Source organism: Poecile atricapillus, chromosome Z, assembly GCF_030490865.1.
Source record: "Poecile atricapillus isolate bPoeAtr1 chromosome Z, bPoeAtr1.hap1, whole genome shotgun sequence".
Classification (NCBI taxonomy): domain Eukaryota; kingdom Metazoa; phylum Chordata; class Aves; order Passeriformes; family Paridae; genus Poecile; species Poecile atricapillus.
Genome location: NC_081289.1, coordinates 93,051,439 through 93,123,527, shown reverse-complemented (window position 1 = coordinate 93,123,527; position 72,089 = coordinate 93,051,439). Strand labels below are relative to the sequence as shown.

At 40.0% G+C, this 72,089-nt stretch overlaps 1 protein-coding gene across 1 annotated transcript; it reads left to right on the top strand.

The window, feature by feature from the left end:
* Positions 1-21,375: 21,375 nt before the first annotated feature.
* On the top strand, positions 21,376-56,512 carry UGCG (UDP-glucose ceramide glucosyltransferase). The gene is made up of 9 exons (XM_058826872.1): positions 21,376-21,821; positions 44,989-45,130; positions 48,652-48,754; positions 49,677-49,778; positions 50,180-50,292; positions 52,075-52,253; positions 52,684-52,770; positions 53,207-53,396; positions 54,053-56,512. Exons 1-9 carry the CDS (start codon positions 21,490-21,492, stop codon positions 54,221-54,223), a joined length of 1,419 nt encoding a protein of 472 aa, XP_058682855.1. The 5' UTR covers positions 21,376-21,489; the 3' UTR covers positions 54,224-56,512.
* The last annotated feature ends 15,577 nt before the right edge of the window (positions 56,513-72,089 follow it).

The window sequence follows — 72,089 nt, the reverse complement described above, 5'->3', positions numbered from 1 at the left end:
TTATTATCTCTAAACTCATATGTTTAAAACATAGTTATTATTTTTATCTTGTCTTCTACAGCTAAGTGTTTAGCTCTTTGGAGATGGAACTGTCCCTCAATAAGCGCATGCAGTACCACACAAAACAGAATTCCTTGGGGATTAAGCACTACTGTAAGATTAACAGTATTAGCAACCCCTTCTCTGACTCTTGTAATGTGTTATATTTGCCTTGTGGTCTGTAGTCCAGGGGTTAGAGTACAGTCTAAGCTTTTGCTTCAATCAGAAGTGAGTTTATTTGCTGGTGAAGGTGACTAAAAGTAAACAATCAGAAAGAAAGGCTCAAACTAAAAAAAGGTTAGAACAGCACTTCCTCTTTTTTTATTTTATTTAATCCCTTGAATTGGAAATAATGTAGGACTCACCGAGACAGAAGCTCTCAACTGGCTCCTGGCTCTGATGAAGGTTTCACCTTGTAGAGTGATTTTTTGACAGAATAGGTGGATTCCAGCACCTCTATAGATCCAGGGTAGGAACGTGATTAGGAATGTGTTTTTTGGAACAAAAAACACATTTGAGATTTGCAGATCTCTTCCTGAAGTACTTACTGTTTTGAATGTCACAGAGGAGGGAGAATATCTTCCTGCTCTGTCTGCTATCAACTCTGAGATCAGCAGGGCCTTAGTCACCACTAGCAGTGGGGGAAAAAACATGTAGCTGCAATAATGTGTCCATATAAAGGACATATATGTGCTCTGGCATAAACAAGACATCTTGTGGGAACATATCTGCCCTCAGAACAGCCACTGGAGTTCCATCAGCTAGCAATCTCACCTCTGGTCTGCAGGTACTGGAGCCCTGTTTTAGGACAGTGGCAGGACAGATGAATGCAGTGCATTCTTTAGAGCCTTCAGTGTGGATGGGTATTTCTTGGGGAAGAGAGACCTTCATGAAAATTAAATATTTTTACCCCAAATCTGCTTTCTTTAATATTTACATCCCCAGTTTGTTGCCTGCAGAACACCTGCACAGATATTTACACCTGCTTTTGCAGTGGGGCCCACACAGAGAAAAGTGTGAGGTGAGCACAGTTTTCTGTGCCCCAGCAGCAGATACACGCATCTGGCACCACCAGTGCCCAGCTGTCCAGACAGCAAGGAGCTGCATCTCAAGTTTGAATTATTATCCTTGTCACTTCTTCCTGTGCAGGGTATGGCATTAGGATCTTTAGAACAAGGGCTGGCTTTTCATTCTTTGTCAGTGTGCCATCAATCACTGTGGCATCCCTATCCATGCCTGGAGTTTCTATACATTATCCACAATGTAAATAGTAACTAAGAATAGTAAGAGACATCTGTGTGCCAGCAGCTGAGTTTTTAAGGGTGTTCATGTCTGTAGTTCATAAAGAACTGTGGAATCCTCCCGTTTTAAATAGCACTTTATAAATCTCAAATCATATACTTTTCAAAATTTTACCCATTTAAAAAAAATATTTTGCAGTTTTAGCTATGAATGACATCAACCATTCTTATCCTGAGTTGATTTGTAGAAAAAAGTCAGAATCATGAAAAGTTTGGGGTAAGCTCTGGGGTAAGGATTAAGGACACGATGCACTGCATGATCAGCTGATGCCCCTGTGACAGCGATGACCCTTGAACCCTGCAGCAGCCCATGACATAAATTGATGTAAGCCATGGATGACCAAGACACCTCCAGTCCCTCAGCTGCAGCCCTTAGGTACTCCTCTGTCAGAGGTGTTGCATCCCAGGTTTGTTTGTATGCCAGATGCCACGAACTCTCAATGACAAGAATCTGCATTGATCCAGTCTCCCTTTGACTGTGAGCCAGCGCTGGTGCAGAATAGGCAGACATAAATGTAATCAGGAAAGGAAAAAGAACTGAAGGATCCTAAGCTTAAATTTATTCAGAGGACATAGGCAGTGAGCTTAGGACTTAGAGGTGGCATAGGTCCTGCCCCAGTCCTTGTAGCAGCAAAAAAATAAAGATACCATTGCTAAGATTGTTCATATGAAAAAACATAATTGGGTAAATTTTTAAAATTTTTTTTTTAATATTTTGACAGAATCAGGTAATGGCTGGAAGGAGGAAGTCATATTGAAAAAATCTCAACATTATTTATAACGTGAGGAGCAGGGAAATATGGGCTACTTTTTCTAAAGTGTTAGTCTCAAAAGCAGCTTTTTGTGTAAAATCAACAGCAATAATGAATTAGCTGAATAGCTCCATCTCATAAAGGATGTTGCTATGGAAATTATGAAAATATGCTTGTTCTTTAGAATTACAAGGAGTCCCAGGAACTTTAAGGTCCCTTCCAACCCAAGTCATTCTGTGATTCTATGACACACAGGATAATAGCAAGAAACAAAATACATTATACCCACTCTTCTTGAGTGCTTCCATGACACTAGATAAAATTGTGTAGGCCTTGTTATAGTTCTTACCCCAAAGTCAGTCTGCTATAATTTCCTTGTTCTCTAACACTTTACATGGTCACTTCAAGAAAAGGCCCTTGAACAATCAGGATACTAGTGTGAAGCTCCACTTACAGCTCGGGCTCAGGGAGTTCTTCAACAAGTTTTGCATTATTTACCCAATTGTTTCCATGGGAACCTCTAACTCTGCTGCTAGTAATTGAGAAAGGAAAGAGTCAGAAAGCTCAGCAAAGCCAGCACAAAAGAGTGGCTGCAAGCTTTTTATGTGGCCTAGATGAGACAGAACAAAGGGAGCTTTAGTAGGAAGAAAGGATGGAAGAAATGGTAGTCTCTTAAAAATAAATCTGTATACCTCAAGAAACAAGTCCATCAGTCCATAAAGGGCAAAATTCAGGTGAAAGTACATAGCACACTTTTAATAGCTCCAGGCATTATTGAAATTGCCATAAGGGCAAAATTTACTTGACTGGGTAAATTGCAAGCAACACACAAACCACATGTGAAAGTAAGAAGCAGCAATACTTCCTTAATTTTCTCCAGAGCATAAAGGAACTGGACCTGGCCACACTCCTGGTTTTGCCTTGCAGTATAGTGTATTTCTTGGGCTCTTAAGCACCAAGGATGCATTATATGCATTATATTAGCTTCTGCTCCTTAATTGCCACACTAGGAGTAGATTTTTCGTCCAGTGGAAATGAAGATTGGGGCAAAGCTTCCTGAAGCTCTGTTTGCTGGCAAGGCATTCAGTCCTACCAAAATTGTTATCAAATGAAGGAATGTTGCCTCTGAAGTACCAAAACAAATATATCATGACTTGTCAACAGACAAGGACAAATGTCACTTTAAATGTATTTTATTAAGAGAAATACATATATAAGTGAAAAAAGAGATCCATGGATTGAATTCTCCTATCAAACTAAAAAGAGGAAATTTACTTTTTCTCAAAGGCAATTTGTTAGAGTTTATTTATTTGTACAGTACACAGTTGTAGCCTAGAATTTTATGAAGCATTAATTATAATATGAAAATTTGAAACCACTGTTCTTATGCTGAGTTTGTTCTTGTAACATCCCTGGATTAATCCTACTAGGATTAAAGGAAACTGTGGTAATTTTTCAGCACAATCATGACCATTTTCTAGCAGAAACTAGTTGCTATGTTCTGGTGAATGATTTGATTTTTGTCTTCCTGGAAGTTCTCAACTTGGACAAGCTCAAAAACTATTCCATCTACTGTGTCTTTTGAAGCAACACTTTAAGAAAGGAATATATTTGGCAAAGGCAGTTTGATACTTCTGTTAGCACATGGAGTGATGACCATTGCATGCTGGTATTTTTGATGATGGCTTGGCATGTCAGTGTTGTTTTGCCATGAAACTAAGGCAAGACATTGCTGTTCTACCCTAATCTATTGCTGATAAAATGGGAGGATGAAAATAGGAATGCAGAAGCTCAGGATTTGGTGATTTATTCCCATGTTTGGTGGCTGGGCTGTGTTGCTACAAAGGCAGTAAAACATCTGTGAGGAGAGTGAAATTACTACCTTATACTCCAAGCTGAATGACTGTGCAAGTGTTCCTATTGCTCAGCACCAAGTAGCTTTACAAGTCCATCACCAGGGAAAAGGCAATCACAGAAGACAGGTTTACACTGAATGAAAGATTACTGACAGAAGACTTTGCACATATACTACAAACTTGCTTTCAAAGTGATTTACAGTAAAACTTGTGCAGAATGCTGCTATTGAGTGCAGCTGTCACAGAAAAGAATGATGGTGTTAGTTCTGGAGGGGGATAGCTGGACTGTTAAGTGAAATTTAACCAGCTGCTGATCTCTGTCATCCCTGGCTGACATGAAGAGAAGTAATTTAGTCTGAAGTCAATGAATCTCATTTACACCTGGGTGAAGTAGATTAATGTTTTTGAGAATATTTTCTCTGCATTGTTCAAAAAACTGCAAACAAAAATATAACCTTAACTATATCACTTTAAGAAGTTCATTGAACTTTGCATTTCAATTATCCTTTCACCAAAATGTGGTAACTATATCTACTTGCCTCCCTGAACACTTGTGAGAATAAATTATTGTTCCTAAACAACTTGCAGGCTGAAAAGGGATGAAAAGGGGAACAGTTAATATTAACATTAAGGAAAAGAAGAGCAGAAGGAGGAAAAGGTCACTGGTAAAATCTATGTATACTGTTTCCTCACCCTATATAGCATTCACTTGAGAACAGAAGAGGCCAGGCACATGACAACAATACTGAGACACTTCTGGCAGTATTTGCAGTGCAGGCCAGTACTGCAGCAGTATCTGCTCATGGGTCTTCTCATCATATATGGAAAATGCACACAAGAGCGGGGGTTGATGTACAAGTGAAGGAACAGAAGGCTATTCATTTGTTTGCTGTTGCTTAACATGGGCTTGGGCAGTAGTCTTCCCAGGCCTTCTTGAACACACCCTAGTACCTGGGAACACTTTCATACTGCACAGTTACGAAATACTGTGGCTGATGTAATTCTGATAAGAAGCTGTAGCAATATTTATAAACTGCTGAGCTCTATAGATAGCAATACACTTGGTAACAGGAAATGGGACATGGTTGCTTCACCTGTCCAATTAGTGAAGCAAGTCTCTGCATGTTCACACTCATATACAATATGAACTGGACAGAAAGACCCTATTGGCACTTGGGCTTATCATAGTGCCATGGAGATAGTAAAGTATCAGAAGGCTCTGGGCAAAATTAAAGAGCTTACAACACACTGCCTTACAGTCAAATTCTATACTACCTGTACTGCTGTGTAAATAATTACAACAACGAAATGAAAATGAAAATGAAAAATTAAATGAAAATGAAAATGAAATGAAAAATGAAATTGAAATGAAAATGCTTGACTGCTGGTATGAATGGTATACATTATTCTCAAGCTGGGATTGCTTTTTGCATCCATTCAGAAAGGTTTTCATTTTCTAAAATGCCTGTCAAACTAAGGAGCTCTATGAATGCTGGGCCTTTGCCTAAAATCAAAACCAAATAAAGCAAAATAAATGTAAAATAACTGAGAGAAATTAAAATCTTAGTCACAGCACCTTGTGCCAAAGTTTTGCTCATGTCCCTCAGTAAAAAGATGTAATTTACTTTTTCCAAAGCACTGAGTTAAACTGTTTATAAATAGCATTTTCCCAGATCCCTCCCCACTCTGCAAGATCCAAGGAATTTAATCTGATTGGAATCAAAATCAATGGTCTCACTGGCCGTAAACTTCAGATCAATGTGGTCAGGTTTTGTTTAATCACTACCAAATTTCACACCATTTGAATTAATATGATCTGACAATGATTCAAATTAGCTTTTTTCCTAAGAGTTAAGATTTCAAAACATGTTGCATAAATACGATAGTCTTACTTTTAAGAAGTTTTGTCAGTAATCTATTGTGTATATAGAAGGGAAAGGCAATGGAGGGTTGGCACTAGAATATCGCTGACCATCTGCTGGGGGGCACTTAGCACACAGTACAAGAGCAAGACTGGGCAAAAACTTGGTAAGTTTCTAAAATCTTTAAAGGTATGACTCCATGGACACAGAGACCACATAATTCTAGGGCTCATGGTTAATTTTTGTAATGGGGAAAGCTTCTGTGAGGTGAAAGCACGTATGATCTTGGTGATGGAAAACCACTTCCCTGACAACATGAATAGAAACAAAACCCTACTCCTCTCTGAACTGGCTACAAATAAGTACAGATTTTAGTCCTGTCTGTTGTGCAAAATGTAGTTTTTCTAGATCTTATATACCTAAAAATACAGAATAAAAAAAATTTCAAGATATATAAGTGGATGTTAGTTGGAAGAAAAAATTAGAAAAACATGTTGAACCTTGGGAAAGGAGGAAAAAGTTTCTTTTCTGCACTGTGTATTGCTGATGGCATGTTTGGCACTGCATGCATTGTAATCACAGCTATTAGGGATACACAAGTGTTGCTGCAGATACTCTCAATAAAGTTCTTAGCTAGTAATGACTTCTAGTGTTGCCCTCCATTACATATCAGCAGAAATATATTATTCTGTGGACCAAACATTACTGCACACTGCTGTGCCAGCTGGCCACTAATTCATTTCAGTGAGAAATCAAACTTGCAAAACATGATCAGGGTGTCTCTCTTTGCTAAGCTGCAGATACAGTGCTTATTGCAAGCTAGAAACACACATGGGCTTTGACAGTGTGGCACAAATCCACACAGCACATAGGCATGTTTCCAAATATTCTTGCCACCTATTTTTCTGTGCTATATTCTTAGAACATATTCTGGTGACTGTCAAGTTTTATGAAGTCCTGTACATCTCTGAGTTGATGCCCTTTTTCTGTTGCTGACCCAGGCTCAACAAAAAAAATTTCTTTTTCATTTGGTTGGTTTGTGGTTTTTTTTAATAATAATCTCAGGATTTTGTTTTTCTTTACCACAATATAATTTCATTCTCTTTTTGTGTTATGGGGTTTCTCTTCTCAGATATGTGAGATTTTTTCCCCCTTTATAGCAGATTTGAAGCAAAAGTGATAATAGTCAAGGAAAACTAGGAAATCTATCCAGGAGAGATTTTTTTTTTCATGCAATCACTTCAGAAGACAGATCTCTGAGCCACATATGTCCTTAGAAACCCTGCCTTTCAGGAGATTAAGGCTGGGATGGTGAAGAAGCTGGAACAACCTGTATGTGGTGAGAAGGGTCTAAGCAGATCTTTAGCATGTAGAAACATGCCAGAAGGCTTTCTGGACTTCAGCTAGCTCTCCAGGACTAAGTACTTGAGAGGTACTTAGGAGTTTAGAGCTATGATCTTCTTTTTGCCTGACCTACATCTGTGGTAGACAATCTCAAACCTGTATTTTAAGTATGACTTACCATGTGCTTAATTTTACTGTCATTTGTATCACTAAGGCTGGAGTGCCTTAAGTAGCTCTCTTTAGAAGTCAAGGGCCTGAAAAGACATCTCAAATAGGAAGTAAGAGAGATGAAGTAGGATTGAAATGAAGAAATTACTCATAAAACAAAGTTTAGGCAATGTAGGCTTCTGACCATTGAACACATAGGCAACACAAAGCAACTGGACTGCTGGAAATTTTAGCATCAAGCTATAGTGAGTAGTGAGAGCACAAGAGTCTATATGCTGTGTCAGTAAATGTATATGTAAGATTCTGAAAGTGAGCATTGGAACAAGGGAAGTGCTTGGACAGTAGGTCACTGAGAAGAGGTAGGTTTTGAGGTTCTCTAGACTCTGAAGATCAAGACAGCTCTTTGAACTATCATTCATTCCTATATCACTGTTCCAGGCATTTACATCAAACACAGCAAACAAATTATGCCAAGTCTCTTACAGACTTGTGGAGTACTCAGTCTCATGTTTTAAAGTAGGCATCACCTTCCCTCTTGCTTCAAGATCATTTCAGCCCATTTCCCCGGAATAGATCTCCTTCAGCTGTGTAACGAGAGTATTCTTCTGAAGGGAGAGAAAGAGGGGCAAATTCAGAGCAGATGTCCACCACAGATGTGGGGCAGCACAGCCAGGGTGCAGGGTGGAGGGATGAGGTTCATAAAAAAGAGAATTACAGATTCACAGATTCAATTAGGCGAAGTGCATAGCACACAAAAATGAGGAAAGTATTCAGAGAGCATTTACTTTGCTCGGGGACATCCAGATATTAAGTGTATTGGAGCCAAACGTTGAATCCGTTGACAGTATTTTATCTATGGCACAGCAAAAGATGTGTGGCATTTGCGATATCAATGTCACCTCTCATATAACCTTTATGCTTTGGAGATGTTCTTATGGAGCCCTTTCCCACCAAATATGAGCCCATTTCTTGGGTGGAAAGGATTTTTAACAGGTTTCTTTTGTGGTTCCAAAGAGGATACAATGTGTCTCTAAATCTCTGCACAATAGACAAGTCTGGTGCCTTACAACACTGGGAAAGCTGGCTGTTAGAACAGATTCCTATTCAGAAAAAAATGGGTGGATTAGAAAAATAAGAGAAGTGCAGCAAGCTTTGGGACTAAAGGGGGAAAATGTTTGAGATATGAATATCAGAAAATAACTGTAGTATTTAGATTCTAAACAAAGAAACAATATACTAGAATAAAATTATTCTTCATGTTAGTATCTTGAAAAACAAGCCTCAATTCATCAGAGCCAGCAGACAGGAACCACTCTAATGTTACCAACTTTCTTAGAAAGTAAAACAAAGAGATTCTCTTCCAATGAAAACATTTCGCAAAACACTTCAGTAACAAGAATCAGAAAGCTTAAGGCTGTTGTAACAAATGTTTAGTATTCCCCATGTCCTGAAGCCATTTTTTTGCTGTTCACAAAGCTCTGTAAAGCTGATGAGAATCATTTCACTGTTCTACCAATGCATCCACTGAAACTGACTTTACTTTTAAGTTGGTAACAAACAGAAGAACTCAGTAATGTGCCTAATGAAAAGGGACACAGGTTACTTTCTTAGGAAGAGCATGATTTAAAATTAAGCCCTAATTTAGCAGCATCTTAGAAAGTGATCTTGTACCTTAAATAGAAAAATAATTTTGTAATTTTTAAATCATTTATATTTCTGGGTACATGGAAACTACTTGCATTCTTATTTGCCAAAATTATCACAGCAAAATTGATTCAGCTGCTGCGCTTAAATATGTGAGTAATGCTTTGGCGTTTTATATTTGTTACATTGCTCTAGAGGGACTATGAATTGGATTTCTATACATTAAATGAATATCTCTATACTCCATGGTATTTAAATTAAATGTTTCAGCTGTAACCTTAATTCCCCTTATTTATTGCCCCATCTTTGTTTATTGCCTTTGTAGAATCATGGCTAAAATCTGACATGAAGCTGCTTGAGGAACAGTCTGGTCTCTTTGTAGTACCACAGAGTATGCCACATACTTAGAGTAGAAATGAAATGAAATTATAATAAAAATCTAGAATATTTTGCATATAAGTAGCTATGATTTTATCATAGTAAACATTTTAAAATTGCATTAATTGGAAATTGTAGCATTGGGAATGATTTTCCTAGCCCTCAGAAATGTGGGTAAAAATTACAAGCAGTATGTGTAAGAATATTGGTATTCTCTCTATCAAAGGAAATAACATGCTAGCAAAAATTCAATTCCATAAGTATAGGTAAAGTATAAAAAGATAAATGTAAATTAATTCAGCATGATCAGATGTGAAACACCATATATTTCAGATACCACAGTGTGATTCAGGAGAGTAAAAAATGGTTTTGTTCTGTTTCAGTCTTTGAATAAAGGGGTGCACTGCGGTTTCTTTAAAACTTCAGAGCATTTCTAGGATAAATAATGAAAATTGCAATAATTTCTTTGCCATGCAGCATGGACTTTAATATCTGGAAGTGGGTCTTTTTAATGTTGGGCCAGGCTTTAGGCTGGTATAGGTGAATATAGCTCCATTGCAGTCAGGTTTAAATGCTAAGAAAACAAAAAAGGCATTATGCATTATGAAGAGTGTTGCCAGCAGGTTGAAGGAGTTGATCCTGACCCTCTACTCTGCCCTGGTGAGGCCTCACCTGGAATACTGTGGCTCCTCAGTAAAAGAGAGACATGGAGCTGTTGGATCAGGTCCAGCAGAGGACTATGAAAGTGATTAAGGGACTGAAGTATCTCTCTTATGAGGAAAGGCTGAGGGAATTTGGTGTGTTCAGCCTCAAGAAGAAGTGACTGGGATGGGATGTCATCAAGTATTTGAAGGGAGGGTGTCAAGGACATGCATCCAGGTCCTTCTTGGTGGTGCCAAGCAATAGGACAAGGGGCAGTGGGAATAAATGAGGAATATGAGGAAGTTTACTGTCTGGGTGACCATGCACTGCAACACGTTGCCCAGAGAGATTGTGGAGTCTTCCCCACTGGACATACTCAAGAACCATCTGGACACAATCCTATGCCATGTGCTTTGTATGACCCTGCTTGAGCAGGGAGCTTGGAACAAATTACCCGCTGTGGTCCCTTTCCAACATGACACATTCTGTGATTGTGTGAACTGTCAGCGCATTGCATCAGTATGGAGTCAGCTTTGGGACACCAATTATGACAGCTGCTGACATACTGCTTACTCTTTTGCTTTAGCAATACTTTGTCATGGGCTACATACTTAATGCATAACAGCACGTATGAACATATGTTACCAACCTATCCACCCTTTAACCCAAGTGTTGATATCTGTCCTTTCAATAAGAGGATATTTACAAATGTGGTAAAACATGGTGAAGTAATTTATTTTGCATTTCCCAGAATAAGATAAATGCTGTAGAAGTATTCACAATCATAATTTAACATTCCTTAATTAATTGGCTTTGTCTGTCACATTTTTTTCACATTTCCTTGATATTTAACTGTCTCCATACAAGGTAGAATACCTGTAGGCAAAGGTACAGAAGAATATTTGGGAGTACTTTTGTTGGAGCCTGAACACTAACGCAGCTACAACATTTAAGTACCTAAGTGTAGACTTGTACCACTGTGCCAAACTCTGCCTGTACAACTCTGGTGGCCTGTGCTCTCACCCCTTTAAGTTTCTCTAAAGATTCTCAAAGAGGTTGCATTCAGACCCCATGAATATACCTGCTCCCCATGAAAGGTCTGACACCTGCTCCTCGTTCCCTAGTGACGGAGAGAAGCACTGCAGTCAATGTATCCCAATTTCTTTGGCCACACAGCCCTCTAACCAAAGAGTAACTTTCTGCGTAAATGTCTGAATCAGCCAGAGGAGGTTTTCTTTTATCCTTTGGAAAAGCTGATTACTCCATGCCGAGCATAGCTGTATTGCCCAATGAGAGTTTGTTTATCAGCCCCACTCTCACAAGTAGGTAACTGTGGAAAGATTCAATGGTGAGTAAGTTCCTGATGGAAATACTCCGGAGTTTCTTTTAAAGCCACACCTGTTCATGTGATACAAGCTTCTTAGGTGAGCTGCCTATTCTCTCATGGCATTGAGAAACAGAATGTCACAGCCCAATGAAAAGTAAGGTAAGACCATATTGAGCACAGAATCATATATGCAAGCAAAGAAATGGCTTTAGACTGCAGAGAAATATTTCCCATTTAACCATATCTAATGTTTGTACTCTCTCACACACACAAAACATTTGGTGCCTGCGTAGTATTTCTATTTGCTTGAGAGGGAAAAAGAATGAAAGGGCAAAGGAAAGGTTACTAGGAGGGAATGCATAAAATGCTTGTGTTTCAACTGTGATGAAGTCAGCTGAAGACAAAATGCCTACTGGTTTTCACAAGTGCCCAGGACCGTATGGTTGTGACACACAGAAACAGAACACAGCCTTTCCATATTCAAACTTACAACAATTATATGCCTGAAAAGAACCTTTAACTGTAATAAAAATCAGAACAAGTCACTAAGAAATGGATGAGAAGATAAAATCTTGTAATAGTTCTTTGGAGTCCTTGGAGGACGTAGTAATTTGTAGACTCTTGCTTCCTACTAATCAAAATCAACTGTCACACCTTACACTGACACCATGGGTTTGGAATACATGATGCAATGCAATGATGGCTCATGATGACAAGCATGCAAAATTAACCTGTTCCCTACATTACAGCTGATCCACCCAGTTATGACTCACTGGTAAAGGACTGAACTTTTTGTCCTTAGGCAAAGGGCACAGCAGCTGTCTCCCAGACACAGTGCCAATGTTTTCACGACATATCCAAGCGCACTCAAGATAAGACTTATCCAAGAGCAGTTTCTTCGTACCACAGGGATTTTTGGCACAGACAGATAAGTAGAAGGCTTGCATACAAGCAAGACAGATAGATCAAAAACCCTGTGGCTTTCACTTGTGCACTCTGGGCTGAGGTCTCAAACTTAAATGAAATTGGAGGAAATTAGTCAATCATTTGTGTGTTCACTTTTGTCAGTATCTGAAACAGATCCTGAACAAGGTGAAATTTTGGTGAATCCTGCAGCTGTTCCCACTGTTTCATCCTTGATGTCCAGATTGCTATAACTAACCTTAACACAACAACAACCAGCTGCTCATACTTCTGTTCCTGGGAAGACTCTGTTCTTACATATGTAAGCAAGGCTGATGACAGCCACTGGTGGTTGCTAAGACCAGTTGATTCCAGAAGCAGATGAGTCAATATTCCATTCCAGGGACATCCTTTAGATTCTACCATTTATCTATACCAAATCATGTTAACTCCTATCTGTATATCTTTATGTAACAGTCACTCTCTGGGTCAACATGAAAACAAAACTGAAGAGAATTTCTGAGTAGAACAGAAGTCACTACCTAAGAAGACCATGATGCTAAGAGCTCTAGAAAACCCCCACCTCTCCTACTATGGAGCAGTCCCCAGCATGAAGCCAGCTCATACAACACCTAACAACTTAGTATTTACAACAAACTAAAACAGGTTCTGCTTATAGAAAGGAAAATGTATATAGAATTTGTTAATTCACTGTTTAAAAAATAGAGTTATTTTTTCAGATCTGACTCCATTGTAAAAAATCAAAGTTCAGCCTTCTCTCTCACCTGTTGTGCACCTAATTATATGAATATTCCTTTGCAAAGAAATTTAGAAGAACATTAAACTCTAGTGCTTTTGTAATGGGCTTAAATAGTAACTGAAACTTGGTAATTTCCTCAGCAGGTTTCCCCACATTTTTAAGGAATAACTCCTGTCAAGGATAATCTAACAACACAACTAAGGGTAAAGGATAATATTTCTTTTGCAAAGAACAGGAAAATGCTATGGAAATACTGAATGTTTTTAGAAACAGAAACTCAGATAGCATCATTTATATTGGTTATCTAGAGAGAAACTTAAAACTCAGGCTTCAAACTGTGCCTGTCTAGACTCAATGTACATTAGTCTTCTGAGCCACTTAACAGCTGCTTCACTGTGAAAGTGGTAATTAAATAACCACAGCAGAAATACAAATGACCAACAACACAGCGAGCTTGGCAGACCAGACATCTCAGGTCACCCTGATTGCTTCTAACTGGATGCACGTCCCTGTGCAAAGCCAAAGTCTGTAACTGCTGTGGAAAATGAGCATAGGTTAGAATACATAATCCCTGTGAGCTGGGTAAGGAAGATCTGAGGCACCAATTGCAAATATTCTGCATGAAGGACCCCCACTGTTTCTGCTAGTCTCAGCTCACCACACCCTGTGCACCTCCTAGATGTGCAGGAGTAGCTACTGAAGTCGTGACCCATCAGCCCAGTTCAGCACACAACTGTGAAAATGGCTCTACTACTGCAAGTCCTGAGCAAAACAGGTCTTTTGTTCTGGAAAAAAACATTTCTCTGTTTGAAACAGCAGGTCTGGACTATACTATAAATATATAACATAATTTGGAACAGTAGAGCTTGTCAGGTACAGGGGCCTGTTATTTGCAACGCCTTTAAAGAAATGCAAGTACAGCTTTTTCAGGATGTATACCTGTATTAGCTGTGGTAAATAAAAGGTGTTCCCAAAAAAAGAGTTGGGAAAACTTGCTCAATGTTGTTGTGAAATATATTTGCACAGTGCCTTTTATTATGTTCCTGTGACCTCTATTATTTACCTTAGTTTCACAAAATAAAGGAACTGGGACATCAGAAAGCATTATGGTACGATGGAGGAGCAGCAGTAACAGCTAAATGAGCAGCTCTGGAATCATTCATATCTGATTGAAATATTGTGTTAGCAACTATTTAGAAACAACTGTTTCTAAACCACTTCAGGAATAGCATTTGAAATAGCTTTTAAAAACAGTATTCTTAGAATGACAGACAAATATTCCTCTTGACAGCTTTAGCTGTGTATTTTTGTCTTTAGGTTACACTGTCCCCAGGTTCTTTCAACAGCACCCAGGCAGAAACTGAACAAGTCAAGATGTCCCTTTCAAACAGTGCTATGAATCTGTTACTCTTTGTGATTAGAACCAAGTACATGGCTAGAACAGACGTCTCAGTGCATTCTGGCTACTTAAACATAACCATTCTGTCCATCTTCAGTCTGCACCTCCACTCATATTGTGGGAAACTGCATGCAAATACTCACAGATATCAGAAAGCAGATCCCAGCACTTCATAAAGGAGCACAAAGTGATTCTGGAAGCTTGACAGTTCTGTAGTGGTTGGGAAAGATTCAAATACAACTCATATCGCAGCCGTTTCGGAAAGAGACATTCCTTAGGGATGCCTCTGATGAAGCTAATGGTGTATGCTGCAATACCAGCCCGTGAGACATGAGAAGGAAACCCTGCAAGATATCTTGGACTACATTCAATCACAAGTTATCTTGTCATCAGTGTGTTAAGGTGGACTTCAGAAACTGCCGGACACTCAGCTTCAAGGCGGGGCTGAGCCTGATTTCTAAAACAAATATCTTTCTAACTTGCCTTACTTTCTAACTTATCTTACTCCCTCCACCCTCTAAGCTTTGATAAGTAATGACCAAAACCTCTTTACAATTTTGCTCACCTATCTGGCCAAGGCAGTTTTGCTTCCAGGCAGTCATGGTTTGTAGTAGTGAGAAAGGACTGTGAGCTTTCCAGCTGCTCCTGGATCTGCTTTGACTGAGCTTGGGAACCACCTCCTACCCTAGCCACCACCTTTGTACCATGGTGCCAGTTTTGGGGCCCAGGAGTTTCTTAAGGACTAATCACAGTATCCATAGATCCATTTAAATTTATTATTTGTGTCTAAATGTATTCTTGGAGCATCAAATACTTGTTCTTGGAAGCAACAAATATTATCTTTAGATATAGTGTCCCATTCAGCAATGAAACATCACTATTTAGCTCACTTCTGTGGCTAGATTCTGTTCCCTGGATTTCAGCCTTTTCAGCTTTTACTCTTGGCTTACAAAAACACTCATGTTTTTGATCCCCAAGGGGGCTCTCTGACCACAATTTCTGTTCTGTTGCTCACTGACCAAATTCTTTCCCCCAGCTCAAGCCCTTGATGTATGTCTTCCGTTCCTAAATTCCTGAACAACTTGAATCCACTAAGACTTGGAAACCTGCTCTTGGCTATCCTTGCTTGGGTTAACAAGAATGCAGCAGTGTTGCAGAAAAAGGACTGAGAGATGCAAAGAACTGAAGCAGGGTCTAGCAAGTAGAAAAAGAAACTTGATTGCATGTTTCTAATGGTAGTATACCCTTAACTTGCACTCAGCATTTATAATTTCCAAGAAGGTTCACACTGATGAAAAGTCAGAAACTCTCCTGTAGAATGAATGCTTACACTTCTGAGAATCACAAAATACGCAGCTATCTAATCAATTTGCAATTTTGCTTGATTTTTTTCCCCTTATCCTTATAAAACTGAGATATCCATAGAAGATACTGGCCATTATGAGGTGATGTCAATGGCCAACTGAGTTCTGTGAATAAAACAATAAATTATAGTCCAAGTGGAAAATCCATGCATAGTGTGTAACCAACTGGACAATTAACAGTAAGTATTTTTTAAGATACTTTATTCTCAAAACTATTAATGAGAAATGTAATTTTAAAACATTACCTAAATAGATAAAGATGTAAATATAAGTGACCTTCTTCTTCTCTCTCAATGTTTGTACTCAATATTAAGGACATGCTATATTAACTACATACTAACATGTTTCTTGGTTAAAAACAACAATTATATTTTGATATATATTCTGCTCATCATGTGAAATTATGTGTAGATGTCAGATGAAGAATTATTTGCTCAGCTGTTGGGAAAATACAAGGCTTATGCTGCAAAACCAGTAGACAATGCAACCACACAATGCATATTCTGCAGGATCATGTTAAACGCTAACCAAGAATAGGTGCAAAATAATGAAGTTACTTCCATTTTTGGGAAGTAACACCAGTTAATCCATCAGTCAGCTAAAACTTTGGTGTTTACAACCACCAGAAGAAACACCAGGACATAAGAACACATTTGCAAAGGGAGGGAACATTTAATAATAATTTCAGGGAAATAATTATCACATGTATGTTTATTCCAAGAAAATAATTTAATATTATGTAAAAGTCAGTATAAAAGCAAGAGCTTTTCTAAACTCAGCTCAGCTGGTGCAGATATCCCATGTGCAGCCAGTGCCATAATAAAGAATGCCTGCTTCTTAATCTTACATTGGTATTAAGGAGCTTTATTTTACTGATTTTTTTGGTAATAATACCTGCAACAGATTTTGTTCTTAAAAGGAACCTGTTCGCTTAATATTCCTTAGAGATATGACTTTAAAACACCAGAACAGAGAGATTAGTTTTGAAGCAAAGCTAGCCCCAAAAGTGAGAGGACTTAGAGCTTTAAAAAAAGCCCAAACAAGTCTGAGCTTATACATACATATATATATATATATATATATATATATATATATATATATATATATATATATATTTAGAAGGGAAATAAGGCTGGTGAAGGATCTGGAACACAAGTCCTGAGGGACTGGGGATGCTTAGCCCGGAAAAAAAGGAGGCTCAGGGGAGACGTTATCACTCTCTACAACTTCTTGAAATGAGTATGTAGCCAGGTCATGTTTTTGCTCATTGATAATTGTAAATTAAAAGGAGAAATGGAGTACGTAACAGAGGACAAGCCTCTTTCTGAAGATCAAAGTACTGAGGCTTTACTCCTTTCAGATTTGTACTTTGAGGTTTCACTGTACCTGTAGCTTTTCAACCCTTGGGCGTAAGAGCTCTGGTCTCTAATTTTTCTGGTGTTCAATTTTTTGAGACACAGTACCAGACAAGACAAAGACTGTGTTATGGCTAGCCTAGAACTATATTTGTTAAACCTCACAAGCCACTTCACATATGCAGATCAGATAGCTTGTTACTGCCAAAGAAAGCAGATACTGGCAGAACAGTCTCTTTTTGGTCTCTCTCTCTTGCCCCTACTAGACAGGCTTTTATATCTACAAATGCTTTAGGACTTAAATAAAGTTCTGAACTCACTTAGGCATGGAGGCTAACAAGTGGGGAGCAATTGCATAGATTTCTATATCAAATCCAACTGATAACTGCATATTTTTTCATAATCTAAACATTAAAACAAGAGGAAGATGCAAGGCAGAGTATTTATATAATAACAAACATGCAGAGCTGTAATACACACATTTCTTTGATTCAATAAAAAAAAAAAGAATAAAAGTGGATTTTTAATAAGACAGACATCTCAGAGTTTAAATTACTAAAACCAAGTTTCAAAGACACATAATCCTTACCATTGCATATGCCCTTTATAATAAGGTATTTTACAAAGCAGTTTCACAGTGCAGATGCATTAATGGATCTAATCATTAAGCAAAGAGAAAGCTGCCATTGTCTGCCCCTTGTTTTTATATTTTCATAAGAAAAATGACAGATAAGCTAGAGAAAGCAAATTTGTCCTTGCCTTCTATTTGCCCAGAACCTCAGTGATATCATTCTAAAGAGAAACAGCAACAGTAAAGTGAACTGGAGTATATATACTTGGAAACAGTAATACAAATTCTGAAATAGCATTTCAGTGGATTTTAAATACAATTTTAACTGTAATCTGGGTGAAAAACTGTCTCACCATCTGAGGATGGAGACTTAGATCAATTTTCTCTTTCCAAAGCTTATGTAAGCAATGGTTTTCAACAGAAACTGATGGCTGAGAAAAAAACTGGGAGGTCTGTATAGGGTTAAAACCTCTCATAGATGTACCAGTAGGAGAAACTCCAGTGGTTTTGGTTTCCACAGCCTTCTCAGCATTAATATCAGTATAATTACATGTTAATCCACTATTGTTCAATTGTTAACTAATTATATTTATCCCATTTTATCAGTTCAGAATTACACGAGTGTTTCTATTGCATCATTTTTGTTGTTGGAACAAGTCTCATATCTAGGCCAACTAGGACCTTTATGACAGAGATTCCTATTAAATTAATCTTTTTCAGTCTGCAAAAAACTCTAACAGTGTTAAAATTAATCAATATTTTGGAAAAATGATGAATGAACCAAGAACAGCAGCTTTATAGCACATGGAAGGGCTAATTTTGTTTTTAATTTAAACATAGTACACATTTGCATTAAGTCCCAAGCACCTGATTAAAACACCAGGGTGTACCATGCCCCAAGGCATAATGAGGCACCTTTGAGCAGGCAGATTTGCCCTACTTGAAGAACACCGCTCTCTGTGAATTGTCGCACTCCACACTTACAGAGAGGAACCAAGTGTACGTCCCCTACTACTGAACTGTCACAACTCCAGGCAGCCCCATTCTTCAGGCAACCTTTAATATTTGCTCCCCCACTGATCTTAATATACCTGCTGAAAGAATCCACATGGCAGCAAATTTGAATAGAGAAGTTGCTCAGGCTGAAGGATTTACCATACCTGATTCTTCTCCATTACAATCCTGAAAGTATATTGAAGATTCTGGTTTTAAACTGTACATCGACTTGAACATTAAGTGCTGCAGCTTTTTACCTTAAACACGTCATGAGAGAGTTCTTTCTCCCCATACAATCAGAGGGCAGAATGACATCCTAGAGAGGATGGCAGACAGGTGAATCCTTTTCTAGACAAAGTTATTTATACTATCTTGTTTTTTTCCTGTGGAATATTGCTTGAGGACTCCTCATTCATCAGTATGGCTGGCTGAAGTATAGGAGTCATTAACTTTATTCGTTTTGTTTATGAAGAAGCCTCAGCAAAGTTTGTTTACATGGAGCCATTAACCCTACCTGTTGCACAATAAGCAGCCTCTCAATCTAATCTCCCAGGCAAACACCTTCTAGGACAAAAACGAAGCTTTACTGCTTCAGTTTAATAAACTGTGATTATTTGCTTTACTGATTACTGGAGACAGGCCCTCAATCTTCCTCAATTCCCTGTACTATCACATAAGCCAAAATACTCTTTTGCATAGGCTGTTTCTACCTTAGAAGAGAGATGCGAGCCAACCAGGTAAGGGTTATATGAGCTATATTCTAACAGTTCATACGTATCAGCTCTGAATTCTCTGACTCAACTAATCTTGTGACTGTGCCAACATCGAGCATGGCAATTCAAATCATGGCTAAAAAATGCCTATAAAGCTCGTTGAGGCAATCTTAAATCAATATAAATGTGATCATTAAACTCTAAATGCGGGAACAAATATAAAAAAACCTGCCACTTTCAGTTACAAATGACATACAAACACAATAGGGGAATTTGAAAATTAAGGTAATTTGTTTTACTTGAAAAGTTATTTTTAAGGAAGTTATAATAAGAAATCACTGAAGCCAGTGAAAAGGCATGTTGCTGGCCCCATTATTTATTTATGTGGAAACTAACATTAACCACGAACTAACAGACTATACAGGCAGTGTTTGCACTAGAATGGACTGATACCTCACCTGTTCTTACCAGTTATTAGTTAGTAGCTTTTCACTTTTAGTTTTAAATTATACTTTTAATTTTGTCAATTCCTCACCAGGTGAGACCCCATCTTTTCTGACAGTAAGTTGCCTATAAATTGCTATATCCTAACTTCTCACATACAACTAGAGCTGACTCAAAACCCAGTTTCTACAGTTATTGTGGTGACTAGAATACTTTTCAAAACCACAATTGAGTTCTTAGCAGAATTTATGAACACTCCTTTACCTACATTAATGAGGGAGATCTGTGGAGGGAAAAAACCTATTAGAGAACATGCATACACTGCAATGTTCAGCTTGTGTTATTTGTCAAGACTCATGAGAAAAAGTGTACCTTCTCATGTACAGGTAAACGTAGTCTCTTATGTAAGGCTCTGCTTATTCTGGCAAGCTCAGAATGCAGGCACAGCCAGTCAAGTAATTTTATCCTCCCACAGCATACCCCAGATTAATGGAGTTAAATTTAAAACAGTTCATGCAATGCACGTTTGCCTATTACACAATAAACAAAAAAAGAGATAAATTGATATTTCTGACCCCGATCAAAAATGCTGAGCTGTAAAAGAGAGAAGAGTTGGGAGATTTCTGCATGCAAAGGCCCTTAAAAATGGAGCCACATCACAGTAATAGGAATAGCCATAAACACTGTAATGAAATAAAGGCAAGAATAGCTGTCTCAGAGGATTAGTAATGAGCAACTGACTCTTTCATTAATAGGGCACTAACTCAAACGTAGCCAAGGCTGGTAGTCACCGAGTTGCTTTAGCACTGCTTGGGCTCCACAGATGGCAGTATGACTGCTGGAATTGCCCCAGTACTTGGAGCAGCCTCTCTCACTCACAGAATTCAGCACCGCCAGCAACTCACAGGTGCACACAAATAGCAATCCCGTCCTCCAGCATTCAACATCACCAAGAAAGTGTTCGGACTCCAGAGCAATAAAGGAAAATAACAAAGGCCATGCAGCCCCCCTGTACTAGATCTCAGAATCACAGAGCAGTTAGTGTTGGAAGACACCTCTGGAGATCATCCCGTCCAAGCCCCCTGCCAAGGCAGGGTCACCTAGAACAGGTGAACCAGGAAAAAGTGCAGGTGGGTTTGGAATGTCTCGGGACAAGGAGACTCCATGAACTCTTTGTGTAGCCTGTTCCAGTACTCTACCTGTGGACAAAAGTTCTTTCTCACGTTGAGAGGAACTTCTTGGTGAAACTTCTGATTTAGTCTATGGTCACTGTTCCCTGTCGTGTCGCTGGGCCTCGTCGAAAAGACTCTGGCGCCTTGGCACCCGCTTTTGCGATACTGATACGCATTAATGAGATCCCCTCTCACTTTTTTCCACACTGAGCAGACCCACCTCTCACAGTCTCCCCCCAGAGATGATCGGCAACACCAGCAATACCTGGCTTGCCCCGATCCCCGCCTCTCTAAATAAGGGGCTGCGGTCTCCTCAGCGGCCAACACCAAAGTTGGCCGACACGGAGCCAGCGCCCCCGCCGCGCCCGGCGGCCGGAGCAGGCGGGGCAGAGCTTGTCGCCGCGGCCCCGCACCTCCCTCGGCGGCGCGAGGGGGACGGACCCAAGGTCAGGCGGCGGCGGCGGCGGCGGCGGCGGGCGGGGGGCCGGGCCGGTAACGGATGTGCCCGCCCGCCCCGCCTCCTGCGCTGACAGAAAGGCGGCGGCGGCGGCTCTCGGTGCGCCAACGGCTGCCGCGCGCAGGCCGGTGCGGAGCAGCAGCGGAGCCGCCTCAGAGCCCGCCCGCAGCAACCGCCGCCCGCAGCAACCGCCGCTCGCCGCCCTCAGACCGCCTGCGCCCCCGCCTCGCTCCGCTCCGCCGCCGGCTCCTGCCCGGGCCGCCGCGCCCCCCGGGGATGGATGTGCTGGCCCTGGCCTCGGAGGGACTCGCCATCTTCGGACTCATCCTCTTCGTCGTGCTCTGGCTCATGCACTTCATGTCCATCATATACACGTAAGCGCTGGGGTGCGGGGGGGATGGCGCCGGCGTTGTTCCGTCACCCACCCGCCATCGCGCCCGGAGCGCCCGGGCAGCGGGCCCCGTCCGCCGCGCCGCCTCCGCCCCGGGCCGGCGGCTCCCCTGCCCCTGGGTGTCATCCCGGGGACCCGCCTGCCTCCCTGCTCTGTGACTCCCGCAGACCCCGCCGAGAGACCCCGGGGTCGGGCTGGCCGTGCTCGGGGCACGGCGGTGACCCTGCTGTCGTTCTTCGGGTAAAAACCGTCCTCTGCGTTTCTGCCTCCTGCTCTGTGCGGTGATCTTTGCTCCGTCGCCCTTAGTGCTGCCGAGCAAGGCTTGGTGTTTGTTGTGCGCTGGTATACACCTGAAAAGTGTGGCTTTCTCAGTGATAGTGGGAGACCAGGGTGCACAGGACTTAGAAGATGTATGATGTGTGACTGCAACGGCTGCAAGGTAGAGCAACTGAAAGAGCACAGTACTCTGTGCCAGCCATAAACACACTTCTTTTTTGTATTGAGAAATAATGATAGTACTAGTAAAACAAGTATATGTAGTGAGTCAGATACTTCTTGGATAAGTCCAAGTAAAAATGCCTTTAGAGTTTGTGAGCAGTGTTTGCATTTTAGTGACTGACAAAACAGATAGAACCTAGCAGAGGAATTTTATGTGCGTATGTGGGGAAAGGATTAAGAATGCATCTCTTTGTAAACAGTTGTTTTGCTCCCTTAAGTAAAAGGCCACTCTTGCATCACTATTAGGATTAGAAAATACCTGAATTTGTGTTTGCTTTCCTTGTGCTTATCTGTTCTCCTTACTTGCTGCTCTACTGCATCTGATAGGGACCTGTGATAAAACTCAGCCTTTACTGAAAGGAAAGCTTGCAGAGTGGGTCAGGTTGGAAGGGACCACAGTGGATCCTCTAGTCCAACCATCCCTGTCCAGCCATCCCTGTTAATCCTAAAGTGCATGGCACAGGACTGTGTCCAGACAGTTCTTGAATATCTCCATTGAGGGAGACTCGACAACTTCTTTGGGCAGTCTGTTCCAGTGTGCAGTCACCTGCACATTAAACAAGTCCTTCCTCATGTTCAGGTGGAACTTCCTGTGCATCAGTTTCTCACTTTTGTCCTACTGTTTGGCACCATTGAGAAGGTTCTGGCTCCATCCTCTTGACATTCTTCCTTTAGGTACTCACAGACATTGATGGTGGTCCCCTCTCAGTCATCTGTTTTCAACACTGAACAGGCCCAGCTCCCTCAGACTTTCCTCATATGCGCTACGCTCTAGTCCCTTAATCATCTTCATAGTTCTCTGCTCTCTGAACTCTTTTGTCTCTCTTTTACTGAGGAACCCAGAGCTGGACACAGCATTCCAGGTGAGGCCTCACCGGGGCTGAGTAGAGGGGCAGGATCACCTCCCCTTAACCTGCTGGCACTGCTCCTCTTAATGCAGCCCAGGATGTCACTGGCCTTGGCCACCAGGGCACTGCTGGCTCATGGAGGGCTTGCTGTCCAGCAGGATCCCAGCTCCTCCTCTGCAGAGCTGCTTCCCAGCAGGTCACCCCCAGCCTGTGCTGGTGCCTGGGGCTGCTCCTCCTCAGGTGCAGGACCCTGCTTTTGCCCTTGCTGAATTTCAGAAGGTTCCTCTCTGCCCATCTCTCCAGGCTGTTGAGGTCCTTCTGAAGGGCTGCAGAGCCCTCTGGGGTATGGGCCCTTCCTCCCAGCTTTGTGTTGTCAGTGAAATTGCTGAGCAGGCCTCTGCCCCTTCACCCAAGTCATTGATGGAACCACTTTTAGACTTTGGGAGACACCATTGGGGACAAGTCTCCAACTAGAGCCTGTGCCACTAATTATGACTCTGGATTCAGCCAGTTCTCAATCCGCTTCACGTTTCACTCATGCAGTCCACACTTTCCGAATTGAATTCATGGATACCAAAATTTTGCTTCTGCTTCCTTTATTTATTTTCTTTTGTTGTTGTTTGTTTGTTTTAAAATGTGAAATCACTAATAAGGTCTAATAGTTTAACTACTTCAATTTTCTTCTACTGTAGTTTAGTTATCCTTAGCTCTTATATTCACTTGGATGAATAACTTCTTTCTTGGAAAGTACCTGTTACCTTGGACACAAATGTCAGGATTTCAGTACTGGGGGGCAGAAAGGGTGCTTAGTAGGGGAAGGCTACTTTGGTCACGGCTGATTTTGGTCAGTTTTAAAGCTGATTAAAACAGTCAATTGCATGTTTAAATCTCAAGTGGGCATGTGTGGTGCTACTGCTTCTAGCTCTTATGAATAAGTAACAACTGAAATGGGCAGGAGACACAACTGAGGAAGATGTGAGAGAGGATGAGATATGCTAAGATATGTAAGAAAGAGCGGGGAACAGTGCACACTGTGCACACTGTGCACACTGTGACAGTCTGCCACAGGAGCTACCCCCTCAAAGGGACTGCCTCCTGTGGAGGCAGCACTGGAGCAGGGACACTCCTGAGTGCACTTTGGGCTGCTGGTAAAGCACTGCTGAAGAGACTGTAACCTGTGGGCAACCCATGCTGGGGTAGAGACACCCTGAGAGACTGCAGCCCCATGGTTCACTCTCCGCTAAGGAGACTGCATCTCATGGCAGGGGATGTACTGGGGCACAGACCCTGCCAAAGGGATTGCAACCTTATTGTATCTAAGTCACTCCTGAGCACTTACACCTTCCAGAGCAGAGTAACAGTTTAAGAGGCAACCAGAAATAGAAGAAAAGGAGTAAGAAGTTAAGGCATGGCAGAAAAACCATTACGTGCTGGCTTTGCCTCCTGTGTCATCTCGCTGAAAGGCTGGGGAGGGACTGAGTGTAAGGAAGCATGCAAATGAGCAGTTCAGATAGAAGGGGGCGGGGGGGAAAATGTTTCTAACTGAAGCAGAGCCTGGGGAAGGAAGACAAAATGTACTTCTCCGAAAGTTAGGCTATCTGTCTTTTTTTCCTCAGTACCCAAATCAATAATTAGTTGCCTGATCATTGCCAGTAATTTAAATAGAATTGCCTGAGTTGAGGCAGTTTTGTCTGTGACAGTAACTGGTGGGGTATGCAAGCAGCAGCTGGACACCTGGTATGCCTGCATCTAGAGTATTTGCAGTGGTGTGAAATCTGGAAGGAGTTGTATTTTTTGTTAATGGGAATTTGTGTTACAAGTGCATGTATAAGTTGTGTGTTAACAGGTGGAAAACTTGTCAGTTGTGGAGGGGAGTGTAAGAACTGGGGTGATCCAGTCTCAGCCTCTGAGGCCCCTGGTCTGCTTCCAGAAAGGCTCGGGAGCTGCCATGTCAGTAGGGCTGGAGTCAGGAGCTGATGGCAGCAGGGGTATTTAGCGTTCAGTGAAAACAGTGGCCGATAGCTGGGGGTGAGCAGCTGGTAGCACTGAGGTGACCGAATTACAAACTGTTCTGGGTTCACAGGTGGTCCTGGAGGAGCTGACCTGGTTACATTGGTTCAGCAGATCTGAGGAAAAAAGGACCACAGCTCCTCATAGTGTGACCACACAGCTGCTGTTTGAAGAGAAAGTAAAGTGGTGGACACCATCCCAGGCAGCTGTCCTTGCAGCAGCTGTGGTGGTGCTGGGAAACAGTAGCTGATGGCTAGAGGGGGCACTGTGCTGGTGAGTTTGGAGCCCGTGCCACTAGTTAGCACTTCCCTGTGCAAGGGAGGAGGGCTGGACGGCTGTCTAATATACATGGAGGAATGGCCTGCAAGGAAGATAGTCCCTTGAAGGGAAGGAGGTTATCAGCTGTGAATCTGCTTTGAATGCTGGAGCATGTTTATGGGGAAAGGTGAAAGATGATTGCTAGTGTTATGGCCTGAAAACTCTAGTGGCTGGACACTGTTACTAGTGTCTGTCAACTCAGAGATTAGTTTTATCCTGGATGGCAGACACAGCACACTTCATCCTTCCCAAAACCCCTGAGGAAGGAAAGGGTTTTCACTTACGGACAGAGATTGCTTTTTATGTCAGTGGATGCAGTATTAGAATAGAATTAGATGATACTTGGCATATACTGAATAACATATTGTTCCTATTACAGGCAGTAAAGAGGAAAGATGAAACTAATTAGTCTTCCTGTTTTCTCCTTACAGACAGTATTGTTTGCTTAATTTTTTTAAAGTCATTGAGGTACTGCTTGTACTCTGCACTGTGTCTAGCATGCTGTATTGGTGAATTGGAAGGTCCCATCTGAGGCACTGAAGTACTAAGATAATATTGTAAATGTCAGTAAAGCTGTTGTGGACTAGACAGTCATCCTTCTGTGGTTTCCCATTGGTATATAAGAAGTTTGATTTAGCAAAACACTTAGAACATGTGAATTAAGTAGGTAAATGGAGTTATTCAAGAAACCTAGCTTTTTTGTCTTGAAATGCTTTCAGCAGTTGTTGAGATTAAGATCAAGACAGTATTTCTTTTGCATTGGTTTATGCTATAATTGCATTCAGTTGTAGGGTTTGGATATCTAAGGTACTGTTCTTCCATACTACATTTGCAAAATCTGGTTCTTGCTACCTCTTTCCTCTACTTTGAATTGGTTTCAAAAACAGAAACATTTAGGTTGAAAAATGACCTTCAAGGTCATTGATTCCAGCCTTTGACTGATCACCATCTTGTCATTTAAGCCTTAGTACCAAGTGCTATGTCCACTTCTTGAATATCCCTGGGGAAGGTGACTCTACAGACTCTATGGACAGTCCATTCCAATGCTGATAACCATGAAGTACTTCTTCCTGATATCCAAGCTGAACTTCCCCTGACAGAGCTTGAAGCCATGTCCACTTGTCCTGTCAGAAGTGGCCTAAAAGACACCAATACCCATCTGGCTACACCCTCCTTTCAGAGAGTTGTAGAGAGCAGTAAGGTCTCCTCTGAGCCTCCTTTTCTCCAGCCTGAGCAACCCAAAGTCTCCCAGCTGCTTCTCACATGACTTACTCTCTAGACCTTTCTTCAGCTTTGCTTCCCTTCTCTAGACAAGCCTCCAGCATCTCAATGTCTTCCTTGTGAGAAGCTCAAAACTGAATCTCCATGTCCCTTTCTACGAGGCAGCTTTCCAGCTACTCTGCCCTCAGTGTGTAGCACTGCTTGGGGTTGTTTGACTCCAGAGCAGGACTCAGCCGTTCACCTTGTTGAACCACTGTCATGGCTTAAGCCCAGAGAGAAATTAAACATCTGCAGCAGCTCACACACACTCCCCACCACTTCTACCTTGGTGGAACACCACCTCACAATTGATCCTGGCCTGTCAATCCAGTTATGTCTTCAGAATCTTCCTAACCTCCAGCAAATCAACACTCCTGGCCAATTCAGTGTTATTGTGAATGTACTATGCACTCGATCCTGTTGTCTGGGTCCTCAGTAAAGATACTGAAGACATTATCTAATGTTTGGTAACTCTCTTTAGCTATTTATCTGGTCAAAAAAGCTGAACTTATCATAAGTCATATTCTGGTTTTGAGTCTTCATTGTTCATGTCCCACATTGTCCACATTGTCAGTGGCAATTTTAATTATAGCACTTAATGGAAATCACTTTAAGGCAGCCACAGTCAGATGATATTGAGGTTGCTCATTTTCTTGGTTCCCAGGTGTAAGTGGGAAGGGTAGTATGTGTTACTTAATTGATAAACATACTGCTGGTTTTAGACAAATTATTTTTAAAAGCTTTTAGTTATAGCAGTCAGTGAAGAAATAATGAATTCTGCATTTGTGTGGCATTTGGGTATAACTGGGCCTTGTCTGCTGAGTGAAAATCAAGTCTTTTCAGAAACATATAAAGGTAATTAATAGCCTTATTGTGTGTATGGACGCAAGGAGGAAATTCAGTTTACATAGATGCATAAAACTCAAGTTTCCTGAGGTACTTCTGCAACATTGAAGAACTTCTTAAACGTGGCTTTCAAACCTAAGCAAAAACCTCCACTCCAAATAAACAGCTGATGTTTAACTTCTCCTTTTTTTTTTATATGTGAAGTTAATACTTTCGTTAATAATCTCTTATTGCATAGTAATTGTGACAATTCTTAAGAAAGTAACAATTTTATTTCTCTTGGGCCAGTTTGTCTTGTCAACCCTTTTGGTTTTCCTCTTTGACCACTTCTTGCAGCTCAGTCTGTGTCTGAGCTGCAAGTTTATCCTGCTCTAATCTCTCTGCTTCTCACTGTCATTTTCAGGTTTTTGTGTGTTGATGGGACTGTCTCCTCTTTTGGACTTTCTTATATTTTCCATATTGTCTGACAGTAGATTGTGTGAGATAGCTATTAAAAGCAGCAGTAGGTACTCCATTAGTCATGATTGTGTTGCATTTTCTTTGATTTGTAGAACTGCTGCAGACACATCTTGTTGCACATAGGAGCCAGGTAGGTTGTAGTGTATATCTAATTTAAAAGGCAATATTTAGAAAACTCTTCTGTTACTATCAAGTGTTACCAGGCACAACTCTAACAATAAACAGATTGTTCTTGGTGATCTTGTATGTGTGAAATAGGGAACAAAGCAAATTCATGATCTGATTAGCAGTGTTTTGCTAACTTTTGCAAAAATTTCTTTGAGGGTTAAAAGCAAGCAGAAGAAATACTTCAGTGTTTGACCCTAAACTGGGATGTTGGAGAGGCAGGAAAAGTTGGAAAGTTATCTGAGGTGATGTTTTATCTTCCTGCTTTTTCTTTGAGTAACCCTTATCTCTCATAATCTGTGCATAGATGATAGATCCTACTTCGTGCAGAAATCCCAAGGTGTTTGCTGCAAGTGTTATATCCATAAAACTTCATGTTGTATGGGTTTTCAGCAAGTGGATAACAACATTGTAGTGAGGCAGATCTGAAAGATAGCAGTGCAAAAATTGGAGTTAGTTACTGGGGAGGAGCACAGGAAATTGACAGGGTGTGGGAATGCAGAAGTCAGAATAAACAGAATATCCTGAGATGGAAGGGACCTGCAAGGATCATTGAAGTCCAGCTCGTGTTCCTGCACAGGACAGCCCCATGAATCACACCACGTGCCTGAGTGTGTTGTGTGAACATGTCTTTAGCTCTGGTGGGCTTTATGCTTTGACTGCTTTCTTGCAAAGGGAATCTTTTTCTAGTACCCAGCATAAACCTTCCTTGACCTTTCAGGCCATTCCCTCAGGTCACTGAGTCACCACAGAGACTGTGGTCTCTTTTCTGGGAGAAGAGATCAGTGCCTGCCCTTCCTCTTCCCTTCACAAGGAAGTTGTAACTGCAGTGAGATCTCCCCACAGTTTCCTCTTCTCCAGGCTCAACAGACCAAGTGACCTCAGCCACTCTGCATAAAGCTTCTCCTCTAGGCCCTTCACCATCTTTGTTGTCCTCCTTTGGATGATCTCTAACGGCTTTATATATATATATATATATATGTATGCATGTGTGTATATATATGTGTATGTATATATATGTATATTTGTGTGTGTATATATGTACACATGTCATACACACACGCGCAGAGACATGCGCAGAGACACGCGCAGACACACACAGACACAGACGCACACACATACACACACAGACACAGACGCACACACATACACAGACACAGACACAGATGCACAGACAGACAGAGACACACAGACACACATATAGAGATATAGAGATAGTTGTGCCCAAAAATGTACACAGGACTAGATTGGAGGCTGCACCAGTGCAGAGCAGAGTGGGACAATTTCCTCCAACAACTTAGAGTCAGAGGTGAAAGATATTTTTTTTCAACACTGTGAAAGAAATTGGAGTGCTTTAGGCTGGAAATGCCAGTTGAAGGTTAAGTTCCATCTCCTTTCAGCTTGAAGCTGAAACAAATTTTTGTGGTTTGCTGTATGCACAGTGCATTGATATGATAATAATAGCTTGCAATAGAACATGGAAACTACTGAAGGAATGCTAAGTTTGAGATCACAAAATTATCAGATGTCAATGATTGCTGAGGCTGTTTGACTTCTTCATTAATGACATGGAGCATGTGACATGGTCAGCAAGTTTGCTGATGGTACAGAACTGGAGAGAGTGGCTGGTAGACAATATGAGCTCAGACAGACCCAGGCAGGCTGGAGGAATGGTCTGACAGGAAGCTCAGCCTAGGAAAATTCCATGTCCTGCACCTGTCAGAAATAGCTCCATGTATCAGCACAGGCTAGAGACTGACAGGCTTGAGAACAGCTTGGCAGAGAAGGACCTGTGAGAGCTGATTGGTGACAATCAGCCAATCAAACATGATTTTGATAATGGATGGTGACATGCTTTTGGCAGAGGAAGCCATTGCTGCATTGTTAGTAGGTTGAGGAAGGTGATCCTTCTCTTCTACACAGCACCAGAAAGGCATATGTGGAGTTCAGAGTACAGTTTTGTTCTCTCCAGTATAAGTCATGGGTATGCTGGAGCAAGTCTGGCTTAGGCTACAGAGATGATGATGGGACTGCAGCATCTGACACTCATGGAGGCACTGAGAGCTGGAACTCTGCCTGGAGAAGGCTTGTATGGATCCCATTAATTTGTGAGTACCTGATTGCTTGGGCAAGTGAAGGTTGTGAGGTTCAAGACTCATCTCAGTGGTGCCTTGTGACAAGATGAAAAGCAACAAGGACGAACTCAAGTGCAAGACTAATTTTAAAGCAAAGAAGACACACATGGCTCAACATTGAAACAGGCTTTCTGGAGAGTTTGTGGAGGTTCTGTCCGTGGATACCGGAAAAACTGGCTGGTCCTTAGCAACCTTATCTAGTTGCCCCACTTAGAGCCAGGCATTTGGAAGCTGATCTCCAGAGATGCCTTCCAACCTCTGCTGTATGGTGACTTTTTTTGGTCAAAGATGACACTGAGGCAGCCATTTGGACTATTACAGAGCAATAGACGTAAGAAAGAGATTGTGTGGAGACTGTAAGTTTTGTGTGTTGCTTGTTCTAAGCAAGTTGAAGTTTACCTGACACCATGTGACACAAGGCTTAAATTTAGATAATCCTTAGGGGAAGACATCTGAACAAATCAGGAGGTGATTTTTTTATATACTTAGGATTATGGTTGGATGAGTTTCTGTATTACAAGCTTGATAAATGGAGAAAGCCAAACAGTGTAGGACTAGAAATCTGAGAGTGGTAACAGTGTGGGACAAGACCAATAATGTTGAAGGCAATTAGGGCAGCCCAATTTTTTTAATAGTGAGAGTCAGGAGGATAAGACACAGACTATAAACTTTGGGGTAAACAGTAAGGTGTTAGTGACCCTGAATGATTTACCAGAATGCAAGAAACCTAAGCCTAGATTAAAGACTGACTAGTGTTCATTTATAGGAGAGGAATCACAGCAGTCTGGATGGTGTTCTTGTATTGAGAAGAGGTAATATAACGCAATAGATGTGTTTTGATTTTAAAGCCTACTTGTCACATCTCTCAGAGTGGTTTGTGTGGAGGGAGAAGATAGAAGACTTTAAGTTTGGAGTATGTAATAATGGAAATTAAACGGGTTGGGTTATTGAAGCCCTTATAGGCCAAAAAAGCATCCAGCTTTGTACGTGAGCTAGAGTGGAAGAAGCTGAATAGTGGGATGGGGACAAATATAATCTTTCTGTCAGCTTTTGTCAGGATACAAAGACTTCCAAGATGTTTAAAGAAGTTGATGTTTTACACAAACTGTTTCCGTAAAAGCGTGAATTTTGATTAAGGTGGATGAGTAGAATGGTAGATGATAAATGATTCTAAAAACTGGAATCTGAAATGTCTGTCCTAGCTGCTCCATGATATGCTGAGCATATAACTAGTTTTGCTGGTTTACTAAAGCACTCTTCAGTATTTGTGTCCCTCACTCCCTGAGAATAGTGCAATGCTAAGTAGTGGTGTCAGAGTTCACTAGGACTTTGAAATTGTTTTTTAACCAAAATTAAATACTGTAGTTTTGACACACTTAATATTGGTTTTACAGTTTACTGGAGACTACTGTTAAAAAGAAATTATTAATTACTTTATGGTGAGAGATGTTTTCCTATAGACTAAAAAAAATATTTACATTTTGCTAATTGTAAGGTAACTAGTTTTGCATTTTCTTTTATATATATTACTTCTAATAGAATGTGATGAGGACGTATGCAAGAATATATCATCTCATAAGGGGCCTGGGTGAATTCATACCCTGAATAAAATTATTTCTGTTTCAGCATGTATAAAGAAAAATCTTACCCTTTGGACAACTAAGGTAAAAAACATTCTTACAAGCATAAACATCTAAGATAGAAAGCTGAAGGGATGCATTACACTAAGTGAAAGATTAGGATTTTATTGCCTATGCTACTTCCAACACTCTGCTGAGGAATTGTTTTATTTCTTATAGCAGTTTTTTGAACAGCTCGTGGGTGCTTCTAGTGGACCAATATTTTTTCAATAAAGCAGCAGGATAACTAACAACCTGTCTTTGCCCATTTCTGCTGGTAGCTGATTTAATCAGGTTTCGACCACTTGAGTTCCACTCTTAGAAATACCTCTTTGTAAACCAAAGGTTGTTTTGTTTTCTTCCCCCTCTGTTGATAGGGCTTATCTTGGGTTTGTTAACAATATAGTCCATGAGGAGGAATCTGTAAATGAAGTTAACCATTCACTTTTATGTTGTTTGCAGCTGTCCTACTCTTATTAAGCACTTGCCTTGATATTGATTCAACTTGCCTATGTTGCAATGATTTCCCAGATGACTGCTGCTTTGGTTTAATAATGGGTAGTATGCTACACCTTATTTTATGAAGCAGAAGTATCATTTGTCTGGTCATAGGCATATATAATTAAAATATTCAGGCTGGTGAGAACCAGCTATTGGTCAGTGTACTGAACTGCTATGAGGCAAATATCCCAAGTGCTTTATACTAAAATACTTTAAGTTAAAAATTGAGTTAAAATTGAGTTCAAAATTGTTACTTCACACTCCCTCTTTAGCATTTTTTGGAGAGATGATATGTATATTTTCTATCTGCGTTTCCAAGAAGATTCTTTTGTTCAGATTGTATAGTGGTGAGAGCAGTAAATTTTTTTGACAAAAAAGTACAAACCAAGTATTTTGGGTTTTTGTAGACATAAGACATGTAAAATTTTCCAAGTTAGTTTTTCTGGTTTGTATCTGTTGGAAATTAAAAAAAAAAAAAAAAAAAAGAAAAATTGCCCTTCTGAAATGCAGTCAAACATGATGTTGAGTGTAGAAGTGTTTTTTCAAATTTTAACATTTTCTTTCAAAGTGGTTTTGTTTTTTATATAATTGCTTCCTTCAGTTTCTGATGTTTCATACAGGAGACTTACTCAAGTTTTCTAAGGCATTTGCAATGCAGTGACCCTCTCACTGATGATTGTGTAGTTCAGACAAGGTTTACAGCTTTTTCATTACTCCAGTTGTGGGTAATATGGTCCCAGACTGTGTGTTCAAACTTGTGTGAATTGGTGTTTGAGTGTCTTTTTCAGCAGTATGCTGTTTTGTACTCTGGAAGCAATTGTTGCTGATTAATGAAATAAAAAGAAAAAAATGTTGTCATGGTACCTGCCATATGGTTTGTTAATATAGTTTCTGATTAGGCATTAACATAATTCTGTTACTGGCAGTTAACTGTTTTGAAAGTTTTGAGGGAGAAGAAACTGGAAAAAGCTGAACAAAAGGAGCAGCCTGGGGTCTGTAGTATGCACGTTATGTAATGTTTAGCAAATTATGTTGTCATTTAAACTTGAGCCTTATGTAATAATTGAGGCTGAGCTAGTTTAATCCTAACAGACTTTCAAAATAAAAGTCAGAAAACCAAAGTGAATAGTCTCAAAATAAAATTGTTCTAAAGCTTTGATTTAGAAGCTCCCAAACATTGATGGGTTGATCCTGTACTAAAAGATGTCTGCTGTGGTTGGTTTATCTGGCCCAGAGTTATGGCCGTCCTCTGGAGGTGCTTTCATAAACAAAACACAAATTGTATTGGATGCAGCAGTTCTCTAAACTTGCATAGGGTTTGTTGCAAGGAGTACCAAAACCATTTCTGTTTGTATGCTCTAGTGAATCTTGATTTGCTGCTCAAGGGGATAATCCAAATCCCTTCCTTCTGCTATACCTTTCTAAATGTTTCTGCTGTTCTAATCTGCCTTTAGTGAGCATGTGGCTATGTGGTGACTCAGATCAGCAAGCAAGTTTTTTCTGTAGGGTAGTTCCCTGTTTGATCAGCAGGCTGATCCGATTTGTCTTGTGGTGCTGACTGTTTTATAGCCACAAGTGGGCTGAGGGTGTGGGAAAGCAGAAACAGGGAATAAATTGCTGTTTTGATGGCAGACTGCAGATAGACTAAAAGGAAAAACAGTGTGTTTATTTTAATGTTTAGCGCGTTGCAGTAATGGATGTGCTGTAGGCAACTTGCTGTGTCTTTGTTAACTCCACTGCATTTCAGCTTGCTTAATTGTGAACTATCAAAGATTTGGTCAGTAAAAGGGTTCCTATTGCTTCAAGTTCAGCCACAGCCTATTGTATTGCTGTTTGTTTCTCCTTTTATCCTGAGGGAGTGGGAGGGAAGTAGGAGAGGAAGTGTATGCTGGATTTAAGCTGAGGTCACAAGTGTTTGGTCTTTCTTATTCCTGAAAGATAAGGTTGGGGTTTTTTCTACTTATAACTGTAAACCAGATTTGAAACCATTTTCAATTCCCCTCATTGCCCCCCTGTTTTAGAAGAGACTGTATCAAGTTATGGATTGCATGTGCTGAATGTGACTTCATGGTAATACTTGGAAAATGCTGGTTAAAGAATTTCGGTAGTATATGGAGGTTTTAAATTTGAAATGGCAAATGGCACTAGATAAGACTTTAACTGTTCACATTATATTATTTTTTGTCAGTATGCTTAGCTACTGATTGAACAACTCCTTTCCAAAACTGAAAAAGCAAATTGGTATTTGGTTTTATTCACCTTCTAAAAAACAACAGTGATCACAATCTAGGTTCTTTCTTGATCAATTCCAGTTCAAGACCTTTAATTTGACTTTTTTTTTTTTTTTTTAAAGTTTTGACTTTTGAGCTGCTTTTATCTTAACTTTTTTTAAAATAATTTCTCTCCCTCTCCACTACCCATTGTAATTTCATACCTTACATTGTTAGGTACTTTTCATTTTGTCTCTGGAGGTTATGGGTAGTACAGGAGAAAATATGCATTGAAAGTGAATGAAATGTTTTATTTGCCTTGTACACTCAGCTGGCATGTGATGAAGCACAATTGAAACATGCTTTTCAACATAAATCCCTAGTATGCAAAAGGCAGGATTGCATTTTTTTTTCCAGTGGTTTTGCAGGCATGCACAAACCTATGACTGTTTTTCTACTGGCAGACAGTCACAGGAAGTCTCTGCTACAAAATGCACACCTGAATCGTAGCTACCATGTTCTTTCAGATTCATCTACTTCGTTCTGTTTCTGAACATTTTATCAAGGCCGAATGACTTTTTAAATGTTTTTATTATGCTAGGGTTTTCCCTTAAGTCTTTCCTCTTGTCCACAGCTGTCTGTTTCTGCTCCTCCCTATTTCTGGATCTGACAGTTGTAAAACTATTAGACTGGTGAGTGGGTGGACTGACTCGCCATGTGTCCATATGGCTGTTGAATTGGATGTGAGCAGGTGACAAAAGTGGAGGATGGGAAAGAATGCCTCTGACTGACTGGTGCAATGGTTTGACCCAGGCCAGCAGATGAGCAAGGGTGCCTGGCACTAGCATATTTCTATAGCCTGAGGTCTTCCTTTCAGTTAAGAAAGGTAGAAGAGGGGTATGGTTTAAGTATTACTTCAAGAGTCACTTTTTAGCACTGGTAGCTTTTTCTGTTACTAATTAACTCAAGTTAGCTTTTTCAGTCAGATAAGGAGCAACCTATAAGGGAGTGAATGCTGTGAAGGAAAGTAGTGATGTAGTTGGTTGTGGAACAGTTTTTAGGGGCCTGGGGCAAATCTATGGTCAGCTCAGCTGTTCTGGAATCCTGGCAAACATGAGATGGAAGGAGACCCTATTCCTGCTCTTCTTCTGTGATCCTGGCAGCATGTTCGGAGCCTTCATGAACATGCTCTGGAGCTTTGTGCAGCCTTTCGTAAAATGCCTGAGCTCTAATTTAGCAGAAGACAATCTGAAGTGGAAGAAAACAAAAGCCAGATTTAACTTTCATTTGAGTGAATGAATTGAAGCAGGATTTTATGTACATCAGTACTGGCATGATGTCTTGTTTAGCTGGTATGGATGGCAGCACAGGAGAAGGATTACTGGGAGACCTTTGTAGCCTGTGAAGCTGCAGGATTATCTTCCTGTATCCTTTCAAGCTTACTAGGTTGAACTGATGAAATTATAACATTTTATATGTTGAGTAATAGTTATGTGGTGGTTTATGAATCTCAGCTAGTTCATTGTGGGATCAGACAAATGTTAGCACAGAACATTACAGAAAAAGAGGAGAAGGGAGGAAAGAGGGAGTGCCTCTGAGCAGCAGCCTGCAGTGGAACTGGTTCAACTGCATTATAAAGCTCCTCTCAAGGGGAAGAAAAGTTTAAAACAAGACCAAGGTGTTTAATTTTTGCTTTAAGAATAATTATTTCAGTTCACTAAGAGACCAGTGGCCACAGGTGATTCTGGGTTTTCTGTTTGATCTGTCTTTCAGTTTTCAAATCTCTGACATCTATGAGGTCCCTAAAAACCTGCACGCATATATTTATTATACCAAATGAAATTATATTAATACATATTTATTATACGATATTACATATAAAAAAATCTTATTCTTATAGGAAACACAGGAAGATATAGAATCATATAATAGTTTATGTTGGAAAAGCTCTCCAAGATCATCAAGTCCAACTGTTAACCAAACACTGCCATGTCCACCACTAAACTATGTCCATAAGTGCCATATCTACGCACATTTTAACTGTCTCCAGGTTTGGTGACTCCACCACTTCTTGGACAGCTCATTCCAATGCTTGCTAAGCCTTTTGGTGAGGAAGTTTTTCCTAATAATAAACCTAAACTTCCCCCAGTGCTGCAACTTGAGGCCCTTCCTCTTGTCAGTTGTTACTGGGACCAGAGACTGACCCCCATGTCACTACAGTCTCCTTTCAGGCAATTGTAGAGAATGGTAAATTCACCTCTAAGCCTCCTTTTCTCCAGGATGAGCACCCTCAGCTCTCTGTCTCTTCTCATCAGACTTGTGGTCCAAACCCTTCTCCAGCTCCTTTGACCTTCTCTGGACCCATTCCAGCACCTCAGTGTTCTTCTTGTGAAAGTTTTTCTTCAGTGAAAAACTGAACACAGCAGTCAAGGAAGGCACAGACTCACCAGTGCCCAGTAGAGGGGCATGGTCATTTTCCTGCTCCTGCTGGCCACACTAATTCTGGTACAGGCCAGGATGCCATTGGCTTTGTTGGTCACCATGGGCACATGGCTGGCTCATGTTCAGGCACTGTCAACCAGCACTCCCAGGTCCTTCACCTCTGGGCTGATTTCCTGCCCCTCCTTCCCCAGCCTGCAGCTCTGCACAAGGTTGTTGTGTCCCAAGTGCAGGACCTGGTACCTGGCCTTGTTTAACCTTACACACAACTGGCCTTGGCCCATGGATCCAGGCTGTCCAGATCCCTCTGCAGAGCCTTCCTGCCCTCCAGCACATCAGCCTGGTGTCATCTGCAAAGTGACTGACAGTGCACTCGATCCCCTCATCCTGATCATTGTTAAAGACATTGAACAGGGCTGGACCAAATACTGACCCCTGGGGAACACCACTGCTGACTGGACACTAACTAGACTTAACTCTATTTCCCCCATTCTCTGGCCTATCAATCCAACATCCAGCCAGTTCTTAACCCAGCAAAGAGTGCATCTGTCCAAGACATGGGGAGCCAGTTTCATCCAAGTGAATTCTGTGGGAGATGCTGTCAATGGCTTTCTAAGTCAAGGTAGATGACACCCACAGCCCTTTCCTCATCTGCCAAGTGGGTCACCTTGTCACAGAAGGTGATCATGTTGGTCAAACAGGAGCTGCCTTTCCTAAACCCATGCTGACCCCAGGTTGTCCTGTACATGCTATATGATGACACTCAAGATCATCTGCATCAAAACCTTCCCCAGCACTGAGGTAAGGCTGACAGGCCTGTAGTTCCCCAGATTCCTCCTTGTAGATGGCTGTCATGTTAGGTAGCCTCCAGTAAACTGGGACTTTCCTCATTAGCCAGGACTGCTGGTAAGTGACTGAAAGAGGTTTGGTGTACACTTCCGTGAGCTCCCCCAGTAGCCTTGTGTGGATCCCATCCAGCCCCAGACACTTGTATGTCTAAGTGGTGTAGCAGGCACATTTGCCCCAGGTTATGGGGCCTTCATTCTGCTCCCTGTTCCTTTCTTTCTACTCAAGGGCCTTGTTACCTGGAGAACAACTGGTCTCACTATTAGAAACTGAAACAAAGAAGACAGTATCTCAGCTTTTCCATATAAGTTCTCACTGTTTCCCTTTGCATCCAATAAAGGATGGAGGTTCTCCTTAGCTCTCCTCTTGTTGCTGTGTTTGTATATACATTTTTACTGTCTTCTACGGCAGTAGCAAGATCAAGTTCTAGTTGTATTTTGGCCCATGTAGTTTTCTCCATCCATAATTTAATGATACCAGAGCTGCCTGCATCGTCTTTCAAAGGTCATAAATTCTCCTTTCCACCCTGAGTTCCAGCCAAAGCTCTTTTCTTTAGGTACGTCAGGTGTCTTCCCTGCTTTGTCTTTTGGCACATGGGCGTGGCCTTCTGGCCCTTCCTACTTTTCCAGGAATTGGAAACTCCATCATTTTGTGATTGCTGAGCTGCAGACAGTCTTCAGCCAAGCCAATGTCCACCAGTGCTCAGATCACAAAAAATAAGTCCAGTGGGGGCCCCCCCCAGTGGGCTCACTCAGCTTACTGACGCATTTGGTATCTTTTACACACTCCATGAACATCCTAATCTGTTTCCCCTTTACTGTATTTTATTCCCAGCAGACATCTGTTAAATTGAAGTCCCCATGAGAAAAAGGGCTAATGATTATGAGACTTCTTTGAGCTGCTTGCAGAATATTTCATCTGTCTCTTCTTCCTGGTTGGGTGGTCTGTAACTAACTCCCACCAGGGTTTCTGCCTTGTTGTCCTATTACCCCGATTCCTGCCCATAAACACTTTACCCTATCATCACTGTCATTAAACTCTAGACAACCAAAACAGTCCCTAACATAACTGGCTACCCCACCCTAGCTCTTTCCTGCTTATCCCTTGTGAAGGGTTTATAGCCATCCATTGTAGCGCTTGAGTTGTGCCAGTCATCCTCCCATGCTTCCATGGTGATAGCTATGTCACAGTTTTCCACCTGCACAGTGGCATCCAGCTCCTCCTCTTTGTGGCCTATGCTGTAGATGCACTTCAGCTGGACAATTAATCCTGCCACCTCTTTTTTGGAGTGAGGTTTTCCTGTGTGACAGTGTACAAACACTTGTAGTTTCTAGGACATCAGTAACCCTTGTGTCTTTGCTGCAACATAGATCTCAATCCCTTGCCTCCACTGAGATGGCAGACTGAAGGACCTCACTAGCACACTGTCTCTTAAAACACTGACAGGCTGTCCCCAGGCTTATTTCTAGCATGCCTGATTTTTATCCCTTCCTCCTTTAAATTAGTTTAAACCTCTTACAATGAGCCTTGCTAACACCTATACAAAAATCTTTTCTTCCTCTTTGAGACAAGTATATCTCATCTGTTGCCAGCAGGCCATGTCATATAAATCAATCATAGATCAAGAAAACCAAAATTCTGCTGGTGACACCAGTTATGGTGCCAGGTATTATATTCTGCTTGATCTTCCTGTGACGTTTCTTGTCTCATCCTTCTTTGCAGCTGGAAGGATAGGGAAAAACTTTGTGTTCTGATCCTTTTATCAGTTGTCCCAGTGACATTATTGTGCATATATTATTTTACATATAGAAGTTCTATTTCTGTATAAAAAGTATTCTTGGTTACTTAATTTTAAAATGATCAAATTACTGTATAAAAAGTCACTGCTGTGAGATACTGGAACTTTTTTGTCACCTGTCTATGACTTCTTATGTGGAACTGTCTTTATCCTATTACATTAAGGATGGTAGGACTTTGCTAATATTAGTCTTGGTGAAGCAATGATGCTGTTAACACTTTAATGAATTTAGGGGTTGTCTGTAATACTTTTTGAAATCCTCCAGTCTTTTTCAGTTGTATTTAATGCAGTGTGGTATACTACTAGCAAATTTCATTTTTTATTTTCTTCAATGGATAAAGGTACCAACTTCTGGGAGTGTTTTAACTATATATATACATAGTTAATATGTGGTTAATATATAGTTATGTAGATAGATTTCATTACACATATAATATGTAAAGAAGATAAGAGGAGCTCATCCTTTTTACATTTGTTATCAAAAGAATAAAATAGTGTCACATTTTGTTATTCCTGTTCAGGATGAGACTTTATGCCCTGTATTCCATAGCAGACCAACACTTCTCAAAGACCTGTGAGAGACGATTTAGATCACTAAAAATTCAGAATTAGAAGCAGGAGAACAAGTCCATTTCAGAAGTAAAAAGGCCACCTTAGCTTAGTGGCCTGTGAAACCACAGTCTTCAAGGAATGTCAGTGCTTTCTGTGTCTTGTTTTGCCATCTTGGAATATTTAAGTATATGTTCCAAATTTCTCATCAAGATTTACTTACCTCCCTCTAACAGAATAGTTCTTTAATTAAAGTAGCTGATGAGGGAAGATTGATCTGAGTGAATAAGGACTGCTGAGGTTTTTTCAGCTGCGTTTAAAAGGTGTACGTCTGAGAAACCCAGCAGCTTGTCTGCTGTAGCAAGGTTTTTGGTTTTGCTAGCAGAGAGATGGAGAGGGAGTTTTTACAAGGTCATGCAGTGATAACAAAAAGGGGAGTGTCTTCAAAGTGGTGGAGTAGGTTAGATTAGATATTGGGAAGAAATTCTTTACTGTGAGGGAGGTGAGGCACTGGAACAGGTTGCCCAGAGAAGCTGTGGATGCCCCCATCCCTGGAAATGTTCAAGACCAGGTTGAACAGGGCTGTGCACCACCTAATCTAGTGGAAGGTGTCCCAGATCATGACAGAGCATTGGAACTAGATGACCTCTAAGGTCCCTTCCAACCCAAGTCATTCTATGATAATACCCTTCTGCCCTTAATGAGCTGGGGAAAGAAAATATTGTCTTGGCTTTTTTTTTTTTTTTTTTTTTTTTTTTTTTGGCATAATTTGGTAGAGATTAGCAACCATTCATTCTGAACAGGGATAATTTGTCAGGATTTTATCTTTGGAGATTTTTCTTTCTCTGCTGAGAGGAAATCTGGTGTAAATTCTGTGGGTTAATAATTATTGTGATAAGCAACAAAGTTAGAGAAGATTTTGCAGGGGCTTTTTCCATGATGCTAGATAGTGAAACTACAGCTCTAGACACCATTACCATATGGATGCTTTTTCTTTTTTCTTTTCCCACCTATGTATACAAGTGGCAGACTGTATTAAAAAAAAAATCAGTTTCACTATCTAGGTACTGCAGGCTGATTGATTTAATAAATATGGGTGCAAAAGTGCTTAAATATAACCTGGCTATGTTCACACATGTTATCAGAAAGTGCTTATGAGCCCTGCTCTGAAAGCATCTGTTTCGGAGTTCAAAGGTCATTGGTGGTTTTGACTGCTTTGGACTGGTATCAATGCAAAATAACACATATTAATCCTACACATGGTAAAAATCTTTGAGAAAGGATTACTGAGCTTTATAATTTTGAACTGTATGTATTATACATGCAGAGTAATGTAGAAATTAAGACCTTTGTGATCACGTGTGTTTGAGAGAACTGAACTGCATAAGCACAAGTTAGTGTGCTGAAAACACTAGCTTTACCTCTCTTCAGAGACTGTATATGTATATATATGTGTACGTATGTATATCTACATATAAGCAGATTAACTTGATGTACTTGCTTCAATGGTGTTAATATTGCTTAAATTTAGTCTCTTATTTTGACTTCCATGTTAAATGTTAGCCTGAATTTCAGTACTGTAACTTTTTTGATGGTTGGCCTGTTTCTCTGGTAGGTTATCAGTTGTAACTTCAATTCTTTTTCAAAATGTGCCACTTCACAAATAGCCCTCAGTGTAAAGTGATCTGGTTTACTGTTAATTTGCTGTTTGGTACATGGACTCTTAACAGAGCACTGTGTTACTTTAGTGTCACAATACCTCAGTGCTTTCAGAAAAGCAGGCTTCCACTTTCATGCAATGTTATGAATAGCACATGAACTGGAGTCTTACTTTAGATGGAGTGTTAGGGACAGTCTTGCCGCTTGCTGCCAAAACCATAAGGTGCTTCAGAGTTAAGAGATTGCGATAATGCTGCATGTCTTATTTGTGTGTTTTGCAAGGTTTCCCTTGCAAAGTCTGTAGGCTTATCTTACTGTAATTCAATCACCCTCATAATACTGTGTCAGCATGGTTTGTAATATGTTGCCTTGCAAGAGTCTGCAGTTTTTTCACTTTATGCTTACTTAACACAGTCCTACCTCAAAGCTGTCTTGACAACTTATTATTCTGACACTTCCTTCTAGTATTTCCTGTTTGTCATGGCTTTTGTTGCTGTATAAAGCTCTATACATTGCTACACTCTTTTTTTTTTTTTCTCCCTTGCATTATCTACTTTTTGACCCTCTTGGTCAAAGTTGTGTTCTTGAGACTCTGCCTTTTTATTGCCACTAAAGGCCTTATTTCCTGTTATATTTGTGAACGTTCCTAGGAAAATTTCTGCCTGGGGTAGCTATCTGAATTCCTGCTTTTTTTTGCCTTTGGTCTGACCATCCCGTGGCAGTTAAATGGTCAGCAAGTCTATTTCAATTTACCTCTGCAGAGCCCAGGCCTGGACTCAAAAGCAGCACTAGGACGTAATAATTGTTCTTCTGTCTTTTTGGTCAACCTGTTGTTTATTCTCTGTGGCATTATGCTCATGATGTATATCTGCTAAACTGCCTAAAAGCCAAATGTGCTGGCTGGAGCTGATTAGGTATCAAATGCCACTGTCCCACTTCAGGGGGAAAAAAAATTTAGAGATATACTGGAATCAGTTCTCTTACTGGAGCTTCTTCATAGTTCAATAATATTACTTTGTGAAAGTTTAAGATGAGAATTGATATCATTAGGTACACAATGCAAGAAAATAGTCTTTCATTCTGATTACTCATGGTTGAGAACTGCATATATGAGAACTGCTATATATATGTTAATTTGCAAATTTTGTGTTTCTGCATATACTTGTCCTTCAGTTACTTCTGTACATATGTTTTCTTGATGCAAATTCGATTGTGTACTAGCCCATTGTTGCTCAGTGGTTTAACACGGAAGACCAAAGGAAACTAAGCTCCTTGTGACTAAAAGAGATTGGACCCAGAAAGGTTTGAAATACACCCAAAAAATGTGATTAAAACCGAATAAGCTTAGATGTTGGTGCCAAAAAATTGATATATTTTATTTAATAGTAAAAGAGAGAGAGAAAGAGAAAAGAAAGGAGAGAGAGAGAGAGAGAGAAAGAAGGAGGGGTGGGGGGATGGGGGACCCATCTGACGGTCTCAATGATGTCTCATTGTTCCCCTCCATCTGGTCTTCAGGATGGCGAAGGTCCCCTGTCACCACCACCACATGCCAAAGAGTACAGAATTCGGTGGATGAATACACACTTTGGGCAGGTGGGAAGGTCCAGGTGCCTCCCTTGCAGAGGGGCAGTTTGACACTGTCCCTCACAACGCTGAGGATCTGTTTCATCATCTGCAGTGCTCTGGTGCAGGGTTTGGGTCACCTTTGATGACACCCCCTCTGCTGTGGGTGAGCTTTTCCTGGGGTGAAGGGCCCCCTCAGCTGATCTCTGAGGGGCCCCTTCAGGATGGGCGGTCACTGAGCCTCTGACCAAAGACTTTTCCACCACACACCCCACACCTCTCCTCCCCCCCAGCCTTTGAAGATCTGGGTGAAGCCTGGCAGCTGATAGCCCTGCAGCTGTGGTCTCCACTCTGAAGGTGTTGAGCTTGATTCCTGTGTGAATGTATTCTTCTCTCCCTAGACCTGAGTTTACTGTATCTTATCTCCATCTGTGACCAGTTCAGGCCCTCAGTCAGAAGCCCTGTTCAGGCTGTGGTGGTCTTTTCTGCAGCGTTTCTAATACAGTTTTGCTGTAATAGGCAAAAGGCTTTCTTGATAATGTTTAAGCCATAAATTACAACATTCAGTCTCCAACACCCATCAATCTTTTGGCATTCAATTTTGTGTTCATTTACACAGGAGTGTAGGATTAAACATTAATTTTAGTGAGTTGTGATGCTATTGCCAACACATTTTATATACTCAATATGGCAGTTAGGAACATGTTTTCATTGTGGACTTGGTACTGCTGGGGTAGCAGTGTGGTTTGATGATCTTAAATGTCTTTTTCAAAACCTGAGCAATTCTGATTTATTGCTGAAATACCAGTAACTGCTTGAAATTGCATGTAAGTTTATCTATGGTTCTGACCCAGCCTGCTGTCAGGATTTTTATATTACAGTTAATTATTCCTTAATCTTTGCTTTGAGTTGTTAAATTGATCAATAGGATCAACTATGCTTTCAATTTGCTCTAAATTTTGCATAATTTGATGCAGGAAGAAGTACCTGAGCCTTTTGCTTTTTTTCTTGTTTACAGTAAATTGTTTTTTATGACTATTTTGTTATAATACTATGAGTTTTAATGCTGTGAAGGAAGGCAGAAAAGTCTCGTCTCTGCTGCTGTTTGAAAAAAGGTCATATTCCTATTGCTCAAAATATAGAGTGTAAAATGCATTAATCTGAAATTGTATCTAATATGTTAAATAAAGGTGAATGTAAACTACATGTTATGCTGAAGGTTTTTTAGACATTGCCCTCGACAATAGCTGTTGACATCACTTTTGACATCAGCTATTGGATAGAAAAATAGCTAGATTTTCAACAACTAGATTAAATTCTTTTTGCAGCAATTTTAACTCCCAAGCTTTCTTAGTTCTGACTGTACTTTGAGGGTCTTTCTCTAGCATAGTTCCTTAAGTGCTGTTATATGCTATTTCTCATTACAGACGCCTCCACCTCAATAAGAAAGCCACAGACAAACAGCCATATAGCAAGCTTCCTGGTGTTTCACTTCTAAAGCCCTTAAAAGGTGTGGATCCTAACCTGATCAGCAACCTAGAAACCTTCTTTGAGCTGGATTATCCTAAAGTATGTATATTATTTGGTGTCTTTTTTTTTTTTTCTCCAATGCGTCAAAAAGTTGTGAAAAGTTTGGATGTGGAGCTATGCTGCTTGATTGTCTTGGGTTGTTCTTCCTTCTGCAGAAGATGTATAATTGCATATTTTACATGTTGCAAACAAATAGTATTCCTTTTTAAAAAGCTGACTATTGAGGAACATGTCCAAGCTTGTGGTTGAAAAATACTCTACACTCCGCTAAGATTTGCTTAATCATTATTCCTGTATTGTGGTGTTTATAGATTTAAGTGTTTCATACTGATGTAAGAGATCACTTGAGAGGCAAGAAATTCTCATCAGTTGACTACTCTGTAAGAGATCCTCCAATAGAGAGCACTTAACTGATAGCCTGAAACTTTGATGGTTCTTACTGATGACTCATCTAATGAGGAGTTGCTCAGTGATGAGGTAGCGTACCTCACCAGTTGTTGGTAGGTAGGGTAAGTCTAAGCCATGTGCTGGTGTTGGGAAGCAGAGAGTTCATAAAAGCTCACATTTGCTGTTAAGCAGTGTTTGAATTTGTATTATCAGCGGTAAGCAATATTATTGATGAGTGTGTCAGGTGCTGTTCTTGCTCTAAAGAGCTTAAAAGAAGTCTGTAAATGTTCGCTGTATCATTTAATATTTGAAGTATGCTCCTATGGATGGGAAAAAAGATCTATTTTTTACTGAATTTGAGTCTGTTGAATTCCAAAATTTGAAATTTAGCTTTAATATAAAAACTCCTCTTTTCTCAACTCTTCTCAAAACTGCATCTGACACTGCTGCTCCAATTGTGAAAGGTCAAAGGTTTGTGTAGGCTGTACAGCAAGTTCTGTTAGTGTATTTTAACTGAGAGCCTTAAACTGACACTTAAGTAGGGAGGGTAAAAATAAAATTAAAATCCCTAGCACTTGGTACTATTCAGAAATTGGAAATTTTTTATCTAATGAAGGTCTGGGCCTTTTGGAAAGTTTCAGATATAAATATATGATTCCCTTCAACTCAACAATGTGCAATAAAGTGTGGCCAAGCACATTTTAAAGGATACTTGAGGCGTTCTGCATATGCCAATATTGCAAACAGTGCAAAGAACCTTCAGCAATATCATAACCTATTATATGACCTATAATGAACATCAAAACATTATGCTGCTGAACATTTGACTACAAATAAAACTGGTTTAATAATTCAAAAAACAGTTGTGTTGGATCTTGCTTTACAAGAGGTAGTCTTGGTCCTTAGTTATGAAAATACATGGATAATAATCTTAAAATGTTGCTACTCCACACAAATCTTTAATAATTTCAGATAATAGTAGATAATCTTATTTTTTCCAAGGAGTGTGAAAATGCATGTGTGAATGGTTCAGTTTACCGCAGACAGTATGAGCAAGGTCCCCAAACTCTCTGAAAAAACATTTTGTAATTACTATACAGAACTACTTCAAGAGATTGACTGCAAAAATTAGAATAACAGTATTGCCTGGTATTCAAAGTTCAGCTGTGCAGTGAAATTTTTTTATGAAAGATTAATCTGAAACTTTTTCCAGTGAAGCTGAATTCAACCTGCAATGATGATTCTCTTCTGTGATACTCCATGTGTGAAATACTATTCTCTTGAATGGAATCCGGTTATACAGTCTCAAAACTGCAGGACTTAAACATAATATTTTTGTCAGTGAAGAGTTCTCACCTATTGTGCATATTGTAATTTTCCAAAAGGTTTTCTATTCATGTTAAATTCGAATGAACCCAATAGTAATGTTTGTGTAGATAAGCATCTTTGTATTTGCTCTGCTTTGATCATTTCTTAGTTTATTTTACTTTGCTACGGCATACAAACACCACTTGTTAAGAATTTTTCTCTTTTCAAACATGGAGTCTGAAATATCTGGTTTACTTCTGTTTGAATTTCTTGGAGAATATGGGTATAGAAGTGTCATTGCTGCTGTGGATTGGAGATTAATTATATAATGACTTGGAAAACCAGTTTTATTTTACAAATTTAATTTAATGTGCATTAAAAAACTAATTTCTTCAGTTGTTTCTTTCTATGGTGTTCATGTTGTCAAGATTCTGTTGTGATGAGAGGGCCTGTCTGCTTAGTGAGACAACTCTTTTAAAATCCGTTTTCCATGCTGTAAGATGACAGAAATCAAACACTGTGCTCCCTAGCCAAATTGACTTAGAGTTTGCATTCTGAGAGGTAGAGATATTAGCCTGATGGTTTGTAGAACAAATCTTAACTTCCATTTAAATAATCTTAAATTTATTCTGTATTCTGAATGGCATTAGAGTAATTCAGGCTTTTGTGTATGACAATACAATTTTTATATTGGACGTGTATATATATATATGTTGTTTTTGGTTTTTTTTTTAACGTAATATCTTTTGCTGTATCTAATACTCCTTCCTAACAAGAGCATTTTGCATTAGAAATTTTCATCATATAGCCGATAGGAAGCTTTCAGAGTTCAGATTATTTTCACTAAACTACTTAAGCAAAAATGAAGTTTAGAGAGGTGATAAAATAGTATAAGGAAGAATAATAACAGTTTTAATTGCTAGTTGGGATTCTTATTTGCAACAGATACTGCAAATGTGGTCCAAGAAAATTGTTTCTTGTTGTGATGGAATTTTTAAGTCTTGGACTGTAAAAATGGCTTCTGGGTATCTTGATCTGAAATTTACATTTTCTGTATTTTAGTTTTTGTACTGGAGCTTTAATGGCTCCAATTTTAACACAGTAAAATAAAAGTTATATCAAGTAGTATTTAACTAATTTGCTGTTATCACATAAGCAGAAGTACCTTTATCAAAGCTGCCTCAATGTTAAGTGATTCTTATTTCTTCACCGACTACCACTAGCTTGTGTAAGCATGTTGCAGCTACAGTTTTCCCTTACCAAGTGTTTTTCCAACCATTACTCTCTTAACAGGAAAATACAGGTGTTACATATACATATTCTTGAGCTTTGTTGCGTACATGTAAGTGTACATATGTACAGACGGTCTCTGTGGATTGTCTTCCATCTCTGTTCTGCATATATATCTATAAAGTAAGGGAATGGAAGATGTAGATCCGAACTACATCTATATGTAGTATATCATAACCTCATTCTTTAATATTTCAGGTGTTGTAATTTAATCGAATATCATACTGGATTTAAGATTTGTATGTGAACAAAAATGGAAGTGGAAACGAAAATTTTATCTTGTACACCAGAACATCTTATTTCATGACTAATAGAAACCCTTCAATAACAGCAGAAGTAGTGTTCATCAGTAAAAGAGTTCATTGAGATACAGCCTTAGTTCCTTTTCCACAAGTACTTGGCTGTGCATTAAAAAACTAGACTCATTTAGCTGTAAAACAACCCCTTTGTTTTTAATTCTATAACAGCACTCTTTATTTTTTTAGCTTAGTATGCTATTATTTTGTAGACAATATGGATATTAGCTGTATGTATGTAAATATATATGTGAGTGTATACATTTTTGTTTTTACTAGTATGAAGTACTACTCTGTGTACAAGATCATGATGATCCAGCTATTGATGTGTGCAAAAAGCTCCTTGGCAAATACCCAAATGTTGATGCTAGACTGTTTATAGGTAAGCAGTGCAACTTGAAGGTGGGACTCTGACTTGTAAAATGATAGGTCTTCTGCTCCATATAGGATACTCAGTATGGAGTTGAAGACTCCATATATATATGGACTTAAAGAAATAAATAGTTGTCATGTTCAGCCCATGTTACTTCTGTAGCTTAATTGCCAGTTTGCAGTAAAAAGTAAATTTGTAGTCACAGTCTGTGACATCAGTCCAAGAAAACTTTAGGAGGAATGATTTTGGTAAACCCCTGCAATTTTTCCTCCTGATTTTAAAATAGCAGTTTAAATACTGTCTTTGCACTGAAATAAATGTGCAAGAAGTGACTCAGAGTTGTAGCTATATTTGAGCTTGAGGTTGTGCTACAATCCTTTTTCATCTGCTTAGGCTGTATGGCTCTTTCTTTACCTTATTATTAGTGGAGGAAAGGGATATTAGAACAAGGTAGTAAAATGTAGTTGTTGTTTTTTTTCTCGGATATAAATCAAACTTAACCATGTCTGTCAGGTGGATGTAAAGGAGTGTGTCTCACTTTAATCTGCTCCTTTTTTATTTTTCTGGCAAAATTACTGTAAAATATAGTCTTCATGATCATAGTCTTAAAAAACAAGAGATTAATAATGTTTTCTTTACAAGAATGTAGTAATAAGCTTTATAGTTCTACTGCTCCTTTAATTACATTAATCTTGCTACCCTGCCATTTTAAGGAAGCATTTGAATATTTTTTCCTTTTATTTTTCCAATTACGAAATATGGAATTGAAGGTATACTTAAAATATAAATACTCTGTATAAAAGTGGACTTTCAGAATTGGTGGGTAAACTTTTACTCTTCTTCAGCTCATATATTTAAATATTTTGGGTATTGAATCTGAATTCCAAAAACTCTCCACACGTTAATTTTGTATGATGTTTGTATTTTTTAGGTGGCAAGAAGGTTGGCATCAACCCCAAGATTAATAACTTAATGCCTGGCTATGAAGTTGCCAAATATGATCTCATATGGATTTGTGATAGTGGAATCAGAGGTAGGTGTGTATGTGCTAACTGTGCTTATTCACTGTAAGCAAGCAGATTTTGGAGACCATTTTAAATGAGAATATAAGCAGAAGTTAAAGTTAAAAGACTGAAAAAATGTTTCTGTGGAATAAAAAATTAACTTCTAATTAAAGGAGAAAATACCTTGAAAAATACTATTTAGACTGTTTTCATTTTATGTGTTGTTGATCATAATAATTGTTAATCACTAATACTATTCTTCTGTATTAATACTGTTCTTCTACAGTATGCATCAAAGCATATGTACTCTTGATATTGGTAATAAAATGGAATTATTAAATAATAAAATTATTTTAAGATGTCTTGCTGCAGTTGTCTGCTAATAACAGAATTGCTCCATCGAGTGTCCTTTTTTTCATTTGTCACTTAGTAACACCAGACACACTGACAGATATGGCCAATCAAATGACTGAAAAGGTGGGCTTGGTCCATGGGCTTCCCTATGTTGCAGACAGGCAGGGTTTTGCTGCTACCCTTGAACAGGTGAGTGCAGTGTTGTGGGGTGGATTTTGCTTGCAAAACCTTGCTGAGTGAAAGCTGTATTCTGCCTCTTGTACTTTGTGAGTGAGAAAATGTTTATTTTTAGCTGCAGTCACACTTCTAACTCAGGGTAACTAGGACAGCTTCTAAATGCTCCAAAATCCCTCTGTGGTTCTCTGTTTATTGATTCAATATTTAAGTCTGAACAATAAAGATTACAGGATACACATTTTAGATTTTGTATTTAAAAGTATTAAAAAATGGCAGAATTGAACTGATGAATACTTTCTAGGGCTTAGTCAGAAGGGACTAATTAATTCTATTTTGAGATCTGAAAAGGCACATAAAAATGGCCATGACAAGTCAAAGCTAAGTCCGGCTCATGTGGTATCTTACTTCCAACATGATTTACAAGCAGAGCCTTTGAGGAAAGTAGAACAAAAGCAAGGCTTATATCCTGTTTTCCTGTAATATCTAACACCTCAGTGTTCTGTAATTTTCAGCTGAGAGACTACCTCAACAGGAAGCAGACTTGTATATTTACTAATCCTTAATATAATAGTATTTTAGTAAGAACAGATTTCTTAAATTAATTTTTCCATTATTTTTTTGAGTCCATATAAATTTTTAACACTTAAAATTTTCTTTATTTTTGCAGGAAGTTGCATAGCTCTGTTTGTTACAGGATGTATATCTGCTTTACTCTGTTCTATAGTGTTATTTCATGTCTCATAACAATTGCAGTGAAAGAGAAGGTGGAAAGTTGATTCCTATGCACTATTTTCATATTACTCATTCAGTCCTATTCTCCCCTCTATCTCAGTAAGTTCTCTTTGGCAGAATAAAAAGGTTGAGTATGCTTTTTTGTTCCTTGTGTCTCAAGGTATGTAATTTAATCAATTTTTGTTTGGAGTTGGCATGTATAAGGCATTTTGGCCCCAAGGCTAACTGATAGGGATGAAACGCAGAAATGTGAAAGATGGAAGTGTGGTGAAATTCACTACTCCATCATTGCTCAGTGACAGATGCTTCCGCGCTATTTTTTTATGATACAGAGTCTGAATTTTCTCTTAGAAGAGAAAATTGAAGACCCATAGCACAAATTTCCTAGTACTGCGGTTTGTTAAAGCAAGAATTGCAACTCCTGCTTCTGTATTCCTGAAAGAGCTTTTTGCTGATCCAGTATCCTGCAAGATGAGCATGCCTTTTCTTGAATGAGTGATTGTACCAGTGTGAAGGGAGTCTATCCTAAGTAATAGTGTGAGGCACTAGCACTCATTCTGTTGTTTTGTAGGTCATTCCTAGTCTTAAATTACTGAATTTTATTAAAAAGGTTTGCTTGCAATCTGAGTTTTTTCTTCACTATTTTTGTTTGCAAGTATACTATGTAAACTAGTTTCCCATGCTTCCATATAATCATATTGTAAGTTTCTAATGCATGCAGGAAGGCAGATAATTTTCAAAAGAAGGAGAGAACATGTCTGTCAGTTATCACCGTGTAATATATTAATCTTAGTGATTAGTCTGTTAGTTAATATATTTTTAATACATCTATTCCGTGAGAAAAACCTCAGTAAATTGAAAGTGAGATACAAAGTGAAATGCAGTAGTTCAATATTTGGATTTAAAGCCAGCTTTTGGATTTGCTAACTAAAGGTCTTTCCAAATAAACCATCATGATTGGCCACGTCTAGTGTTTTTCACCCTCCGTATGTTTTCAGAGAAAAAAGTTGTCAGTGTAGTACTTACATACAGAGTTTTAAATGCCTTTTGTTCTTTTGACAGGTCTATTTTGGAACTTCACATCCAAGGTCATATATTTCAGCCAACTTAACTGGCTTTAAGTGCGTAACAGGAATGTCATGCTTGATGAGGAAGGATGTCTTGGACCAAGCTGGAGGACTGATAGCTTTTGCACAGTATATTGCTGAAGATTACTTTATGGCCAAAGCTATAGCTGACCGGTAAGGTGACTCTGAAGTAAGCTTATTGCTTTAGGTGTAGTTTAAATCTTTCTTTTTGTTTGCTTTTTTTTAAACACATGGCACATACTGTAAGTATAGGTGTTCATGTCAGCTTCATATATATATATATAGCAAACATGTTAATAACATGTGCTTTGTCCTGTAAATCTTTTAGAAATAATGCAGCTGTATCATTGTCAATTCCTTTAGAGAGAAGTTTCAGAACTTAGCTTATTAAGTATTAAGTTTTTTTCCAAAGAAGAGTCTTGATAAAATCCTTTTTTTTTTTGTCTACACCTATTGTAATAATTAATAGGGCACATATGCCAAAGAAGTTTTGAAGCCTAATAAAATTCTCATGCACTTATTATCTAGTTGATTTTTGCATCTCTTATTTGCACATTTTTATAATAACAAATTCCTTTTTCAGGGGCTGGAAATTTGCCATGGCTACACAAGTTGCAATGCAAAACTCTGGTTCATATTCTATTTCTCAGTTTCAGTCCAGAATGATCAGGTAAGATTTTGATCTTTACTTCCTCTCCCACTCATCCCTGCCCCTTTCTTCTCATGGGGATGACCTGATAATGAGAGGGAATACATTTTCCGAGCTAAATTGATCTAATGCCCAGTGTGCTAAAGTTCAGTGCACAGCTTGATTTGTGCTTCTTTGTTGACTCTGGGAGAGAGATATTGGCTTTCCACGGAAGAATGACTGTTGCAGGTATTAAAAAAAATAAATTAAAACACTCCTGCCCTTAGTACCTTTTAAATGCTATCCATAGCATCTTTGAAATGGAGTTTTTTTAATAGGATTTTATTTGGCGGTGTTAATTAAATGAGATTAGCATTTTAGAAAATACCATGATTTTACCGTGGTTTACTTGGTGAGCTGGGGGAGGAGGAGGTAATGAATAATGCAAAGTCAAAACTGATTTGTTTGTCTTTTCTAGGTGGGCCAAACTACGAATTAATATGTTGCCTGCCACAATAATTTGTGAGCCAATCTCAGAGTGCTTTGTTGCCAGTCTAGTTATTGGATGGGCAGCTCATCATGTTTTTAGATGGGATATAATGGTATTTTTCATGTGTCACTGCTTGGCATGGTTTATATTTGACTACATTCAACTAAAAGGTGTTCAGGTATGTAAATTTTTTTTCAAGGTTACTAAAATTACTATTGCCGTTGACTTCAGCAAAAAGCTAAGCTGAATTACAACCATAAAATAATTCTCTTGGCATGCAGGAAATAATAAGTCCAATCCTGTTACTTCTCAGTCTTCCAGCTTCAGTTATCATACCATGAAAAGGAGGAAGTGGTTTTGGTTGTAATTTTGTATTCTAAAAAACCCTGCACTTGCCTCTGACTAGGCTTTGAAAGTTCATCTGTCTCCTTAATATTCATGTTTCAAATCTGCTCTACATGGGCATATGCAGAAATTTTAAGATCTTTTGACAATACAAGACCAGAAGCTTTGTGTGATTTTTATTTTGTGGGGGAGGGTTTATTTTAGTTGTCACCTTGTCTTATATGCGTTGAGATGTATGTGTACTCATGCATACATTTTTCACATCATTTTGTTAATAATGGGCAAGGAGAACAGCTGTAACCTACTTCCAAGGCCTCTTATTAATATCGAAAGGTGCTACAAATGAGATTGGGTTTTAATGAAGGATGCTATTGATATGTAAATCTGCATCAAAAGCTTTATAAAACATTTAAAAAAAGGTTTTAAGTTACTTAAAAATTTCTCTAGAATTGTCAATATGATTAAATACCTTTTATTTATTATTTCTAGGGTGGTGCTCTGTGTTTTTCAAAACTTGATTATGCAGTAGCTTGGTTCATCAGAGAATCCATGACAATTTATATTTTCCTATCTGCTTTGTGGGACCCCACTATTAGCTGGAGGACAGGGCGCTACAGATTACGTTGTGGAGGCACTGCAGAAGAAATTATTGATGTATAGCCACACGTTTGTAACTGTGAATGTCGAAAAGAGAAGGGGGAAAGAAAAGTATTATAAGTTGTTTATATACTTCCAAGAAAATCTACCTTCAGTAGTTTTATTACTTGTATGTTTGGTACCTGTTCTTCAATTTATTTTTGCATGGCACTTGCATCTGTGAAAGTACATCTGTAGTCTTGGCCAAATGGTTCCTTCCTCCTGTGTACAAATAAAAATAGGGATAATTGGTCCTGACATCTGCTTTCTATTTAAATGCTCTGCAGTAGACTTTTTTTAAAAAAATATCCTCCAGGATATGAACAGCTTCTTATTCCTTGGTGTGCTAGGTTAGTGAATTTAGGGTTAGATAGCTATTTTCCAGTTGGATTGCACAAGGCTGTACCTAGTAAAATCACATAGGTACAGCTAATTTTTGTTTTATCCCACTAAACTGAGCTAGTAATGGGACCTTGGGAAAGAAGCTCTGAAATGTTTTATGCCTACCTCTTGTAGTTGCTGCAGAACAATATGAATAGAAAGACTAAACTGCTTTGCAAAAACGAACTAAAGTAAACCTGTAGTCTTGTGTTTATATGTATATAGGGAATATTTTAATCATTGCAGTAACCAAAAGTGGACTGAGTTTGATAAGAATGAGTTGGAAGGATTTACTGGTCAGGCATGTATTATGGGCATCTTTTGGCCAAGTCTGATCTGGTTCTGTCTTGAACCTCATTAAGCACTGTGCTGTTACTAGCCAAGGTGATCCCCTCAGTACTTCCATCCTTTTTTAAGGGGTGTCTGTTTTTCCCTGTGAGTGAATGCTTTCATGGTTGGGGGTGGGGGGTGTTGGGGGTGTGTGTGGGATGTAGTAGGGAGTAGAAGGGAGCAGAACTACATTTCAGAAACATTTCACACCTGAGCTATTTTCTTACACAATGTCTTAAGAATGTAATTTCATGATGCAGGTATTTAATATCTTTGTAAAGTGAACATACATGCCTATACTAGTTATAATTAAATATTCAATTTCAGTAGATATTGTGAATATATTAAAGGGCCGGGTGCATTTGCTGTTACTGATTAAAACTGTAGTCTTAATTTAGATATCAAACTAAGTTTACTCTTGGCTGTTTGCCTGTTAGTCTAGCCTTTAAATTGGACTTCTGTATTCCAGTGGCATGACTAAAAGGACTAAATTATAATGCATGCCATGGTTTTTCTCTCTGTTCCCTGTAACTTGGTTTTCAACTTCATTGTGAAATTTCCTGATTTGTGGTGAACTGGACTTGTTTTCTTTGAACACTTTTTAGTTTAAAAAAAAACACAGCAAAGCTAGAGAAGACTGTTGCATAAGCCTTTTGTTTTTATAATTGTATTTATGCTGCTTTACTTTTCTTCATATGGAATAGCATATTGTCACCATGAATGTGAACTGCTATATACAAGGTTATGTCAACAAAGCAGCTTTAAAAGTTGGATGATGATGTGTAGCATATTAGCAATAATGACATGTATTTATAAAAATGGACTTTTTACCTTACTGAGCCAATCCCTTACCAATCATATGCTACACAAGTGTAATGTGTAGGTATTTGTTGTAAAACATACTCTGGGCCAAGATTCTTCATCCACCTTAATATCTCTTTTGCCTTACGGTAACATGGAACTTTATAGTGGGCATTTCTGTATGAGCAAAGGCTTGTGATGCATGCTTCATTCTTTTCATGTGAATCAGGAAGAAGCACTTTTCCTGAGGAAAGTTTTATGCTGAAACCTAGTCTAGTTGTGACCCACAAAAATATTCTTTTTTTTTAATATTTTTTTTGACACAGTTGAATTTTGCTGACAATGTTTGTATCTTCATTTGTTTCATGAAGTTTGATGCAATTCATTTGGCTGCTAAAGTGAAGCTTAGCTTGCTACTTAGCTTTATTTCTAGGCTGATTTCTATGCAGGCAATGGAACAGAACCAAAAAAAATAAAAAAAGGCTGAACAGACTTCCATTTAAAAAAACTAGGTGGGGATAATTGTTTAACAGGTGCTTTGGTATTAGTACAGCCATCTTTGGCTATGAAAAATAAAGCTTCACTTAAGCAAATTATTTCATTTGGATATTGTTTGGTTGATGATGAAATGGAAACCAACAGTGTCAAATGTTGTAGACAATGCTGCAACAGAACTTTAAAAGTTATAAACAGCTAATGTAAAGTTATGTTGATCTACAGCTGTGTAGAAAAATACACCATGTTTATTTAAAATAATTGTCTGGTTTTTTTCCTTTATTTAAAAATAAATTTTGAATACAATCTGTTTAGAGTACTTTTTTCCTTTCTTCAGTGGTGCTGTAATGTGACAGCTTTAAGTGCATAAGGCAGTTTTGTTAGATTATATTTCTAGTTAATCCTCACAGCAGTAAAGGGACGTGCCTTTCTAGTATTTTGACAGTTACACCATCTCTTTTGGATTTTATATTTGACTGAAAATAATTCACATGTGCTAAACTGTGATTTTGAGTTATCCTTAATTTTTTTAATAACTTCAGTGTGCAAAAATTTTACAAATTAACAGCATAGTTCCATATCTATAGTAACTAGCCTACACTCAGACTTTAGAGATGATACCTTTGCCGCAAAACATGTTGACATTGGGAAGTAGTGTTGATCCTTGGCTTTCAGGTACACTAACTCAAATGCACTCTGAACTTACTTTGCCATCTAGCTTGGCTTTTTGTCTCTTGTCTTCTCTACCATTTATAAGGATCATGTAAAACTTAGTAAGAGACTGTGTTCATGAAAGAGTTGTTGGAATCCTGTATGCATGGCCTAAACAAACACTGCTGGAATCACTTGAAAGCTATTTATAGAAACTTAAATGTTCCTGAGTGTATTTTGTGCTCAGTACATTCGCAGCCACATGGTATAATACTTAAATCCTGTTTCTTCAGTCCTTTCATTACTTTCCTGCCTGCTGTTAAATAATGTTGTAATTTTATTCTGTACTTTCAGTGGAAGTCTTTCTCCCTTGAATTCCTTTTGCCACTCTCCCGTTTCCTGCTGAGTGCTGGCTACCTGCATTTCCTCTCGAGTCTGTTTTGACAGCCGGAAAAGCTTGTCTCTAACCACCTGTTTTCACAGATGACTTTTGCAAGCTGTTTCATTCATCTTAAAAGCTTTTAAGCTTCACACCTAATTTCTGATCATCTAATTTTGGGGTGGGTCTGAACTCCAGCTATTCTTTGATTTAACTGGTTCCCCAACAGCTGATGATGGCTATTGGGGCTGAGGAAGACTAAAATTTAATATGGCAATAGATACACTTTAATAGTGTTGTAATAGTTATGCGAAAAGATTTCAGCTTCTATAGTGTATGCTTGTATAAATAACACTTAGAAGAGAGAACAGCACTGTATAGAATGGCAATAATTTCAAATTTAATCCATTTTTTGGGTCTGAGAATGTGCTAGTTTTGAACAAATTATCAGATTATACTGAATTGTTTACTACTTGTATATTCAGAGTGAATGCATAGGGTTACACAAGGTTTTTTTCTTACCTCCTAAATTAAAATCTGTAAGGTGCTACTTAGTGTTATAATGCAGTTGTCTGGGCAGATAACAATTACCCTTCACAAAGTCATCTCTGCTTTTATGTTGGCTTTGGAGAATATGTGCAGGATTCTTGTGTTAGTGTTGTAAAGCTGCTCTGTAAGTGAAACCAGGGTCATGGGATGTGCTTTTAACAAAAAAGTCATAAAAACAAACCAACCCGCAACACAAGCAAGAAACACCCACCAAACAAACGAAACCAAACCAAAAGCCACCACAACCAAAGAAACTACCAACCACAGAACCAAATGCTGCTGACTTAGTTGATTCTGGGCCTTTAGAGTTGGAGTGCTTGAAAGGTTGTTACCTGTTCTGCACTGCACAAGCCAATTTCAATTGCCAGCTATCACACAATTGAGAATAAGTGATAATTCTTATGGTTAAATTCATAACATTCTGGTTTTGTTTATTTGGCAGGTGCCTAAATTCTTCTCTGTAGTGGTTTCTAAGGATATGTGGCTGTGTTTTTAATTTTAAGTTCTACCTGGAATCAGTGTCCAGTTCCCCTACAAATCCAAATGAAGTGTGAGCGTACCAGCCAGCCTTGTGGATCCTAAGGCTTTGCTGATGCTATAAACTTGCAAGGCTGTGACTAGTGGGTTTCCTTTTTAAAGGCAGGTCTAGGTTAGTGTCCTGCAAATGTTCTAACTATGCTGAAACCCTGAAGAATATATCTGAAAGGACAAGTATCTAACAACGCTTTTAAGTGGGAGATGTTTGTGCTGCCCGTCTTCACACGTAGCTGAGGTTAAGATAACTAGCCAGCTTGATCCTGTAACCTAAGAGACTGTAAAAAGTCAAGTATTTCCAATGCTTTCCAGCGCAGCTTTTGGTATGTGTTATTTCTTGAATTCTCATCAGATCAAGAGTGAACTGCTGTTTATGTGCAGTTTATGCTTCTGGGGAGAATATGCCTGCAGATGCTCAATTAAGAAATGCAGACCAGGGAGCCCTGCACTGGAATTTTATGGATTGCTGCTTCTTTCTGTCTCATCCCTCCACACATTCCTCCAACACTTTTTCCCAGTTTCAGACAGGAAGGAAGGGCCTCAGCTAAAAACCCATGTGCCAGCAGGAATTAATGGGTATTTTATATGTAGCCAATTTGTGGCTGAATGAGAGAGGTCAGGCTCATGTGCCTGTGCAGGAAGCCAGTAAATACACTGGGAGAACAAAGCAGGAGCTGTCAAAAGAAATCTCTTCACTGGGCTTTGACATGAAGTGAATTATTATTCTTGACTTTGTCTTTGCATCCTCTGGGCCTGTGTTAAACTTAGATCTGCTCACAGGATGGAAGTGAGCTCAATCCAATTTAAAGCTCTGGTAGCCCTTCCCCCTGCCTTTACTGTATGATGAATAGCTTTTCTTATTTTAAGGCTTGCCTGGTGCCTGGAAGACTGTATTTTTACTGAACAGTAACTTATTTTTGGTGGCAATAACTTTGCCTTTCCTCTGATACCAAAATTCTGGGAGAGGTGCTGAGAGAACAGCAGGCCTATAGAGTACGCATGTAAAATGCAGCAACGCATTCAAAAATGTCTCCCTAACCCCATAGAAATGAGAAAATAGAAAGAAACTATGAAGCCTTTGGGGGAATCTGTACATATAATTTTTGTTTTTCTATTTCATGTACATACACTACATGGATAAAGTTATATGTGCATACGTTTTTATGTCTGAACTTTTATATATAGATATATATGTACTAATGCCAAAATAAAACCTTGTAGGAAGCCTTGAATTTGGCAAACCTATTCTTTCTGTAAGTGGCCCATACAAGTGAATTAATGATTTGCTAGTATAAAAGGCCAGCAGGACAAAGTTAAATAAATCATGAGCCACTGGGTCTAGTATTCTGTTCCATTTCACATCTCAGCAAGCAGACAGAGAAAAGCTCAAAACCTGTAATTTTCTTCCTGGACTTTTTACTTATTAGCTTGTACAATGTTTTATCCATCTAGGCTTTTCCATCTTCCACTAAGAATTCAGAAACTCTGCTTCCTTAGCTGGCAGCCCCCCAAATCTGGGCAAGGCAAGGCACACACTTTTGTCACTTGCCTCCTTTCTGTTCAGTCTCATTGGTTTCTGCTCATCCCTTTTGGGGCAACTGTTTTGTTCTTGGGGGTCTTTATATAAAAGAGTTTTCCCAAGGAGAGAAATATGTGGGAAGGCAGAATAACAGCAGAGATAGAACGAAGGAATGCAGTGTTAAATTTGCTTGTGATTAATGCTCCAGAATGAAGTATGGGAAAATCTGGCCACTTTTGCAACATATTGGTGTTGGAGTCTGAGACACAGAGTGTATGCCCTTGTCTCTGATGCCTAACTCTGAGATCCAGGAGAACACTGAATTTCATATAACATGAAATCTATGAGCATGTTTTCATGGTGATACATGAAAACAACTGTTGAAGTTAGATAGAAAAGCTAAAAGTGTGAGTATGTAGATTAGAGAGTTTTCTTAAGTCACTGGGTGAAAAAGTTAGTTTAGAGTTTAAAATAGTTTAGAAAGCAGAAGGCAAGATGGAGGATTTAGAATGTTGTTTCTTTTCCTTCTTTCTTCTTCGTGTTCTTCTTTTTGAGGTTTTTGGGTAATAGTAAGTGATTGGTTAGAAAATGCCGCAGTGCAGCACACAGGTGTTGGGTTATTGGGTCATTAAAAAAAATAATATATGTGTCTATTGTAAATTGGACAAGAATAAGTATAAAGATAAAATAACTGCATAGTTCAGGGCCATTTTGAGCTATCAGAGACAAAATGTGCTGGGTTGTAGTGAATTAAACTTATGCAGAAAGTCTGGAGAGACCTGCCAAGTTTTGTGATGACACCTAATAAATACGAGAAACAGGATCCTAACAGGCTTTGGAGTTTTCTTCTGACCTGGAGAACTGGGAGAAGCAGGACTCCCTGTGAGGGGGTATCCTGAAGGAGCTCAGCTCAGAGAAGCTGAGAAATCCAGGAGTGAGGAGAAGTGCAGAAGAAGCACAACAGAATCAAGAAAGAGAAAGAAAAAACAGAATTAAAAAAAGTTATATATTGGGTAACAAGGAGGAATAAAAGAGGTGAAACTTCAGAGATTTTTTTTTTCAAGAGTCCTTGCTCAGAGGGAGGCTGGAGACCTGAGATATTTCTGAGGCTAGATATCTAGAATAAGCCTGCTTCCATGAATTTTATGGGGCTTCCAGCATGATCTGTTTAAGGGTTATGTTGTACGGCTGGAAAAGGAGGAAAGTGTTTCAGTGGGGATTGCAGCCCACTCTGCAAGACATGGCAATTTGACCTGTTGTCTCTGGATTACAGACCTTTCAAAGGCTGCCTTATTTTGGTTTCCCATTTTGGTCTCAAAGCATTCAGCTTACCCTCCTGCAGATGATTTGTAGGTAAGGGACAGCTTGTCACTGTTGGGCCTTTGGCTGAGCAGGGAGAGAGCTCCAGCTGGACCAGGCAGTTTTGGACTTCTCCCATGCTTGGGAATGTCTGCAGCCACAGACTGAGATGAGAATGTTATCTCTTAGATGGGAAGGTGGTGACTGTACAGGGTCTCTTCTGATGCTGTGGGATTGCGGTGTCAGAAGTAAACAGCGCGTCTAGCAGGGAGCAGGCAGGTGTTAGGGGTGTTGCTCTGTGAGTACTACACTGGTGGTATGAGCTAGGAACCCTCTTACTAGTGCTTAAAATCTCAGTCTTAAAATGTTGTGTTTCAGGCATCCTCTTGCAGTGGTAAGTGCACATGTGAAGCATATCTTGTTTGTATGCAGGCTGACAAAATGATCTCATCACAGTGCGTCAGTAATGCGCTAAATCTGCTAGGAGTCAACAGTCATATTTGACATTCATATCTTTGTGTGTGTATATAAAAACAATATTTTTTCAGCCAGAATATAACTGCATAATATTTTCATGCTTTGCCTGTTGAACAGATTGCTTTTGTATGCAACAGGTGATGACTAAAGAAATTATTTCGTTTAGTTTAATAACATAGCTGAAGTGAACATCAGAAGTAAAATTTGGCATTTCCAGCTCTCTGTCCAGTGATTTACAGAGAAGCTGGTGTATTTTTGCCTCACACAGTCTGTTCTTGTTGAACAGTGAACTCATTCTTTATGAACATATGAAGTCATAAACCAAGTCTATACAGCAGGAAGAACTACACTTGTCCATACAGCCTGTCTCAAGGCTGGTTTTTGTGGGGTCACAGCAAAGTAGCCTATAGCCAGCAATATTCTTAGGCAGGGAGGTCATGTACCCATTGGGTTTTCAATGTCAAAATGCTACAGATATCCAGAGAAAATTGTCCTTCAAGTCCTTCAAATGGCTGGCATGGGTGGTGATAGCTGTTTTTCAGGATCACAGAAGCCAGTTTTCTGGCCACAAAATTATGCTATTTTGCATTGCATTGCAGTAGGTAGCATTTTCTGCTTTTGTTTCAAACCTAAACACAGATTATATCCTAACGGAAAGTATCTTAGAGGATAAATGAGCCTTTCTTAGTAGAGTTTGTTTCCTTCTCCAAAATCCAGTAGATTTCAGTCTAAAAAAACCACTATGGACTTTGTCTAATTTATAGCTCCCAACATCATGGGGTATTTTCCCCCTTTGTAGACTCTGAAATGTTTCTCAGTTCCCAGGAAGCTGATGTTATAAATAGGCTGGACAGAGTTTTCTTTGGTTTTCTAGGTGGGAGATGGCAAGTGTCTGAAGGGACTGAAGCTCTACCATTTCAGTGCCTGCCTGCAGTCATCTGGTTTGCACTGATGTCCTACACCTGTGAGAGCCATTTGCCCCCATTGCAATACTGCAATCAGTGGAAAAATGTGTTTTCTCCTGTCAAGGGAAATTAACCATCTCCTCCTGGCTGTTAGCGACATGTGAAAATCAGAAAGCACTAAAGGGCATTCTAAGTTCCAGAGTGGGGAACCTTATCTCCATGTACTACAGCGTGCATGTGGTGTAAGTCTGATACACTGATGCTTGGCAGAAGCTTTTTGGGAACTAGTTCCTGCCAAGGTGGTAATAAAAGGGGAAAAAAGAGGTAGTTGCTTAGCATTTATTTAGAGAAAAAGACATTGTTTGAAAAGTTGTGCTGTGGTATTCCTGTTAAAAAACAGTCCATGTTACACATCTAAACAATGCTTCCAATTTCTGGGCTCTTCTCCATACTTAGCTGAAGCCTATTGTTTTGCAAAGAGAAAGGTGCATCACTCTCCACTTGAGTTTGATCAAGTAACTAAATCAGACATCCATTTTCCTTTGTTTGCCCAGCTGATAGGGTATTTTTATTATTTTTATTAGGGTGTTTTTCTGTGTGGTATATGTAAATCATTTTGCGATGAGCTCACTTTGTTTGGCTACCATCTCTGTGTCCTTTAGAAGTAATCTACAAATATCCACAAGTCCACAAGCAACAAGTCAGAAGACACTACTCTAAGAAAACGTCACGTGACAAAGAAATTTCTACTTGCAGTCAGAGAGTATCTGTGCTACCACAAGGATCTCCTCAGTAAAAATGGGTACTGGATTTTCAGCAGAAGATTGGTAATCACTGCTGCTCCAAATAGCACCAAACAGCCCACTATAAGCATTCTTGCAGCCCAGGGGGAACTTATGGACCCCCAGTCCATTCAAGACTGGATGTGTGAGTTCAGAACTGGATCCAGGTGGATTTTGAGCTTGCAGACAAAAAACTCTATGGCCATCTTGTGCATCCACTCTCGTGGCAAAAGTATTTCAGAAAGCTCAAAAGCAATCTCCTGATTGTATCCTGACTGATGTATTTCAGTTTGTGCCCATTGTCTCTAACCCTGGAACTGTGCACCACTGAGAAGTGTGTCTCCATCTCCTTCACCCTCATCAGGTTTTTGTTCATGCAGATAAGATGCTCTTGATCTTTCTCTTATCCACACTGAGCAGTCCCATCTCTCCTGTCATCTTCTCATATATCAGATTCTTCAGCTTCTTCATTGTGCTTCTGGCTTTCCCATGGACTTGCTCAAGCTGTGACCTTACCACTGCTGAGTAGTGAAGGATCCCATTCCTCAACCAGCTGTCATCACTTCTTTCTGTGCAGCCCAAGACACCATTTGCCTTTTCTGTGGAAAGAGCACACTGAAAGGGGCTAAAGTTCAACTAAAGGGCTAAAGTTCAACTTGGTGCCCACCAGGACCTTCAGATCCTTTTCTACCAAGCTGCTTTCCGGAATGTTAGCCCCCAGGCTCCAGCTGTTCCCTTCTGGGTTAAGGATTTTAAACTCCTTCTTGCTGAACTTCATGAGGTTCCTGTTGGGCCATTTCTCCAGCCAGACCAAGTCTCTCTGGATGATAGCATGACCTCCTGTCTGTCATGTGTACATCAGCATGGTGTAAAAAGGGAGTATGAATCTGAAGTTATTTTACTTCAGTATAAATACAGGAAAACAATCCTATTAGTCTAAACCAAAAGCAAAATATATCCTTCTCGGTCTGAAAAGGAAACAATGCAATTGGATTGCTGATGGTAATCATTGGCTGTGACTTCTGGCTGCATCACTAATTCCTGAAATAACTGGGTGAAAAAAGAGAATAAATTAGTTTTGTAAGTCCTTGATATATCTGGGCACAGACTCCGAGTGCCTTCATTGCATATTGAATATGAGTCATCTTGTCTGCTTGAGGGAATCAACAACTTGTCCTGTACAATAACCATTCGTCTTTGCCCAATACTTCCAGTCTCTCTCCTAGGTTTCCCCTTCACCTGCCCAGAATTTCCAGGGCCATTATCTTACTTCTAGGTTTCCTATTGCTGTTTGGTTTGCTCTCTCTGCTGTGCCTTCCCATTTCTTCCCTTCCAGCCAAGAAGAGATACAGGCTGCCACTCCCTGTCCAACCACACATCCATGGGGGTGAGGTGCATTTCCTCATCTCTGTGCCTGGTGCAGGGGCTGACATGGTTCTCTCCACTTTTGCTTTACTCCATTTCTAGGAGGTATCAGTTCACATAGTAGCCAACCATGGGTGTGTTGCTGGTGTGCACCCTCCTGGAGGACTTGCATGTGGAATGTACCTGCTCCTCACTGGAGGACAAATGCAGAGGCAGCTGTGGTGCCCTGATGGTCACCATCCTTCTGACCACCAGTCAGTCTGTCCCACTGCTTCCATGCCTGGGAGATGGTAAACAGTGGGAATGGGCAGCACATTTGGTGAGTGTACCATGGCTTGCAGCTGAGCTCAGGGTGCCTCCAGCCTCAGTGCTCATTGAACACATTGCTTAAAACCTATTAAGTGTCGTCAGGGACTGCTGGAATAGGGTCCCATCCAGAGATGCTTTGAAGCAGTGACAAAGCCAAGTTGGAGGATAAAACAAAGGATTGTCTCCTGTGTTGTGTTTTTGCCTGGCTATCCTGAAAATAGATGATGTTGCAAGGAGATGCAGTGTGCCCAGCACCTATGTCCCTGAGAAATGCAACTCCCTTGGCTTAGACAAACACATATGCTGGTTCTCCAGCGGCCATGGGCTCCTGAGCTTGACAAGGCACTGCAAATTGTAAACCTTGAAATACATCCTTCACAGCAGAAACTTGAGCATCTGCCACTGTCCAGGCACAGGTGCATTTGGGCACAGGCTGTGGAAGTCAGACAGTTACTGAATGCCACTCCATTGTGCTGGCTGCAGGAGTTGATAAACCCCTTGCAAGTCTATTTCAGCAAACTAAATTCAGTCACAAAGGAAGGGAAGGAGTCAGATTTGGGTCTGGGGGAGTTTTGGGGTTGATATTTTTGTTTGTGTATTTGTTTGTTGCTTTAAAGTTGGAAGCCCTCAGTGAAGGATCGGTGGTTGGCAGAGGGAAGCAACTGCAGCGATCAACACCAGTACAATCTGCAGTAGGCTCACACCCTCAGACAGCAATGCCTTTAATGGCTTAGCACAGATTTCAGTGCACATGCTGGGTTTTGCATGTTGGGTTAAGTGATTTAGATTTTATGACTGGCCATTAAAGCAGCAGCTTAGTCATAAAATGCATTAAGCTGTGGGATTTTGAATTGCCTATTGGATTCGTTTTAGCTTAAAGCTAGCTAAGCAACATTAACCCTGTGCATATTTTGTCTATTTGCAGTATATACAAATTCAAACTAAACATATTTACTTCCATATTAATAATTAATTTGTAGTCTTTAGCAGGATATATTTTAAATAAATTTAAATAAACATAAGGTGTGATTACTTGATCATAGGTTTTGCTTGTAAGCAGAAAAAAACCCCCACCAAAATATGGTCTTGATGGACTGCCTTCCTTTTATTTTATATTAAAGATATGTCATTTTTATTTTAGTAAATGAAAAAATTGTAGATTTGCATGCTTACTTGCATGCTGTCTGGGTGTGCTTGCATTCCTACTTGCTAAAAAGACCTTTTGTTCAAACACAGTACTCTTTCAGCAGGGTACCAGATATTACAGAAATACAAACAAACCAGTTTTTAGCTTTGAATTTTTCCACCAGGTGGTACATCCCATTCCTGAGAAGCTTTATTATTTATCTAGCAGCTACAGGTTGGATTCCTCATTGTCTTCATTTGTTTCAGTGAGAAAGAGAGGGAAAGAGTATAAAATGTTGTCATTTTGAAATCTAGTACCTTCCACCCTCTTTATTCTGGTTTGACTGATGTAATGGTGCACAAGGCAGTGGATGTGTCCTCTGTGTCTTGTTTGAATGGCTGTAGTGGAATTTGCAGCAGTGTTATTTGGAATTAGTATTTTTTGGCTATAACTGCTTTTTCCTAGCTGTTACCTTATTGAGACTATCCTTTCTAGGGTCTCTTTTTTGCAAATGTCTCCTCTAGATTTACATCGCTCTGTGTGTGTGTACTTTATACTTGCTCTCTCAGGTTATGTTCCCTGCTCAAGAAAGAGCACAAGGTTTTTTATCTGTCCTGACAAAGTAGTGCATAGAAAGTAACATACACTGATGAAGTCAGACAAAGCCTCCGGACATTGCCAGAGGAGGAGATGAACATTTTTTTCCTTGGAAACACATGTGGCAAAATCCTGAACACCCACCATGGCACTGCATTCATGCCTGGGACAAGGAGCAGTGAGAAAACCTTGCTGTTGTATTTGCTGTGTAGAGGTGGCTGTACCCTGCAAGAGCAGGGTACCAGGCTCTTGAGGCTTCACTGATGTGTAAGTAAATGCTGTGAAGACCCAGAGCCCCTGCTGTGCATCATCAAAACCCATGAGGTGTAACTTCCTCCTAATCTCCAATATCAGAACCATAATCTGAGCCAATGCAGACTAAAGGTGAGTACTTTTAACCCATGCCATGTACTAAGCTGTTTTTCTTCTGGGCTGTTTTTAGTATTATTTTTATTCTGAGTATTTACTCATGATCCCCATGAAAGGATTTTGAATTAGCTTTTGGACTTAGATGTACTTTGCAGATAGCACTGTTCTCTTGCCTATTTCTTGCATTGTTTCTCTGGTGGCTGAACAGCTTTGTGATGTAATCTTCTTGGAAAGCCTGCTCGAGTATCACTGCATGCTCTTGTTTTTCTCATTAGCAGCCCTTTCCCTGTTCAGCCAAGAGCACAGCCTGTGTATGTGTTTTTGCTCCACTTTTGGGAAGTGGAGCCTGTGGGTCATGTGGTGTTGTGGCCACTGTGGTTCTGGGGACAGGGGAGTTGCTGAGCAGGTGATAGTGTATTTTGGACAGCCCAGGGCAAACAGCCATTCCTCAGGTGTCCTGCTTCCATGTTAACTAACTATATGTAAACCCTGAGCAATCTAAAACCAAGGAATCAAGGCTACAGGTTGTGCAAACCTGTAATCAGTGCCAATCATACTGAGCAAGAGGCAGGTCTGAAGATGCCTTCTGCTGGTTTTAAGTTATTTGTCCTTCCCAACTTCCTTCCCAAGGAGATGGCTGTCCCAGAGTGTGGCTCCTTTTGCTGCCAACAGACAGGCTTGACTCTGCACCAGGATCAGGCCTCTGCTGGTAAACAACTCTTTCACCTAGAGGGAATGCAGCTATCTGGACAGCTTCTGACTGAGCCAGGATGGATGGAACAACATTACACACACACAGTTAGCTGCAAACTTCCTTCTGTGGCAGCCAGGAGGCTTCTGTGGGCAGAAACTGGGGGAACAAGCTTTAAGCCAAATTCAGAAAAAGAGGATGGATGGAGACATTTCTAACCCCTAAAAGTGTGTGTTCCTCTTACTCTTCCTGGGGCTGGGAGGAAGTAATTTGGAAGGATATTTTCATGGGTCCTCATTCATCCCTGCTGGAGTCATCACTGTACAGGGAAGCAGAGTTTAGTGGCTTCCTGCAGCATCCCTCTCCATCAGCAATGCCACTGAAAACAAGTAGTCAGCATAATCCATTTTCCCTCATGGCACTGCACAGGTCGAGCCTCTGCTGTGGTCCATGGAGTGGATTTTGCTACTGTGCTCTCTTGCTGGAGGAGGGAGTACAAAGAGGCAGAAGTGTTGGCACAATCACCATGTGCAGCTGGTGCTGCTGGTGCAGGAGGCGCTGCCAGCTCCGTAGTGTCTTTGGGAACTGGTGTCAAGGTTGTATAATTAGGTTTCCATTTCTCCAAGGAGCTGATGCTGCTGAAGTCTCTTTGCTACCTGAGAGGTGCCCATCCAGTACCAGGTCCCCACAGCCTGTGCAGCACCAGCTCTCTGAGATGAATCACAAGGTCCTGCATGTCCCTGCATGGTCCAGGCATCACCTTCAGGGTATGTGGGGCAGCCTGCAGGAGGTGTGGGCAATACTTGTGAGATGAGCTAAAATTGCCTAAAAATTTTGCTGAATCTGGAGTTCAGACAGAACTAACTGTCTTCTATTCATGCGGGTCCACTGCCTGGTTGGGAGGTTGGGAGCAATTAGTATCCTTTCATCACCCTGTCCCTTATTCTGGGTGCACAGCTACTCAATGGCTAGCTCTGATCATCTGGGGACATGAAACAGGGACCTCTGCATCCTTCATAGGTGCTGCTCTGCCCAGGGCCACGTTTATGGTGCAGCATGCTCCCAAAACCAGGCACCCACTCTCCAGAGACCTCGATGAATGGGCCTCTCCTTCCAAGGGGAATAAATCTGTTAGTGATGCTCATGAGAGCTCTCCTCACTTTTCCAGGCTCTTGAAAGTCTCTGCTGTGAGGTCAGGTGGGAAAAATCAGCAACTGCGCCTCACAGAAAATGGTTCTGTGGCATTGCACAGCAGTGCTGGTTATTCAATTGGAACATGCTCAATACCAGAGGTCCACTTTTCCTGTTCTTCTTTTTCCCTTTTTTTCCACAAAGGATGAAGGTAATGCAGAATATGGGGCTTTCAGAAGCATACTGAAGAGAGTTATGCTTGTAGCAGTAATCCAAGATTTGTCAGTGCTGCCGTTTAGGAGAAGCACGTGAACAACATCCTCTGCCCAGCTGCTTTTGTTGTGTACACATTACTCATTCCCTCTCCGCCTGGATAGGAAATAGCAATGCTCAGCAGCTTAATCCAACCCGTTGCCAGATAACATATCTGTTTTTTGCAAGTCCAGTTCCTCTAAAGCTCAGTATGTCTCCAGAGAATTGACAAGAACTTGTAATTCCTGATGCTGGAGAGAAGGTTCACACCTCTCTGGAGATGCTGATCAGCTTTCAGGTTTTTTCAAATATTTTAGACTTGCGTTTTGGAGCATAAACACTGAAAATGCCAGAAGAAACAGCAAATTATCAGCACCAGGACAGACAGTGTTAACCACATACTGGATCTTAGGTGTAGCTATGTGAAGTATTTCCCACATATGTTCTCCCAAGATATCAATGGGTACCTGGAGGGCAACACCCCATATCCCATGAAACTGCTGATTATCAGAGGGTTAAAGACCAGTCACATGCACATGAACAGTGTCCCAGATCCATTTGTACTCACAGATAGCAATGCTGTGAGATAAACCTTCTGTCAGTGGGCAAATGTGTTGCTGGTCCATCCCTGATTTATCTTCTGAACACTAGCCAAAGGTTCTAGCAATTAGTTTTACAACTCCCACAACAGTCAGCCAGGACAAACAGACTAATATTTTCTCAATATTGGAGCTTTCTACTGTCACAGTGTTTTAGCTGCACAGCAAGGCAAAAGCTCAGGTCCCCTCCATTGTAAAGGTCTGATAAAGGAGTGGGAGGTCAGACTGGAGGCTCCAGTATAAAGTAAAATCGCTCTCTAAGCAGTGAGCCTGTCTGACGTAAACTGGTGCAAGTCTGTGGTTGGTCATCACTGTTGCCTGTTGGATTTTTGTTTCACCAGCAGCAGGGATTGATTTCATCTTGCTGAATAGAGCAGAAAGGAAATGAAGACAGAAAAACAGTAATATATTCTTTCTGAGAAAGGAAGCAGCTCGCACAGGTATATCCTTAGTGCTATTTGTCTTGAAACACTCCTTGGCCTCTTTCTACCACAACTTTACAGTGTGGTGAGTCATAAATTAAAGCTTTGTGTCAGGAATAAAAGTAGTAAGTGTGTGGAATATGTAGGCATGGAAGCTACCTGCAGCGTGATTCTTCAAGCTGAGATAATTTTAGAAGGAAATTATTTCAAAGAAACTTATACACTGAAAAAAAAAAAAAAAAAAAAGGTAGAAAGGAAAGTGAAAAGAAAAAAAAAAAAAGTTTCTAAATCCTGGGAACTTCTGCATGAAATCTGTCAAAAAACTTTGAATTGCAGCCCAAAAGGAAACTTACATACTGGTGCATAGCAATGACCTGGGATAGGCCTGTGGAATGAGGTTTAACAATTCTGCATGGTAGAGGGGCCTTTCATTACAAAACTTCCTGAGAGAAGTTGTGCAAATCCAAAATAACTCTAGCTGTGGTTGTTCAGTGGATTTTGTTCAGCATTTACTATCTGAAAAACCTGGGCACATTGCCAGCAGGTCTTGGGAATTCTTGGGTCTATCTGTTCTGCAGTATAAATAGTGACATTGTTGACAGTCCTAGCTGCCACCATGCAAAAACTGGCCCTTTAGTTTGTGCGGCAAATGGTGATGGAGGGGTTGTTTTCTCTTGATGCCCCACCCAGGACAAGACCACTTCAGGCAGACACAGCTAGGCTCCATCAAACAGCCTAGCTTTTGTTTGCAAAAAGGCCTCTGTGTCACCAAATGGGCTGTATGGGGTCAGGCAGGCAGCCTGCCTTTTACTGCATCAGCACATCATTGCAAACTGCTCTCATATATTCATATGTCATAGCTTGCTGGCAGGAGATGGAAAAAGCTGTAGGTGCTACAGCTTTCCAATGGTGCAGCCTTCATGACATTGGTGACCTGGGAGGCCTTAGCATAGAAACAGAATATTAGAATTTTTATCTGTGTGTCAAATCACAGTCGTGTTTTTGCTGGTTTGTAAGAGAGGAAGTACTTTAGCCTCCTTGCAGTTTTTCTTCCCAACATTTCTTCCTGTGAAGAAATGAGCATGCATAAAAATCAATGCAGTAAGTACTTTAACAAATGTTTTCACTTTAAAAGATAAACAAAAACATATCTGTTTTGGAGAGGAGTTGGTAAAGCTGATATTTTTTAGAAGTCCTGAAATTTCCTATTTTCCTCACCTCCCTCCAACAGCCCAAGCAGAGACTAAGCACTAAAGGAAAACTTTCTGCCCCTGAGGTGTTATAAAGGTGTAACTGGAAAGGTCTAGACAAAATTTACTGCAAAGATAAAATTTAATTAACAAAGTGCAGAAAATTGCAGTTCTGGAAACACCTTGGAGATCTGCTGGCTGGTGGCTGAGGCTGACCAGTGTGAGGGTGTGAGTAATACGCAGAGGGTGGACCTCGTAGAATGGGAAAAACCAGTGGGAGAAAGCACAGGCATGAGAAGCACTTCCCACAGTGCAGCTGGCACTGTGCTTTCCCAAGAAGAGGAAGAAGTGGTCTACAGACCTCAAACCCAGGTTGCAAACACCATTGATCCCTTTGACTACCAGCTTCCAGAGCTGCTGCCCAAGAGTCATCGTGCTCTTATGGTAAATGCTGAAAAAAATGATTTTTTTTTTCCCTATCAGGTTTTCTGAGGCTGTTCAGAGGCCTCTGTGCTGTGGGGCTGGGTGGCCAGGATGGCTGGAAGTCACTGCTCAGTGGGGCCAGGGTCCAGTCTATGCCCCAAGGCATTAAGGGCACTGTGCACAGCAGGCACTAAACCCTCCTACACAGAGGAAGGACAGTCAGCTTTGGCAGTTTTGCTCATTGCCAGTCTCATGCAGAGGTCCAGAGAGTGTGACACTGCATTTTGTCCCATGTGATCTTGTGGCATGTCCTA

Bases quoted from the DNA above. Each gene is read 5' to 3' on its own strand.
- UGCG (XM_058826872.1), top strand. From the start codon at position 21,490: ATGTGCCCGCCCGCCCCGCCTCCTGCGCTGACAGAAAGGCGGCGGCGG. The intron at 49,779-50,179 runs GTAGGTGTGTAT...TTTGTCACTTAG, and splicing joins TTGTGATAGTGGAATCAGAG to TAACACCAGACACACTGACA. The intron at 52,771-53,206 runs GTAAGATTTTGA...TGTCTTTTCTAG, and splicing joins TTTCAGTCCAGAATGATCAG to GTGGGCCAAACTACGAATTA.